We start from the raw sequence: 72,089 nt of genomic DNA, 5'->3' as shown, positions 1-72,089 counted from the left end.
CAGCGTGTATCAGGCTGCTCCTGCATGTACCCGGAAGCAGAAGTCAGGCAAGACTTTTATCAAATTCCTTAATCTCAGAATTCCGAGTAAATGATTTGGACAACAATTTTTTGTCATCAGTCAGTATGGCAGAACCAAGCACAAAACTCCCGAATTCGGGCCTAAATGGTGAGGCAAATGAGCAATGAAGAGAGTGAGACCATAAATTCTCAGAAGCCAGGTCCTCATGCCTCTGGTCCATGCTGGGCACGATGTCCCCAAACATTGACACAGGAGCTGGTGGAAGAGAACCCTTACTTTTAGGACCAAATTTCCTAATAACCACGTTACAGAAAGAAGGAAGATCTAGAAGACAAGGGTCACCAGAATGAATCAGCCCGTAAGGCTGGTTTCACACACTCCGGCTCCTGCCGGACGGTGAAATCCCGCACGGCCGGGGAGCCGTGCCGCACACATTTGTTGTGAATGGACACTATTGTCCATTCACAACAAACCTACTCGGGACTATGGCCTTTGAGCTAAACACTTTGTGAATGGTTTTCATGAAAACAGGGATATCCCTTAAAATGGGACCGTTTAGCCCATTCTAAAGCTTTACCTCTATAAAGTGAAAGAAGATATTGAATTTGTAGGGGTTATCTTCATAGTTGGTGTGGAATCCATTTTAGAGAGGAAATGGTGAGCAATAGAGCGTAGCTGATCCAAATCTCCATCGAAGTAAAGAGTTTCAAGAGTACCTCACCTCGTGGGCCCTGGGCATCAGATTCGCTTGGCTGACCTCGAGCAACACAATCGCCCAATGAGCCCTGAGCGTCATAAACACCCAGCGGCCCCAAGCACCACACTCGCTCGATGGGCCAATGGCATCGGACTCGCCCATGGGTAATGGGATACTGAGTGCCACTCCTAGACCCACAACATCGGAGGAAACTCCGGGAACCCCAACATCGGAGGTAACTCCAGGACCCTCCACATCGGAGGTAACTCCTAGGGCCTCAACATCGGTGAAGATCAGAGCCGGCGCTACCGACTCAGCAGCTCCTGCAAAGCAGGGAGGCGCCATGCTAAAAAGGCGCTGTCTCCCTCCCTGCTCTGCTTAAGCTGCCTCAGTCCTCACTGTCACTGCCTCCTGCACGCTGCCTGCAGCACCTGTCTGATAGCGGGCGGCAGTATGGAGAGGCTGAGCAGTTCCCTGCACCGCCCACACACTGTCCTCCTCCTGCAACCTGCCCCCTCTTCCTCACAGACACTTGCGCTGAGGCATATAGTGCTGTCTGTGAATGCCTGGATGACATGTCATGTCCGAATCCGCCCCCTACCCATTGCTCCCTGCGCCTGTCAGCTGTCAATCAAATGACGAACAGGCAGCAGCGCCGCCTCCCCTTCCTTCCCTCTTCTCAGTGTGCTGTGCCAGTGCCGCTGCCTGTCCTCAACACTCCGCCCCCTCTATCTCCTCCCCTCTTCTTCCATTTCCTCCTTCTCTCCCCTCCTTTCCCCCTCAGTCGCTAGTGCTGCACATACTTTTTGTACTGATTTCGGATCGCATCACACACTCATTGCATGCATGCCGTGCGATGCGATGTGATCTAGCCCATAATATATGCGATTCTCGCAGCGTGTATGGGCACCTTTAGTGCCTGCAACATTTTGTGAAAGGGCGCAAAACGTATAGGTTTGCAGGAGGGCGCCGAACACCCTAGCACCGGCCCTGGGGAAGATGTCACTAAAAATTCCACCTGAGACTATTGCCTGGGATTTCCCCTTAGGAGTTACACCCCTCAAGGCCTCATCGGGAGCAATGGCTTCCATGACTCCCTGTGGGATTAAGCTCCTTAAGACCCTCTTTGGGGTAATGCCTTCGGTACTTGTTTCCTAGCACGGCCACAATCGCGGGCATCGTGTACCTTTAAGTTAAGGTACACGATGCCCGCGATGGACCCGATTTCCTTTGAAATCAGGTCCATTTTGCCGGCAAAGGCAAAATCGCGGGCATCGCATCGTTCGCGTGCATTAACATGGCCCCCGCCGCGACCGATGCGATTCCCTGCGATTTCGCCATAGGCTTCAATGTTAAAATATTTTTAACATTGAAATCGGGAGCATCGCGTCGGTCTTGTGCCATTATAATGGCACAAGATGAGATGGACTTGATTAAGTCCATCTCACATAGGAAACAATGTGAAATGGGCCAATATGACCCATTTCACATTGTATATGGCCCTGTCATGGGTTACACAACCCCATTGTCAGCGTCACCCCACGATTGATGCCAACCCGAAGCGTGGCGAGCGCAGCGAGCCCGCGAGGGGCGGCGGTGCGCGTCCTCCGACCTTTTCATACCCCTTCTATCCACGTCGGGGTGGAGTTGAGAATATAAATTGTGGCGAGCGCAGCGAGCCAACGAGCCCGAAGCGTGGCGAGCGCACGCGTATACCTGTGAAGTTATATGCGTCCCCTCGCGGGGCGGGCTGCGCTCGCCACGCTTCAGGCTCGGTGGCTCGCTGGGCTCGCCACACTTTATATTCTCAACTGCACGCCGTCGGGTTGGCGTCAATCGTGAAGTGGTGTTCAGGGGGTTAAATTGGGGGTCTGGGGAATACTCTACATTGAATCCAATCTAAAATAGGGTCCCAGGGACCCTATTCACATTTGTTTCAATGTAAAAATCGGGTTGATCGCGTCGGTCGCATCGCATGCGATTTGGTCACATGCGATGCGACCGACGCAATTTTTCCGACACGATCACCCCGATACAAATCGGTTGCGGCCGTGCTAGGAAACAAGTACCATGCCTTCTAAGACCCCCACTGGGGTTCAGCTACATGAGACCCTCTCTGGGGTAATGCCTTCTAAGACCCCCTCTGGGGTTAAGCTGCTTAAGACCACTTCCGAGGGAACAACCTGAGACTCCCCTAATGGGTTTAGCAACTCCAACATTGAAAGACCATTGATCTCCATGACTGGGAGATTAGCGTCCAACGTCTTCCTGTCTGAAATCTTAGTGGACGAGTAAAACACCCCTTTCTGATTCCATAACCCAACATGGGGCGCCCTAATTTTAGGACCCCAGTCGAAAGTCAGAGTGCTATGTATGGGGGTGTGTGATCAAGCTCCTCAGGCTTAGTGGAGACAGGCACAGATGTAACATCCTGAATCCACTTGGATTGAGGAAAACACTTTTCAGCACCACCACCAGATTTGCACAATTCATAAACCTGAAGAAAGTGGCCTGAACCCCCACAATAAAGACATAGATTGAAGCTTCTATGCCATAGTCGCTCCTCTGGTGAGAGTCTTGGCCATAGAAAACTTCCATGCCCCTTACGAACCTCCTGATCTAAAGCTTTGCTGACTAATCCCTCTTTAGTCAGGGTCTCCTTTGGACCTGATTGAGCCCCAAAAACCTCAGAGAAGTCCAGGAAAATGTTGGGTAAAAGATCTTGCAATAGCAGAAATGACTGCAGCAAAACCTTATCCAGCTCAGGCTTCAAGGCTGAAAAAGCCGTATTTAAGGCAACCAAGGAGGCTTGCAAGGCCTGCATTTTAAGCACCGCACAGAAACAAATAAACAGCCTGACCAGACCCCAGGGCAGGCTGAACAGGCAAAAACCTAAACTATACTTGACATAATCGAACAACCAGAGGAAAAAAAAATCTCTTTTCCTTGTTTGGGTATAAGAAGGTTCAATAAGCGGTACACACAATGACCACTGACAACAGCATATATATCGGTATGGCCGGTAATAATGCAACGGTTCTGGGTGTGAACCCACTGTTGGAGCAACGTGACTGGCACGTGCAAATGATGGTGGTGGGCTGATCCCTCAGCCGTGACCGCTGTTTAGGACAGCCACGGCGCACCCTACTCTAACTCTATTGGCCTTCTCGAGTGAATGCGGAATTCTAGGCTTCTCCTGTAGTTGACGCGTTTGAAGGAGCAAGTTTAGGCCGCTCCGACCCCGATGCAACCATGATTTAATATGTTACAGGGACCACCAGAGATAGGACCAAGAGGAAGATCTAACTACAGGAGCTACCTGGACAGAGCATCCTGGCTAACGGCACCAGGCCAAGGACAGGGAGTGTGACCAAGTCACAGGCACCGGACCAACTAATAACGGGGTGCCACCAAACAAAATACACGCCAACATAAAACATTACACTTAAAGTAACAGTACCCCAAAACAGGCGTGAACAAACAGATGTGGGCCTCTCCGAATCACGGGGAACTTGACTAGGACAATAATAATAATAGCTTGCCCCGCAGAAATAAAGAGATAAGGAACCAGGCTCCACTGGATCACATTTGTGACCAGACCAAACCCTCCGGCAGCACAGGATGGTAACGTGCACGCCAGGAGTGACTTGGCTGGACTGGATGGAAATATGCTGACCAAGATGGAACCGGATCAAGACTGGACCAGGACAGGACCATGACCGGAATCATGGACAACAGGATTGCTCACATTTATGCTAATATTTTTATGGAACAATAGGAAAAAGAGGTGATCTATGTAAATAACCCCTATGGAGCGAACCTGGTGTCCTGGAAGCGATGTATAGATTACGTCTTTTTTTATTTGGTAAGGGGAGAGGAGTCTTTTAACAGATTTTTGTAGTTTTTATAAACCGAAATTAAAAAACATAGAGTCCACTTTTTAAATAAGCTCTGATACAGTTAACTTTTTGGATATTGCATTATATATCAGTGAGAACAGAATTCAAACCAAAAATTTCAAAAAAAAGTACTGATTCAAAAACTTATTTGAGGGCGGACAGTTGCCACCACAAAAACTAGCTAAATTCTAATCCTGACAGCCAGTTTAGAAGAATCCGCCGTAACTGCTCAAATTTAGAGACATATTCAGAACAAGCAGATGAGATGACAAATACATTTTTAGCTTCAGGATAAGGCAAACCTACTATTTTAGCAACTAAAGATAGGGTATAAGAGATTCTGAGAAATGAGCTTTTATCTGATAAGCAAAAAGCAGAAGGGAAAAGTAGAGGTTTTGAATGGTCATTCATAAACACTTACATTTGTCAATACAAAAAGATTAAAGCATCCCTAAAAAAACACTGGGGGATCTTAATGAAAGATACAGTGATTGGAAGTCATTTACCATCTCAACCAAAATGTATTTATCGAAAAGCACCCAATACAAAAACCAAACTGGTGGGGGCATGGCCTGATGGGAACGAGAGCAGCAACCGCATTCCAGTGCTCCCCCAAAACCTCTCCCCCATGCTCCCCTCACCCTCTCCACCACACTGGTGCCCGACGGTGTGCTGAGTCCCCGGGACTTCACCTAATCTGAGCCGCGGAGCTGGGAGATGATGTTCAGGTCTCTGCGGGTTGCGTCCTGAAGCCATTGTGAAGCCGGGGACTCTATTTTCCTGCTTAGCCGGCCTAGAAGCTCCATGGGTGGACCTGAAGGTGGGCGGCTTGCACCCTGTGCCTGAGACAGGCTCTCCCCTGCTTCTGAACACCCCTCTCACCTGCTGCCACAACCGCTCCCTCCCACTGCTGTGGTCCTCTCGTGCCCTGCCAGACAGTCAGGGGAGCCAGAGGCTTCTCCCCGCGAGGCCCTGCCTGCGGCTGCAGCTACATACAGCACTGCAGCAATACACCCTGCCGGGCGCTGGAAGACCTGGATGCAGGGGATTAGATAGACCTCTTGGAAGCCTGGGTGACCACCTTTCCTGCACAGGCTACACTAGCGAGTCCCCCCAGTGGGTGAAGCTTTCCCCCCTGGTGACCATCGTACTGCCCCCCTCCTGTAGCTCACCCAATAAATAATAATATATAAGGGAGACTCCTTCCCTGTAGTCCACTAAAAGGTGGGTGACTAAACTCAATAATAAAAAGAAGGGCTCTTTCCCTGAATTTGACATTAAGATGTCTGAAAAGACTGTATTCTGACCACTTACAGCACCCCCTTCTACAACATTGCAGTGCACCTAAATCTATAGGTCAGCAGCAGCACCCTGTGGCTATTGGATACAACTGCATGCACTGCTATAAATTACAGTCATATAAACATTTCCCATTAGTGTATTCTGCTCATCGGGCACCACGGATGTGTGCAATATTTTTCCTATAAAGCGATAAGCTCAAATTCTTTGCTGACCCACACTGGTCACTGTCACTCACAAGTAAGTCTACTCTAAAGCCACTGAGTTACCTGCACTACATCTCCCTTGTGAATTTATCTGCACCTCAGACCCAATGTAGGTGTTGCTGCTCCTCCACGATACTCCACTAACGGTGGAATGTGATCTCCGTCAACCATGCTACTTACAGTGCAACTTCATATGTCACTCTTAACACTTCGCTTCTCTAATGGGAAAAACGGGGAACGGCTCCCAAAATAAGACACCCCGAAAATCTCGAAGATTCCGCTCAACAAAACCTGCGCTCCTATTTAACAGGTCCCCGTAGACCCCCCTGTGGAACAGACTTAAGATACCATTGCTACTGCCATGTCTGCAGCCTCTCCATCCAAAGACTCCCATGACTTCATGCCCCAGTTACGGGGCGAGATTGCTGAAATATTAGCCCATGTCCGGTCACTCCCCACCAAGCAAGACCTGCAAACGCTAGAAACCTGCCTTAATGACTCTTTGCAATTCCAGATCTCCCAGGTACAACAGGATGTATCTCATCTGGGCTCTCGGGTGCTTACTATAGAGGAAGAGCATGACACAATACATTCCTAACTAACGCGTCTCCACGACACAGTCACCCAACAGTCTTCGAATATGAGAGCTATGCAAACCAAATTAGATGATTTTGACAATAGAGGCTGGAGAAACAACATCCGTGTTTGCTGCCTGCCGGAAGAGGTCCCCCCATCTGGCCTGATAGATGCGCTCAACAAGATCTTTGTGGAAATCCTAGGTCTAGACCAACACGATTCCATCAAATTTGATTGGGTACATAGAGCACTATGCCCGAAAAGGCCCAGGCTCTGAACAACTGTGAGATGTTATCTGTTGAGTCCACTATTACTCATAGAAACAAGATATCCTCCGGAAGGTCTGCTTGCTGGAGGGAGTGGAATTCAATGGTACTCATGTGCAGAACTTCCAGGATCTCTCTTGGTGCACGCTCCAGCAACAATGAATACTGAAGCCCCTCACAGAAGCATTGCATAAGAAAGACATCAAATACAGATTGGGCTTCCCACTCTCTATCCAGGTTTCCCACGGAGGCAGATTCTTCGCTCTCAAGACCCCGGCGGACCTTCCCAACTTCTGTTCATCACTGGTACTAAATACCATTACCCTCCCGGACTGGCAGGCTTTTTCTCTTCCGACCACACTGCCCACTACCCTCCCGAGACAGGCCAGATGGGAGCAAGTCCAACATGCTAAGAAAAAATCCAGAGGAGACGAAGTTCCTGTTGTAGCTGAACCACCATGAAACCCATGCTCTTGCCATTGAATCACACTCATATACTGTTGTGAGGTACCCACTAGCTTTGATAATTACTAACTCAACCCAAATGCCTACAGTATACCCAGGTTGTAAGAGGGAATAATACATAAAAAAAACCCTTCCCCATTGTCAATGAGAGTCCCCAGACCCCCCGGGGTCATTATGCCTCTCCCTATCGTGACATTCTCTCTTAAGGTTCTGGTTGTTAGCACTGTTTCATGCTTTGTGTTTTGTTTTGTTTTTTATTTTTTAGTTCATGATATTTACTCACTACCTTAGCGTTCAAGTTGACGGGATTACTGACCCCCAGTAGCCCCCTGCCACAACCACTCTATACCAACTTTTATAACATCTATATCTATCTTGTCCCGAGACATGGGTGCCCTGGAGGCCCCGGTTGTGTCCGCATGTGTCCGGATGCGGTCTCCTGAATATACCACATATTACTAGTTTGTTTCTACTCATTTGCCGTTATATGTGTATTTCTTGTCCTTTTTATGTGTCCGTCGTTTGCTTTTTTCCTTGTTTTTCCTTAGCTCCGATCTCCTACATACTGCCATACCTCTCTATGCTCCCTCACCACCAATGGCCGCCTACCTTAGAATAGTTTCTATTAATGCCAGAGGTCTTCATGTCCCTGAAAATCGAGCCACGGCCTTAAGCTCTTTACATGCTGCTAGAACAGATATTGCTCTGGTCCAGTAGACCCATTTTCGCCAGTCTGCCATGACCCCCAGCCTTAAAAATTAGTTCTACTATAGAAATTATATTCAAATCAAAGGGAGTGGCAATTCTATTCACTAAGTACTTGCCGTTATCTAATGTGGAGGTCCACAAGTTGGAGGAGGGGAGATGCCTGTTGGTCAAATGTACTGTTTTTACTCAGGTTTGAACCAGTGTCATTGTCTGTGCTCCCAATCAAGGTCAACCAGCCTTTCTAGATAAGATCCTGGATCCACATTTAAGTAAGGTCTCCTAATACTTGGAGGTGACATGACTTGGGCTATAGACCACCGTCTAGACGTATACTCCAGCTCCCCTGCCCCCTCAGAAGGCATGGCTCGGAACGTAAGGTGCACCCTCCACACTCATCAGTTGTCCGATATTTGGCGGATACTCCATCTTGCAGACAGAGACTTCACTCATTTCTCCCAACCCCATCTAACATACTCCAGAATTGACTACATACTAATAGGCCATAGACACCTCCACTTAGTACAAGATTCCTTCATAGGTCCTGCAACTTGGTCAGACCATGCCCCTGTTTTGCTGGACATATCCCTGGGTCCCTCTGGCCCCACCTCTAGATCATGGTATTTCAATGAGTACCTATTACATGACCCTTACAGTAGACCCCAACTTGTAGAGGCTGTTGACGAATACATTAGCCACAATGTGACCCTGGAGATATCTAAACTCACTATTTGGGAAGCACATAAGTCTGTCCTCAGAGGGAAGTGCATCCAGTTGGGCTACTATCTAAAAAATCAAAGAACAGGCCAGGTTGAGGAATTGTTGCAGAAGATACAGAACCTAGAATCATCCCACAAATCCTCCCTTTCCTCTGATATTTATGTAGAACTTGTAGCAGCATGCTCTGCCTTAAACAAACTGCTCTTTTACGAAGTAAAATTCTCCTTCAGGAAATGCCGTAGTCAATACTATAAATGGGGCAATAAGCCTGGGAAAATGCTGGCCCGTGCACTTCACACGCAGAGAGCCCTCTCTTTCATTTCATCCATTAAGGATGGAAAGGGTGTAGTCCTCCATGACACCAATAAGATTGCACCTTATACACCTCTCTGTACAATCTCCACGCCTATTTAGCCTACTCGGATGCTTCGGCGAAACAACAGGCCATTAGCGACTATCTAACCAGAGTGGGACTCCCTCGCCTCACAGAACAAGATAATGAGGTTCTAGAGAGGCCCTTTACTCTGAAGAAACTAGAGGAAGGCATTAAATCATCCCCTTCTGGTAAGAGCCCAGGGCCAGATGGCTTTAGCACCACATACTGCAAAGCCTTTAGGAAAAAACTGCTTCCCTTACTTCTAGAGACCTTCAACGCAGTCTCAGAGGAATCACCTTTATCTAGACAATCATTAGATGCCCATATCACGGTGATCTCTAAGGAAGCCAAGGACCCCTCCCTGTGCCCCAGCTACTGGCCGATATCCCTTCTCAGCTGTGATGTCAAATTATTCACTAAACTCCTCGCCAATAGGTTAACAGTCTATCTACCCTCTATCATATACTCCGACCAGGTGGGGTTTGTCCCGGGCCGTGAAGCGGAGACGAGCAGGGACACATAGCATCCCCGCTGAGAGAGTGTGAGACGCACGCGTGTCCCAGTCTCTATCACCGGTGCTCGCCAGCACAAGGGATCACCCCCATCCCTCACCCCTAGTCTGTCTTTATTTTCTTTCTCTCTCAACCTTTTTGTTCTCACTTTTTTCTTGGTTTTTATACATTTATTTCACATACTGTATTTAATTTTAATAGTACACATCTAATGTTCATTGTTTGCCAAAGCATGCTCTGTACTATTAATACAAGTATAAGTATAATACATGTAATAATAAAAATCATTTTGCACTAAAAACCAAATTGGTGAATAGCGCTTTTCCCCAAAAAACACTGGCCACTAGAATCAGAATGCAATGATTGCATAGACGTCGCCAATGTATAGGTTGTGGAAACATAAAGGGAGAAGGGCAAAAAATTACAGATCTAACCATCAATGGAGTTACAGTGAAAATCTCCAATTTTATTATGTGTAAAACCACCAGCTTTATTTATAGTATCGAATGTATGTGCGTCCTCTTTTCTATAGGCCGCACATCACGTGCCCTTAATATCAGAATTGGGGAGCATGTGCGGAATATCTGCAAAGGTTTAATTACACATGCACTATCAGAGCATTTTTCTAACTGTCATAATAAATCCCCAGCAGAGATAAGAAAATTCTGCGGTATAAAATGGGTTAAAGGGCATTGGAGAAGACGAGATCTGGCAAAACAATTAGCCAAGGAAGAAATGAACTAGATAAAGACTTTGTGATTGGGAATACATAATACCGGATGTGACAGATGAATAAACAGAACGGTTTGAAGGGATATGGAATCCAGACGTGATGTTCTGGACTACCGAACAACTGGAAGTGACATCAAAGTGGGCCGTCACACAGCAAGGGATTATGGACTTTGTAGTTTACTTTGTATAGGAATCAGCTGTGTACGGTGCCACAGGGAGGACCTTTGCTATATAAAGACAGCACGGTACAACATCCACTACACACAATTAGGACCTTGAAAAAGATCCCTTTGGCGGGTAGAAACGCGTTGGTCAGTGGACCATGGTCAGAGAGGCTGACAGCATCTTGCACAGGAAGGACAGTTACCATCAGGAGCCGGGACGAGTACATATCACCCGGGATATCATTTAATCCTATGCTCTTTTTGAACTGTGTGATTTGGCCAGATCACACGCCCTCTGGTAATTTGCTGCTATCTACTCTACACCACGGCTATGTTTTAACTGGATATTTTAAGACGCATGTTTTCAATGTTGTAATAAATTGTACTTTATTGTATTACCTTTCTTTTTATTATGGCTATCTACATGACACGGGAAACACTGTCCATCATAAGAATTTATCCAGCGCTAGCTAAGTGAAATTTTTGAAATTTTTTATGTACTTGAAAGACTTGCCTACACTCACCTCACACACTTTCCTTACTCTCACAATTTATTGGACCCACTTGAGTCAGGCTTTTGGTCCCAACATTTCACAGAGACAGAACAGACCAAAGAAGTAAATGTGGCCACTGCTAAATCTAAAGGCCATTTCTCACTTCTTATTCTTCTAGATCTTTCTGCTGCATTTGACACTGTTGACCATTCTCTTCTCATACAAACGCTACAATCCCTAGGTCTTCAGAATACAGTCCTTTCTTGGTTCTCATCATACCTAATCACTCTTTCAGTGTTCACTTCTCTGATTCTACCTCCTCCTCACTACCTCTGTCAGCTGGAGTACCTCAGGGCTCAGTCTTAAATTCTCTTTTTTTTAATCAATCTATCTCATCTCTTGGTAAACTAAACAGCTCATCAAAACTAAACAGATACTCAAATCTACCTATCCTCCCCAGATTTGTCATCATCTGTATTGGTCTGTGTCACTGTATGCATTTCTGCCATTTCATCTTGGATGTCTTCTTGCCACCTCAAACTCAACATTTCCGAAATGGAATTACTTATTGACCCACCAGCCAATAGTAGCTACCAACCTTAGATCTCTATCACTGTTGAGAGCACAACAATCAATCCTACTCCACAAGCTCACTGCCTAGGGGTCATCCTCGACGCTGAACTGTCCTTTATTCCACACATTCAATCTGTCTCTAAATCATACATAGGGGTTTATTCTAGTTCATTCTTTCTGACAAAATCCTTCTTAGATGGACAAAACCATGTGCACTGCAGGGGGGCAGATGTAACATGTGCAGAGAGAATTAGATTTGCGTGAGTTATTTTGTTTCTGTGCAGGGAAAATACTGACTGCATGATTTTACACTTCAATATAGATCTCACTTTGAAGAAAAACCCCACCCAAATCTAATTCTCTCTGCACAAGTTACATCTGCCCCACCCGCAGTGCACATGGTTTTGTCCATCTAAGAAGGATTTTGTCAGAAAGAATGGACTAGAATAACCCCCATAGTAACAGTAGATAAGGTCCAATCAAGACATCAAGTTCAACCTCTCTAACTAGGCTCATTAGACTAAATCCTTAATATAATCTGCCTCACAGGATTGCACATTTTGATACTAATAAACTTCCTGCACAAAGCACGGGGCTGGAGAAAGGGCCTGATTTTTGCAGATGGACAAAACCATGCTGCACTGCAGGGGGGCAGATGTACCATGTGCAGACAGAGTAAGATTTGGGGGAGTTATTTTGTTTATGTGCAGGGTAAATATTGTTTGCTTTATTCTTACACTGCAACTTAGATTTCAGTTTGAACACACCCCACCCAAATCAAACTATCTCTTTACACAAGTTAAATTTATTTATTTATTAGCAGTTTCTTATATATCGCATACATATTCCGCAGCGCTGTGCAGAGAATATTTGAACATTCACATCAGTCCCTGCCCCAGTGGAGCTTACAATCTATATTCCCTACCACATGTACACGCACACAGACATTCTAGGGTTAATTTTTGTCGGGAGTCAATTAGCCTACCAGTATATTTTTGGATTGTGGGAGGAAACCGGAGTACCCGGAGGAAACCCACGCAAGCATGGGGAGAATATACAAACTTCGCACAGTTAGAGCCATGGTGGGAATGGAACCCATGACCTCAGTGCGGTGAGGCAGTAATGCTAACCATTACACCATCCATTCTGCCCTACATTACATCTGCCCCACCTGTCGTGCAGCATGGTTTAGTCCATCTGCAAAAATTGCAGTCTTGCCAAGAGTTAGGAATCAGGCCCAGAGTGCCAATACAGTACCAATGATTAAGGTTGTGGATGGGAAAATAGTGGGCGGTTCTGCTTCCTTCTTGCGGCCATACAGATATCATACCTCCCAACTGTCCTGCTATTAGCAGGAATGTCCCATTTTTTGGGGACGTTCCCATGTCCCTCCCACAGTCTGCAGTGTCCCGTGGTTGGGGGCTGGGGCAGTTGGCAGTCCCTCCTGTCACACCCTGTTAGTATCTCCCCAGCCCCACATGCTGCAGAATAGATGCTGTGCACGTACGGGGCTGGCAGACATAGCCAGCAGCTCAGAGAGCCACTAGTCATGCCCCCACAGTGGCAAAAATGAGGGCATAGCCTCATGGAAATAGGCCATGCCCCGTATAGATAGGCCATGCACCCAAAAATCAGGCGCATAGTCGGGTGTGCCGGCACAATCAAAGTTGGGAGTTATGAGATATTCACATTAGTAGTCTTCCACTACAAGTCTGGCTGCAATGGTCTTCCACATTTATTGACATTGGTGAGTGGTTAAGAATGAGGTAGATATTTATGACCCAGCAGGTAAGTGGCCAAAACCATTAGTAGCTGGTGAATTAAAGTGTCACTATAAAGCTTAATGTACTCCCCCCCCCAAAAAAAAAAAAATGCATTGTTTTATTCCTCTTTATGAGCACTTGTTTAAAATATGATTGTATTGAGCTATGAAAAAAACATAAACCAGCCTCTATGTATAGCGGCCCCTGGTGTTGTATTTTTTTTTTAAATAAAGTTTTGCTATTCTTTTAAATGCAACTGTGTTCTATTTGCACTGTTGTATTTTTATTAGTCCATGACAGAAGAGTAACCTGCAATGTATATAAGGCTCCCACTAGCTCCTGTTACCCTGTGCCCTGCATATTCCATACTAGTCCTGTGCAGCTGTCAGTGCTGGGATTGGGGAGAGGAGAAACCATCTCACATGCACCTGATTATCTGTAACAATGGGTCTGACCTATTATGCTTGGCTTTTGCTGCTGGTCCTGTGTGTGACATTCTGCAGATCTGAGACACAGAACTCTACACCCGGCTGTCACCTGGTAGTGAGCGATTATACAGTTACATCTAATTATTCTCAGGAAGAGGATAACATTATTGCAGGAATAGTCACCCAATGTATGATGATATTATCTCAGAGGAATGGATGGAATATTTTCTCCAGTGTCATCTGCATGATGTAAGTACAATAGATGCTGCAAGCAGTATCATAGTTGCCTACCCTCCTGCATTCTGCAGGAGACTCCCTGAAATAGCTGCAATCTCCCTCTCTCCCTCATTAGTCTAGCAATCTCCCTCATTTCACCTAGCCCACATTACAATGTTACATTTTTGAGGAAAAAAGAGAATGAGAGATAGATACATTCACATTGAATCATCAGCACCATTTCCCAGCACTTTACCAAGTATATTATATCTTACTAACTGCTTTAGGGTTCACCTACATGTGGATATAAGTCATTGTAAAAGTTTCTCTTAGATGTAGCAGTACTCACCCACGCTTGTAGGTGCCACGTTCACAATCTTGTTTCACAATCTGTCCTTATATGGAACTAGAACCGACCTTTGGGCGGAGAATGACATGTCCCCTCAATGGGGCGCTGTGCAAAATTTTACTGCCAACTATAATCTCCCTGAAACTAGTTTTCAAAAGTAGGCAAGTATGAGCAGTATTACAGGGACATGTGCATTGCTCAATAACTGCTCACATCTCTCTGTGTCTTATATCAGGCAGAATATCTCTGTCTCCCATTTGTACCTGACCCTTTATCTGTTATATTCCTAAATATCTGCAGGATGTTATACAGCAGAAGACAGAGATATATTCCTAATTTACAGTGTTTCTAAAGGCCGTACACACAGGATGATTTTAGCCCTAATCGCCGGTGATATGGTCGACCATGAGCGACCATATCCCTGTGCGGGATTCGGTATGAAATCCCGACAGTCAAAATCCCGACAGGATCAAAATCCCGAATGGGTCATAATACCGACAAGGACAAAATCCCAACATTTAAAATACAGTCAAGGACGAAATACCGACATTTTAAATCCCGACATGGTCAAAATACCGACATATAGAATGTGCAGGTGAAACTGTCAACATGACTTTGGGTCGACGGGTCGACATGGGTTTTTTCACAGTTTTTTTACCCGAATGTCGACATGGACACAGTTGGAGGTGAACTGCAGCCCCTCGCTGCACTCGCTACGCTCGCAATGCTTCGGGCACACTATTTTATTCTCCCACCACGCGATACTGGATGGAAGGGCAAGAAATACTGCCTGTCGGCACATGTCGGCTCCAAAAACAGTGAAAAAAAACATGTCAACCTCGCGACCTGTCGACCCAAAGTCATGTTGACAGTTTCACCTGTACATTCTACATGTCGATATTTTGTCTGGATTTGAAATGTCGGGATTTTGTCCCTGTCTGTATTTTAAATGTCGGGATTTTGTCCTTGTCGATATTATGACCCATTCGGGATTTTGAGCCTGTCGGGATTTTGACCGTCGGGATTTTGACTGCATCCCCCTGTGCGTACAGGGTGACGTTGGTCAGGATGAAAATGGGACATTCAGCAATTTGATTGCTGAGCGATATATACTGTATGTGTGTATGGAGATTAAGAATTGTAAGAACAAGTTAGGCCCCGTACACACCAGAACGATCCTGATTGTTAGTAGATCGTTAGCAGATTGTGTGATGGTCGCATGATCTGTTGGAGCACACGATCTGCTAACAATCTGCTAACGATCTGCATCCAATCCGATCCAATCTGAGTCTGTATCCAGTTGAATGGATCTTTTACAGATCCTACCAGCAGCAGGTAGGATCTGTAAAATGACCAAACGACAGCGGGGACGTGCATCGGATTGCAATCGGATCGGAATTGGATCTAAACATGCAAAAACATGCCCAATCTACATACAATCTGCACCCAATTGGTCGGAATTGGATCCAGATTGATGGAATTGAGCACTAATCGTTCTGGTGTGTACCCCCTTAGAACCAATATAATATTATTGAATCCAATTCCTTTCTAACCCTCCACTATTAATTGATCTTTGTGTTACTGTATTATTTCTTAACATCCTTGATATTTATGACCATAGTTTGATTCTAAGAAAGACAAACATAAGACTTACAATATTTAATGTAAATATGAATTCATTTAGTAAGCACAAACTTAAATATTATGCTGACATCTAATGGTTCCCAGTAATCTGATATTCCTTTGTTTGGCAGTTGACAGCCTGATTAGCAGGATGATGATAAAATCACCATTGGGTATCTTTTATGGTAAACACTTTAAAATAACTTAACACTGTAACAAATGTAACACTAATGATAAAGACGCTGACAACAGAGCTGGGGTTTCAAATAAGTACTGTCATATTTATTAACTAGCTGACCCGCCTAGCGTTGCCCGGGAAAACCTTGGGGGTTTTTTATCTCCAAAATTGCTGAAAAAATTCATCTTATGCTGTGCCAAAGACCGAAGATTGCAAATTGTTAAAGCCTCCACCATAATGTTAGAATGTGTTTGCATTAATACCCAATGACAGCAATGACATTAGGTGTGGTGTTGTTGTTTGAAACACACCACTCATGACTTGATAGCTTGTGTAGTTTGATGAATTCCACTCCTGAGAATTAGCACCTATGACATACCCTCCAACATTGGGGTCCAGGTAGTCTTTTAGGGACCCCATCACTAAAAAAGACTGTATGCTCCAGGAGATTGTAAAGGGGTCCCCAAAAAGACCACCTGAACACCAATTGGGAATGCCTGTACGGTGACACTGTAGTGAAAAATTCGGTACATATGAGTTATCCGGGCGCCCGATTTCTAAATCGGGTCGGATCGGGCACATCGCATCGCATCGCATGCGACCATCGGATGCGATGCGATGCGATGCAATGCGATGACCCGATTTTTCCATAGGAATCAATGTTAAAATGGACTGAGTCCATTTTAACATGGAATTCAATGGGAAAAAGGGGTCCTTTTCATACCCCTACTATCCAAGTGGGCATGGAGTTGGATATAAACCTGTGGCGAGCGTAGCGAGCCACCGAGCCCGAAGCGTGGCGAGCGTAGCGAGCCCCGCGAGGGGACATAGAATACCGGCCCCTCGCGGGGCACGCTTCGCTCGCCACGCTTCGGGCTCGGTGGCTCGCTACGCTCGCCACAGGTTTATATCCAACTCCATTCCCACTTGGATAGTAGGGGTATGAAAAGGACCCCTTTTTCCCATTGAATTCCATGTTAAAATGGACTCAGTCCATTTTAACATTGATTCCTATGGAAAAATCGGGTCATCGCATCCGATGGTCGCATGCGATGCGATGCGATGCGATATCGCATCGCATCTGATTGTATGCCTTAACTTAAGGCATACAATCAAAAAATCGGGCGCCCAGATAACTCATAAGTACCAAAAATTCCCATCAATTGGGGACCCCCTGTAGGTGTGCCAAACACCAATTAAGCCCACAATATCCATACCCCCACCTATAGATTTGTTTTGCAACCCACCCCCATCCAAACAAGTATCAATTGAAATCAGAAATTATTTTTTAATCCTACTTTCATTTCTTGATTGTATTTCTATGTACACCTATATTTTTTTCACTTTTTTGGGTAAATTGTACAACGTGACAAATCTTCATCTCAGTCTTATTCTTAAACTTCTTACACTCATAACATTCAAACAAATACAGGCAGCGCTCATGCCCATCGACCAAACATTATCTATGAACCAAAAGAGTCTGGGACACCCTTAACCCCTTGAGTGGTGGGTTTTGCTGGGGCAGGAGAAACCTACCAGGGCAGGTTTCTCCTGCCCCAGCAAAACCCACCACAGTGTGCCTGAACTCTCCCGAGTCCCCCCGAGCCACCCCGAACATCCCTGAGCCTGCCGCCTACGTCACTACAGAAGGATGATTGGTGGTGGGGTAGTTCCGGCGTACGATCACCGGGTATGCCGGAGCAGAGGGACATGGGTGGGACAACAGGAGGGGTGGGAGGTGATGGAGGGTGGGACCCCTAAAGGTATTGTGCCAATGGTGCTCCGATGGAGGCACCACTGGAGCGCACCTGCTACCCGGAAATTTTCTGTGACAGCCCACTGCGGCAGTGCAGCTGAGCCCGGAAAATTTCGGGCATACCACTTAAGTGGTTAAGGCAGCGTAGTACCTAACATCCAACTAACTAACCGGGTGAGTGCAATGTACCCACTTTGTATTGATCAACGAGTGCATTGGCCAGGACAAAGATTTCTCAGTGCCACCGGCCGGGGACCGCAGTGACAGCCTGGAGGACTGGAGAGATGGATATAGGAAAAAAGAAAAAGAAAAAATGGTACATACGGTACAGTTTTTATTTGCAGATACAGACTGTTAAAAAAAAGACTGTGTGTTGTAGTGTATGTGGGTGTGTGTGTTGTGTTGTATGTATCTGCCCAATGTGCAAGTGTGTGAAGTGCGCTACATATATACAGTATGTATATGTGTGTGTTGTGTCTTTGTGTATCTGCAATGTTTATGTGTGTTTTGTGTGTGTTGTACTGTTTTTGGTTGTGTGTAGTGAATGTGGATGTGTGTTGTACTGTTATAGGTATGTTGTGTGTCTGTGTGTGTGTATTTGTCCAATGTGTAAGTGTGTAAGGTGTGCTACATATATGTGTGTGTGGTGTGCTGTGTGTATCTGTGCAATGATTAAGTGTGTGTTCTGTGTGTTGTACTGTTTTTGGGTGTGTGTTGTAGAGAATGTGCTGTATTGAGAGTGGTGTGTTATGTGTGTGTTGTGTTGTGTGCATCTGTACAATGTGTAAGGTGTGCTACATATATATATGTGTGTGTGTGTGGTATGCTGTGCGTATCCTGGCAATGTTTAAGTGTGGGTGTGTGTGTGTGTTCTGTGTGTTTGTTGTACTGTTTGTGGGTGTGTTGTAGTGTATGTGGGTTTGTGTTGTAATGCATGTGGTGCGTTATGTGTGTGTGCGTGTTCTGTTGTGTGTATCTGTCCAATGTGTAAGTGTGTGAGGTGCGCTACGTATATATGTGTGTGTTATGTGCTATATATGTGCGAATGTGGTGTTCTGTGTTTGTGTGTGTGTACAATGTGTACGTGTGTGTGATATGTGGTAAATGTATATCCTCAATTATTCCTAATTGTTTAAAGCCTTCACAATAATGTTAGAATGTATCATTCATATTCAATGACAGCAATGATATCAGGTGTTCCTCCACCATCTATATCCTAGGCAAATTAAACCTTGGTGTTTGTTAAACTTCTAAAGTGAAATTTACCAAAAATGGCTTCTAGGTGCACAACACCGGGTCCAGAGGTCCCTTGTTGCCGAATTTGTTGGCTCCGAGTGCAACGGTGTGTCTGCAATACGACACACACACACACACACACACACTCTTCAACTTATTATATAGATTGACAAAATTGACTATATTAATTGAGATTTTGAATGGTGGTGGCACTAAAAAATGGTCAAGGATAACATAGACAACACATGTCACACTTTGGGGTATTGGTGGGACTGGCAGGAAAGGGGTAGCTAAGGAAGTGTGTAGATGGATATGATGTTTGGTGGTTGGATGTACTGCCTTCACATAAACCAGGATAGAGGATGAACGAAGGAGAACTTGGATAAGATTGAAGAGTTTAATGATCAGATCTTAGAATACAATCAATAGGAATATTAGCATATAGCAGGTAATGAAGTAAATGAATGGTAATAACAATGGTAACAGTTTGTATAATAATGGATAGACTGTGATGTAGAACTTGCAGATACAACGATAAGGAAATTGAAGATGATGAAGGGGTTTGAAGACCACTGTAAGAGTTCGTAGTAAAAGATAAAGACCTCAGAGATGACTATAGTAACTTGGGGTTGTGAAAACTTGATGCTGTGAAGGCTTGGAGCTGTGAAGGCTTGGAGCTGTGAAGGCTTGGAGCTGTGAAGACTGTGTGCTCCTGGAAGCAGCTAAGGATAGTTGTGGCACTTGGACAACTGAGGCACTAGGACACAACTCAGGGTGACTGTGGCTTTTGTATACAACTTGATATTAACTGAGGTACTTGAATACATTGTTGATACTTTAGTACTCTGGTATACTGAAACACCCTGTGGATACTGGAACACACTGTGGATACTGGAACACACTGTGAATACTGGAGCACACTGAATACTGGAGCTATAAAGACTGAGGCACTTGGATAGCTGAGGCACTTGGATAGCTGAGGCACTTGGACAACTGAGGCACTCTGTGGGTACTGTAATGACTTGGTACTAGAATGCAAGCGGACAACTTTAGCACTCTCGAAAGACGTAGGATAGCTGTGGCACTTTAAGCATGACTGTGGATAACTTGAACATTCATTGTGAATACTTTAGCACTCTGGAATACTTGAACACTATGAATACTTTAGCACTCTGGAATACTTGAACACTGTGAATACTTTAACACACTGAAGATACTTTAGCACTTGAAACACACTGAAGATACTTTAGCACTTGAAACACACTGAAGATACTTTAGCACTTGGAACACACTGAAGATACTTTAGCACTTGGAACACACCCAAGATACTTTAGCACGTGGAACACACTGAGAATACTTTAGCACACTGTGATACTTTAGCACTTTGAAGACACTGAGAATACTTTAGCACACTGTAGATACTTTGGCACACTGTAGATACTTTGGCACACTGTAGATACTTTGGCACATTGTAGATACTTTGGCACGCTGTAGACTTTAGCATACTGTAGACTTTAGCACACTGTAGACTTTAGCATACTGTAGACCTTGAAATACCTTGGAACTTTGCTGAGAGTCTCTGAGGAACTTTGGAGATAGCTTAGAGGCACAGAACCGCAATCCCAATAGGAGAGAGGTGGGTCCACTGCAGCACGCTGGTAGGTCACTGTGGTACTGGTACCTTTAAGAAACACCAGACAGGAGCAACAGCAGGTTAGGCAGGAACACTGTGGAGCACAAGCCAATAAACCACTCTCCAGGAAGTAAACTGAAGCACTGGGCCAGACCACTTTTAACAGGGAAATACATACTGGATTGGCTGGAGAAACCCCTGGCAGGGGATTGGAGAAACCTTGGTCTCCAACATGGCCGCCTCCACACCAGAGACACCACGAAGAACCAGGCACACCTCCTCTCACAGTCACAAACACGCAGCAGGTCTGCCATCCACAACACTGTGCTACAATGGCAGCCTCTATTGCCGCACCACGCTGCCCAGAACCTGCCTCCTGTGTGCCCCTGCTCACAGGGCAGACAGCGCGAGCCCTACCTGTGGTAAGCCTCTGCGCGCTGACAACACACACATACCAAGCAGCCATTGGTGATCAACTCTCCATCTGGCAAACCCCTCCTTCAGGTGGTGTAACCCATCTCCCATCCAGGATGATAAGTTTTACTACGTATCACAATGTCAGGAGAGCGCAACTATTAAATTCTTAAAATGAAACATATAAACATATAAACAAGTGACCGTTCATTACCGTTCATTCCCACCGCACACCCACATACACAGGGACGCGCGGGAGGGAAAACTGCACAAAGATGACTTCTAACATAATTCCTTGCACATCTAAACCCCTCCCCTCTTGCACACCATTGGCTATACCATACTCCAGATTGGTGAACTACCAACTGACTACTTAGAAGTGACAGCATCTGCAGAACCCTTAGTTGCTTAAGAAACTGCTGTGCTTAGTCAGCCATTTGTTTTATTTTAATGTAAAACTGGCCATACACTACAGCAATGTATCACCTAGATACATACTTGCCAACGCTCTCGCAATGGCCAGGAGGCTCCCCAAAAATGAAGACCACTTCCCACCCCACCCCATCCACCCCCGGAGGGTGGTCAAATCCCCCGAATTCCCCTCAGCCTCCCACAATCCCAAATCACTGCCCCGCTGTGCAATGCCTGTCAAGGGGACCCATTCAGGACACCATCCAAACGGGCATTATAGGAACGGACTCCCTCCTACATCAAAGTCTGATACGGTACCTTATAAATGTACTCATATTCCCTCACCTATTCAACTTTTACCACAGCAGTTTTCCGCAATATTTTTATCATATTTTAGAATATTGCTGAGATTGAATGTATTATATTTATGATTGATTTTTGTTTTTAATATATGTGATAATGAATGTATTTTTATTCTAACTAATAGCACCACAGTTGCACTTTTTTGATGAATATTGAAATAATTGTCTACCAGACTGTAGCGCAGTGTACGCCCCCCTTTTTTCCATTGTTCACCTACGGTTATTGACAACCCCATTTTAGTACACTGCAGCTTGACAAAACAGCTCAGTCCTTTTTGCGCTCACATCAGATAACCTGTTATAACTCTTTCCGTTCCACTGAAATTGGGTTGTATCCTTGTAAAAGTTACATTTATGATATAAAAAGCTCAAGATGGATATACCACTGATAATGTAAATAAACCTTTTAGTGGCTCACTGTGACTTTCCTATGTTTACTTTTTTATTACAATTTATGCAGCTATCAGTGGGGAAATTCAATGAAGATGACAAAATGCAAAATCAATTTCTACCATTCAATATTATATTTCCTATTCTACTATCAAATGATTCAGTTGTGTGTCCTCAGCATCACACCCTGCACATGTGCGGCACAGAAGCCGGCACCTAAGTGTCAGCTGTCTCCGAGCAATGTATATTTATTTCAAAGTAAATATTCAAAAGATGGAAATATCATTATAGGTGGAATATTCACAGGCCATAGCTGGATTTTAGGTCATAAAGAACAATTCCGGAACATAGCCGTATGTTTAGGGTAAGTGTAATATAATACATAATTATGTAACATCTAATATGAGCAGGGCCGGTGCAAGGCATCTAGGCGCCCTAGGCAAACCTACAGGATACCCCCCCCCGGGATGCTTTTCTGAAACAGCAAGCTGACTATTAAATAACCCCAACTCCCATGTGTACGCCGCTGCTCCCTCCATCCTCAGCAGCCAGGGAGAGAGGGTGCAGCACGGCCGGCTTTAAGGGAATCGGCCACTGTCAGCAGGAGGAGTCAGGGATGCCTGCGCTTTCCAGCATCCCTGATTTACAAGTACCGGCGAAAAACGCTCCCTGCATATCCTGCGGTGCTGGCTCCTCCAAGCCACCGCGGGGTCTGCCGCATTGGGAGTGACGCTACTGGCGTAGGAGAAGCCGGGTAGCAGCGGGCGCACATAGAAATGTATGGACAATCAGTGATTGGCTGAGAGCTCTCAGTCAGAGAGCTCTCAGCCAATCACTGACTGTCCATTCATTTCTATGTGCAGGGTGGGTGCATGATTATACTATACTGGGCAGTGGGCACACAGCTAGTCCCCCAGGTAGGTGCATGATTATACTGTACTGGGCACACAGCTAGTCCCCCAGGTGGGTGCATGATTATACAGTATAATCATGCACCCACCTGGGGGACTAGCTGTGTGCCCACTGCCTAGTACAGTATTATCATGCACCCACCTGAAGACTAGCTGTGTACCCACTGCCCAGTACAGTATAAAATATACTGTACTGGGCAGTGGGCACACAGCTAGTCCCCCACACCAGCAGGTGCCTACTGTCTACAGACAGACAGACAGTGATTATATAATTTATTATTAATTCAGTACAGGCAGCCAGCACTGACTGTTACAGCTTAGCTGGGCGGGTGGGGGAGGGGGGCGGGCGGCGGGCGGCGGCTCCGCCACCCTCCGGAGATTTACAACTTGGGAAGCCATACATTGTGTGTCCAGGCTCCAGCGGGGGGGGCAGTGAATTGAGGCTGACACTGGCCGGCTGGGGCGGCTGCCGCCCGCCTCCGACCTTTGCCGCCTGCTGCTGGAGCTGATGACTGGGCGGCGGGCGGCAGCCAGGGATGGGGAGTGGAGTGGGACTGACACTGACTGTCTGTCAATGTCAGCGGCAGGCGGCAGCAAGGACCAAGGTACACGGGTGGGCGGGCGGACTCAGGCGGGGGAGGATGAGATCATCCGAATAAACTCACCTAATAGCTGCTACGCTGGCTGCAGCTTCTATTTCAAAGTTCCTCTCCACTGCGGTAGCATAGCTTCCTGCTGCTGCTGCTTCTTCTTCCTCCTGCAGCTCACTACCGCCCTCCAGTGGCCGGCGCCCTAGGCAAATGCCTAACCTTGGAAGAGGTGAGGGGAGATTGCGCAATTGAAGACAGAACAAGGAATTATAAAAATGTAACAATAACAATTTATTTAAACATTAGATATGCTAAAAAATGGTGCACAGGCAACCCAGCCACCCCCTTTGGTGGCACAGGCAACCCAGCCACCCCCTTTGGTGGCACAGGCAACCCAGCCACCCCCTTTGGTATTGCTGCTGTTCCAGACACCCACCTGGCAAAAGCCACCTACAGGAATATATTCAATATTTGGAGAACCAGACCGGGACCCTTATTCATCAAACCACTGTTCCAGGTACTACAATCTGAGGGAACTCCACCCATCTAAGGTACCCACACATGGTCCAAAGTGAAAAATCCAACCATACAGAGAATCCATATCTAGGACGTCTACCATCACAGTCCGATTTGGAGGACACTCTGTAAAGGAATCCCTGCCCAAAGGTCTGGAGGACAATTCCACCGTCCCTTTCTCCTATGTTCCTTCTGCCAGAGAATAAGGTGACACCTTTTACCACTGGACACAGCCCTTTTTCAATTAATCAGATTTTAACTTTGATGCAATTGCACCATTTTTTAGCATATCTAATGTTTAAATAAATTGTTATTGTTACATTTTTATAATTCCTTGTTCTGTCTTCAATTGCGCAATCTCCCCTCACCTCTTCTTTTGCTATTTAGGGACTGACAATCCCTGTTATTGATTGCTGCAGGCTTAACCACCCATACGGGTGCCCCACACAGACACCTAGGTGTCTGTATTTTTTCAAATGCCTAACCTTGCCTAGTGGTGGCGCCGGCCCTGAATATGAGTACTGTATATACCTGTGTTATGACATGGTTGTCAGCGTTACCAACTTTCAAGAAGACTGGTGCTAGTGTTTGCATTTTTATTATTTTCAATTAGCTGGTCTACCTGACGTTGCTTGGGTTTGGTTGTGCCATTAGCATCACTTCAACTTTATCCTTCTATTGTTTTAAGCTTGACAGCTCTTCCCACAGACCAAGGAGTTGGCTGCCTGGTGTCATCTGATGTTCTCATCCAAATCTGTTCAGAAGAAGGCCCTGAACATGCTCTCCATGCCCATGGTGTGCCAAGCATACACCTCTCTGTGGTCGGCTCCCAGATGTAACCATATTTTTTTCTTAAACCCCATGTCCTCTGCTATGCACTGCAGATGAAAAACATTGCTCCCCCGTGCAAACTCACAGGGGAGCAAGGTGACACAAAAAGGCCCTTTGTACATATTTTAAATAAATTCCGGTGTGCTGAAGGGCAAGGCCCAGTGTCCACAGTGTTTCACGGAGTCTGTGGTGTAAATGAGATGCCACTTTAAAGGATTAGTCACTGCGCCAAATTACTTTCCATGACTCTCTCACATCTTGGTGTCACACACTGCATGGCGTTTGGAGGCTAGGTGTGTTAGGACATCTCTGGAGAAGGGGTCTCTCGTTCTCGTGCAACTCTATCATCCAGAGTAATAGCTACTGTAAATAGGCAACATGATTAGAAAGGCCCATATCAATATGTTTGGTGGTGTCTGGCATTCCCCGTACAAGGAAAGCTTTCCCATTTACTGTACATTTTTCTGGACCAATTTACAATATATGACACTTTTTTCATGTATACTTTTTCTATTTCACTGTAGATTTTACTTGAAAGAAGGACACTCACTAATTCTTTGTTAATATAGTATAATAAAGTAATAACTGAATTATAGATAATTCCCATGGATGCCATGGTGGTGGTGTTGGGGTCCGTTGACCCTCTAGCTACCTCTACTAACTCCTATCCCAAGAAACATCCCATTTGAGGTCCATGCAATAAGCCTCTTCCAACATTTTCACCTTTGAGTAGCTGTCATTTACCACTCCCCTGGCATTCCCTCTAATTTCCTTGACACTTTGCATTCTGGCTTCCTCACTTCCTCTCTTTTAACATTTCTTTAATTATCTTAGGTAATTTCTACATCCACTGCCTCTAAACTCCTCTAACCTCACATATTTTACTTGGTCTCTCACATTGGACTTCCTCATCATCCCATGTGAATGAGAGATCAATTAGGCCCTGATTCTAATTTACTCGAAACGAGACAAATCCGTTCCCATTCTGATGTTTGGGGCTCCGCGCATGTTATATTATGGGCATGTGCATGGTCGCCGAACTGTTCACAGGGAATGAGGCAGCCCTGTAGCGGATGGCGGTGGAGACTGGGGTTGCCCATGGGAATGCCCGGCATTTTAGGAGCATCCCAATGAAACACTGGGCATTTCCATGGGTGGGCAGACGTGCCAATGCCTGCCAGGAGCAGGCGGCTGATGTCACAGGATGAAAGCCACCCACTCCCTCTTCCTCCTGGTGGCCGCAAATAAAACTCAGATCAGACTCCATTTTATTTGCAAAACCAGGAGAAATCATTCAATGGTCTGCAAGCATCGAACGATTTCTCTTGCTGCAGAGACATGCGAGTGGATGTGTTTTTCGTCACACATCCCCGCGCATGTTAAAGAGGGCAATCATCTTTGGCAGGGGGAGGGGCAGACATTCGTACGACTGGCGGGTGGCAACTCTGGTGCTCAGTAAGCTGATCTCTTCACAGATTACCCAGCCCACCAGAATCACCCCCTTAATCTGGTATTCACTCACCATTATAATACTTTAGATTTCTCCAACTGTTTTTCCCATCTTCCAGAAAAAGCCCTGTGCTTTTTTTATAAATACGGGGGGCCCCTACATCTTTTGTCCACCATAATTTTGGAACGAGGACTCGTCCAAGAGCCCAATGCTGGTTCTTTAAATACAGGGAAATTTCCTTTTCTGTATTTTTAACGAGCACTTGATCAAAAAACTCTGGGTTTTCTATGCTTAGAAGGGGGACCCTATGCAGTTTTACTACTTTCTTTATGGTTACACATAGTAGCATTGCACAAATCTGACTGATCCCTGTGATGTTTCATGGTGTGCGTCTTTGGCTGCCTGTAAACTCGGCAGACAAATATTAATCACTTCACCATCAGCAAATACGAAACCTGAGAACACGACGGTTTAGTACTACCCCTTACAGACATACTACCCGGGATTTTAAACCCGGTACAATCCTGGGTTTTTAAAAATCCCAGGACAATTGCAGGTGAAAAATCCCTGGATTTTTGTGCATGTGTAGCATCTATGAGACAAGGCCTTGCGGCTAGTACTCACACTTCTGGCTGCCCCGGTCACACGAAACGGCGGCCTTGATCTTGGCACCAGTCCCTCTCCGGCTGTTCTTGGTGAGTACTGTTGGGAACAAGCCAGAATTAAGAAGAATCCACCACTTGATGACCTCAGATGTGAGAAGTGGAAGTTAAGGGTGGTGATGACCTTCACCGGCTGGGAGAATGGTCATCATTGGCCGGAGCCTCAGCAACCCAGTTTCACCTATAGGCGCTTGAGCACCCAGGTGTTTAGATAGGGGACTCACACGTCCATGTACAGTCCCTAAGCCGGTACTCAAGGGAAGGGGAGACAGACAAACATGGAGTATACTCACTTCCGGGCACTTGTCACCTTGACAGACATTCTCCCGCATGTGGGAAACACAGCCTCTCTACCCTATAGCTATCCTACACGAGGCTAATAAACATATACGCCCACTCCCCAATGCTACAACAACTCTAATCTAACCAACTAACTCCCACCTCAATGGCTATGGTAGGTAAACAGTAATAAACCAATATGCCTAAACAACATTAAACAGGTTAAACAAACAACTTTACCAGAATAACAGAAACAAGCCAAAAGTATCTTGTGAGTACATCCAGAATCACCTACCCTCTCCTTACCTAGAGCTGGCTATGCTCTTGGAAAGCCGTCTGGAGCGATGTATGGGAAACAACCGTTCCCTCTTTTCCTTACTAGATCCGGGCCCTGGGAAGAGCGAACTGTTCCCAGGGGCAAGACCTCTCAGAGAAGGATGAAAATCACCCTTATTCTTAACCTGGCTGTGGAATCAGGCCTGTTGGAGATTCAGGTCTAAGTGTGCATGAAGGCCTGGGAGGGCCTTGTACGGACGCAGGTCCAGGGACTGGATGGTGACACAGGCCGATGGACCTGGGGAGGACTCAGGCCTAGGGTTAAGCACAGGCCTAGGGGAGGCACAGGCCTAAGGAGGCCTGGGGTATGGGGGCTCAGGCAGGAAGCCTGTATGTGGGTTCAGGCCTCTAAGCCTTAGATAGGGCACAGGCCTCTAAGCCTGAGTTAGGGTACAGGCCTCTAAGCCTGAAATGGGGCACAGGCCTCTAAGCCTGACATAGGGCACAGGCAGGAAGCAGTGTAGGAGGTTCATGGTAGACCCCTCCTGGGGCAGAACTGAGCACAAGCTGGGAGGGCCTGACTACCGCAGTGCAGGCTGGAAGGGCCTGAGTACACCCACAGGCCTAATGCCCGGCGTCTGGTGGTCTAGGGGGTTAAAGATAGGTGGTGGCCGCCCAGGGCCACTTACCAGGAGAGTTGGGAGGGGCTGCAGGGGAAAGCTTTGTCAGATCTTCTGCATCCCACGCCCTGCAGCTCTCTCAAGACCTCTGCTCTCTTCTCCCACCACCTCCGGATCTTCTGGCCCTTCTTCCGCCACTCCCAGGCCTGCCGGGTGCTCTGCCTCTGCCGCCGCCTTCCTTTCTGCTTCCGCCGTCTTCTCTGCAGGGGCGCCTCCGGAGCTCTTCCTCCTTCTCAATCCGCCGTCTGACTTTTTGCTCCCGCCTCGTAGCTTCTCTCTCCAGACCCTGGGAGGGGGCCGAGCTATAATGTGGCGCTCCCTAACTGGCAGTCCGTCCGCCAGCAATGATTGGCTGGTGCCTGGCGCGCCATTCAAAATGCCACGCTCTGATTGGAGGAATTTGAATCTGGGCAGATTCAAACTTCTCCGTGTCCCTCCACGGCCACGCCACCGCACCAGCCTGTACCGCAGCTTCAGGACGGGGGTCAGTAGCCCCCCATCCCTCCACCACTCCGGGGCACCCCTCCACATTTCCCCCCTCTGTAACCTTTGTAGTCCCTAAAAAGATTGGATGAGACGTCCGGTCAAAATCTGGGTCTGCAAACCTAGGGTCTGGTACCCCCAAATTAGATCACATAGAATGCCTGGGTAAGGGGGAAGTATCGTTGGGTGTGTTCTCTGACGGCAACTCTTCAACCCCAGGTGGGAGTCCTGGAGGCCCAACTGCTGGGAGTCCAATCTCCATCCTCCAACCTTGGGGGGGTCACTTACCTCTTCTGGGAGGGACCCTAGCGGTTTTAAGTCCTCAAACTCACACGGTCTTAACATTTTCCGGTGCAAAGTACGGAGGCGACCACTACCATCTTCTGCCTGAACTTCGTAGACCGGGTTGTCAGGGGATATACGGCGTTGGACGACGTAGGGGACCACTTCCCAACATTTGCTCAGCTTGTTCCCTGGCCGCTTTTCTCGGACAAGCACCCTCTGACCATCGGTAAGGGATTTCCCGGATGGCTTTCCTGGATTGGGGTGCTCCGTGGTACCTTCTGTATGTTCTTCGCTGCTATATCTCTGGCAACCTTCAGGCACAGTTTCTGCTTCTCCACCCATCCACTCTGGGTCCATTGATCTTCTTCCTCAGGGAGAGACAAATCCAGGCCCTGCATCTCTCTACCAGATTGGCCAAACAACAAGAAGTATGGGGAAAACCCGGTGGTCTGATGCACCCGATTATTGTACACCCACACCAGATCTGCAACATAACCGGGCCCTCGTCTTTTTTTCTCAGAGTCCAGAGCCCGCAACATCTGTAGTAACATCCGGTTAAACCTCTCACAAGCCCCGTTCTCCTGAGGGTGATAGGGCGTGGTCCTGGACTTCTGTAACCCGTAGGTGTGACATAACTGTTCCATCACCCAACCTTGGAAACAAGCTCCTTGGTCTGAGTGAATACGTTCAGGGCATCCATATCTATGGATAAAACACTCTGCGATAGCCTTGGCAGCCGCCTCGGCAGTCTGGTCCATCGTGGGAGCTACCACGGTAAATGTGGTGAAATGATCAGTCATCACTAAGGCATACTGACACCCACCCACGGATTCTCCTATCAGGACATAGTCCACAATCAATAGTTCCAGAGGCCGTGTGGTCTGGATGGTCTGCACCGGCGCTCTTTGTTCCAGAGACTTCGTCACTGCACACCTCTTACAAGCACTAAACACCTCTTCAACAATCTTCTGTAAACCGGGGCAGAAAAATTGACAATGAACCCACTGTAGCGTCTTGCTAACCCCCAAATGCGCTCCTTCCTTGTGTGCCTCGGTAACCAGGGTTGTGGCCAAACTGGTGAGTAGTACGACCTGCCACACATTCCAGAGCTCCTGCTCCAAGTAGGCATGACGACATAGCAGCCCTTCCTGTACGGCCATCCAACCCCACTGACGAAGTTTCTTCTGACCAATGGGGCTGAGGTGTTGTCGCTCCTGAGATGATGGCCAGTGACCGGCCTCCTTCCACTGGCGGATGATCTGTATCTCCTGATCTTGTTCCTGTTGTATTACCCAATCAGGCAAGGTCTTCTGCAGAAGCACCCCCACATGACACCCCCTGGATCTGGGTGCGGGACCGCAACCTAGTCAGATCCGGGATCTCCTGATCTTCTTCCTCTTCATCGTGGGGCCGACAGGTGTTTCAACCGGAAACCTTGACAGGGCATCTGCGTTTGCGTTCGCTCTCCCAGGCCGATATCGAATCTTTGAGAACAAGAAAAATTAGGTCTTTGGCGCTAGGGACCAGGTGCTGTATCTTGTTCCCCTGCAGCCACCACAAAAGAGGATTGCCACCCTCTAAAAAAGCAGGATAAACAAAGAAAATTGCGGGGCGCTCAAGGGTGAACAAGAAATAGACAATTTATTAAAAACAAAACACAATAGTAATAATAACAAAAAAAACATACAATGCATTTAAAAACACAACAAATGGTGCACCATTTAAACCTGACTCTGGGAATTGATCATGACCAAAGGTCGGGGATTTGTTTCTCAAGGATCAAGTATTGAAGTCCCAGTGTAATTCCTGGTTAGGGCTACAAGCGTCCAGGTTTGTTTTAAAGTTCTCAAGTCAGAACTGTGGGGTACATAAAGATCTATATCATATAGCGCTGTTCTGTGGGTGCCCGTGCATGTGGAGGGCAAGGACTTCTGTCGGGTAACTTGGTGACAGTGTCCGTCCTGCCTCCACTGTGTGCTGGTTGCACGGCACAATACACAGTAGATACGGTCAGTATTTGATGTTTGTGCGCCGCAGCGCTAGCTCACCCCTTGATGCCGCTCGGCTGTCTCAGCTGAATTCACACAGTCAGTGTTTGGGGAATGTCCCGACAGCAGCCGCTTCCTTCGTTTGCAGATATCAGGCTGAATGATTTCCACGGCGCTCTGTCACTGCGTCCGTGAAGGCAGTGTGTGTCTGCGGCTGGTGGATAAGGGAAAGTCGGCTCTGCAGATAGACGTGAGTCGGCAGCAGGGGTGTCTTTCTTTGATGTCCTTTTGGGGAACGCGTTTCTCCGCACACAGGGCGGCTTTCTCAACCAGAATATCGAATCTTGTAGGAAAACTTCGCCAATCGAGCGACCCAATGTTGTTCCAGGGCCCCTAGTTTATCCATGTCTAGATGTGCTAAAGGATTGTTGTCCATGACGATTTCAAAGTCCGTTGCAGTCAGATATTCTGAAAAATTTTTGGTGACCACCTACACTATGGGCAGAAGTTCTAGTTTGATTGAACTATAATTATCTGGGTTCCGCTCTGATTCCCTGAGGTGCCGACTGCCGTAGGTGATCACCCTCTCCTGTCCTTTCTTTACCTGGGAGAGTATGGCCCCCAGTCCTTGATGAATCCCATCGATATACAAGATGAATGGCTGGTCGAAGTCAGCGTATGCCAACACAGGAGCTTGTGTGATAGCTTGTTTCAAGCATACAAAGGCACTTTCCTGGGCTGGTCCCCACTGCACTGCCTGATCCCGGGCATCCATAGCTATCCCCTCAACAGCTCGTGAAGCGGGCCAGCCATCTTGGCGAAGTCTCGGACAAACCGACGGTAGTAACCGACCAATCCCAGGAATGCCCTTAACTCTGTGATTGTCTTTGGGGTCTTCCACCCCATGACTGCCAAGACTTTGTCTGGAGTTGGCTTTACCCTTTCTCGTGACACAACATGGCCTAAGTACTCCAAACTGGTTTTCAGGAGGTGTGGGGGGGGGGGGTTTGGAGTAGGTTGCGCTGCTGTTTAGGTTGGTTTAATAGTAGTAACACACTGGCTGGCTGAAAAGGAATGAATCATGGACACACTGTAACTGTTGAAAAATCTTTATCTAGAATCAATAAAAAATGATACATACATATACATATAATATATAAAAACAGTATAACATATAAATGAGAGTGGGATCCCAATCAATTAACTAGAATAGCATTTGATGTAATACCAGCAATACCGTTTGCTTCAGCAGTGGTAATATGAGAATAATTTTCCTGCGGATGATGGTAATTTGCAGTATAGGATGGAGGCAGAACAATATATATATATAGTCCTGATTTAGGCAGAATAATGCTGCATGAGGACTGATCAGTGGATTAAATCATATACAGTCACAGATTTATAATATGCTCACCCGGGATAAGAAGCGCTCTCTTTGCAAAGATATACAGGGGTCTCCTGGAAGTGGTCCCAGTTGTTTTAAGGGATAGGATCTCTTTGAGATGTAGTTTGTCACTCCTCTCGGCAGCTCACCGGCAGGCCAGTGTGTTACTACTATTAAACCAACCTTAACAGCAGCGCAACCTACTCCAACCCCCCCCTACTTCTTTCTTTTGTGTGGGTCTGGACGGGCCCACAGGAGTTAATGCTGCAGCTGTATTAAAACTTTTATAATTATTTTTGTTCAGTTGAACTATACCTAAAACTGCTGAGCGCCAGGAGGTGTGTCCCGGAGTGCTCTATCCCAGTGCCAATCCGCCACACACAAACCCCCCTGCTGGTTTTCAGGAGGTGACACTTCCTTGGCTTTAGCTTGAGGCCATACTGTTCCAGTGTCAACAGTACCTGCACCAACAGGTGTTCCTTCAATGTGGGAGCAAAAACTATAATGTCGTCCAGGTAGATCAGAATCACCTAGAAATTCAGATCTCCCAAACAATGTTTCCCAATCAGGTGCTGGAATGTGGCCGGGGCATTGGAGAGACCGAACGACATCTGGCAAAAATAAAAGAGCCCCATGGGAGTTATAAAGGCAGTTTTTGCCTAATCTTTCTGAGCTACTGGAACCTGCCAATACCCACTAGCCAAATCCAAGGTGGAAAAGTATTGAGCCTTTCCCAAGGCCGCCAGAGACTCCTCGATGCGTAGTAGGGGGTATGTATCTCGCATGGTGCAACTATTCAATCTTTCTTCCTTACTAGTACAATCGGCGCGGCCCAAGGGCTCTTGCTTTCTTTGATAACTTTGTTCTCCAACATCTGTTGGATCATAGCCTTTACCTCCTATTACAGTTTAGGTGGTATCTGCCGTTACCATTCTCAGATGGGTGGGTTGTCCCCAGTGTTGATCTCTTGCTCGATCTCTTTGATGTAGCCAAAGTCTTACTCTCTGCTGGGAAAAAGCCTTTTGTCTTGGCCAGAGCATCTCCTCCAGCTGGGCAACTTCCTCCCTGTTGAGGTTCTTCAAGGACACATCCACCTGCTCCAGAATAACTCCCCCATTCCACTCTGCTGTGGGGGCGGTCTCCTTCTCCACCTGCACCGACAGTGTCCAAGGCGCATGTACATCTGGACTCAAGGTCACGCTTGGCCTAGTTGTGACTCCCTCGGCCAGTACGACTTCCAAATGGGCCAGAATGGTCCTGGTGGGGATTGTGATGGGCGAGTCCCCTAGATTACAGACCTGCATGGGTACGACACCATCCCTCACCACTACCTGTGCACCAGCCATGATCAGACCGGCGTCGACTGATCAGCAGGGCTCCACCAAAACTTCTTTCCCTTCCAACCTCTATTGTGAGCAGACAGGTACCTCCAGTACTACCTCCTGTCTGGCAGGGATCTTCACTCTTTGGTTAGATCTGGTCTTGATTCAGCCTACAGGGCCATGCAACTCATCCAGTAAGGTCCCCTTACTCTGTTGCATCGACCTCTGAAAGACCTGTTGCACAGATTTCTGTATACTGAGATACTTCCAATATTGTGGCCCCTTCTTCTGGGCGAGAACCTGTTCAAGGCATCAAAGGATGTTCATGCCCAGGATCATCGGTCCATGTTTAAGCTCTTCTCCGGCAATGACCATCACCCCTTTTCTTCCAAGACTTTGGCCATACAACTCGATCTCCACCCATACCATCCACCACCACGGGTAAGGGGAGATTGTTCGCAGACACTAGTGTTATCCAACTCCCCATGCTGGTTGTTCTGAGGTGGTGGTAATTCTCCTGGAAACACTTCTCCGACATAGTTGATAATTGGGAACCATTATCCAAAAGGCAACTCTGGTCCTTTCAAATTTGCTACTACAGTGGGACATTCGCTGATCAAATCAGATGAGTTGACAATATGCACCAGCTGTTCTTCTCCCGCAGCCTCTGGGTTTTCTGGCTTTTCTTCCGCTGCTCCTGGGACTTCGGGTGCCGATGCCGGGTCCTCTGCCACCGCCTTCCTGTCTGCTTTCCGCCGTCTTCTCTGCAGGTGCGCCTCCGGAGGTCTTCCTCCTTCTCTCTCCACCATCATGCTTTTTGCTCCCACCTCGCAGCGTCTCTCTCCAGATGCTGGGAGGGGGCCGAGCTATAACGCTGCGCTCCCTGACTTGCCGCCCGGCCATCAGCCTTGATTGGCTGCCGCCTAGCGCTCCATTCAAAATGCCAAGCTCTGATTGGAGGAGTTTGAATCTGGGCAGATTCAAACTCCTCCGTGTCCCTCCACCACCATGCCGCCACGCGAGCCTGTACCGCAGCTTCAGGATGGGGGTTAGTAGCCCCCGTCCCTCCACCATATATTTTTGGGGCACCCCTCCACATATGCCTGAAAGGGGTATGACTAAGCAGCATTCTCAGACATAAACAGAACTGATCTCATTTGTAACCAGCCAAGTTGCTGATCGACAGAAACTGCTGATCTTAGTAAATTTACCCCTAAATCCATATCTACCTACTTGGTCCTAGATGGGATGGGACTTACAATATATGGGATGCATGGATCTCCTTGCTATTCCCACTTAATTAATGTGTACTATCATACTGCATCATTGTGAACTATTTATTTTATTTATTTATTTAGTTTCTTATATAGCGCATACATATTACGCAGCGCTTTACAGAGTATATTTTTTAACATTCACATCAGTCCCTGCCCCAGTGGAGCTTACAATCTATATTCCCTACCACATGTACACGCACACACAGACATTCTAGGGTTAATTTTGTTGGAAGCCAATTAACCTATCTGTATATTTTTGGATTGTGGGAGGAAACCGGAGTACCCGGAGTAAACCCACGCAAGCACGGGGAGAATATACAAACTCTGCACAGTTAGAGCCATGGTGGGGATCGAACCCATGACCTCAGCGCTGTGAGGCAGTAATGCTTACCATTACACCATGCGTGCTGCCCATATATATAGCACATAGTAATGAGGCAGATGCAACAGAAAGCAGAATAAATGCCCGGAACAGACAAATGGTTGGTAGAAAGACAGAAGAAAACAGGTGTACAGATGGAGCAGGTCTCATGCTTGCAGGGGCTGGTGATAGAATCGTTAGCCCCGCCAGCCGTCAGGCCCCACCATCCATTGGAAGGGGGCATGCCCACGAGATGCTCGCACACCCAGTTCCGACAGAGTTCCCCATCGGTCCTCGCCGGTCGCCGCCACCCCCCTCGCACCCCCCCAAACCCTGCACATCTCCCTGAAGCGGAGATGGGTCCTGCTGACCAGCCACTGAGTGACTGGAGCGCGTCCCAGTCTAATGGAGTCCCTCTTCGCCAGTGCTTGCCAGTGGGGACATTCTGGCAAGTGCAGGAATTGAATGAGAGGGGAATTGAATTGAATGAGAGGGGTTCCACCTGTATTTATATACTCCAATCCATACTGTATGCTTGACAGGTAAATGTCTCCCTTTCTCTATACATTGGGTGACCTGGGCAGATGTCTTATAACAACAATAGTATTAATTACACACATTTTATTACTCATTTGTAGATTAAACTACAGGGAATACACACACATCAAAGCTTTTATATTTGCCATTAATGAAATTAACAAGAGCCCAGACATCCTGCCCAATATCACTCTGGGTTATCATCTGTATGATTCCTGTGGAAGTGAGTATAAAGCTGTAGAAGATGTTTTCCAGATATTGTCTGGACACAACAAGATGACTCCTAATTACAGGTGTATGAACCATGGCAGCGTAGCTGGTTTTATTGGAGATCTCAACTCTCAGACCACCATCCCAATGGCACAAATACTCAATGTATATGGATACACACAGGTAAGTTCATACAGGTACTGTGGGTTCTTTTCAAATATTAATACAATCCAGTTTATTAGTTGTATGAAAGGACAACTGGATGCTGGGTGACATTTTTTGTATTATTACATGTATTCCAATGTGACTATTGGGAAGAATGTAATAGCACGTGAGATGCAGGTATGTAAATATATGTTTCAATTGTCAATCATTACAAATGAAAATCATGGTTCAACTATTGCCAGACTTACCTGAATCAATATATCATTGTATTGACACAATACAAAACATACAAACTAACAGAAACTGAGCCCACCAAACTTCTTCTTTCTGAGTGTATCCAAGCACAGGCTCAGCCCCCCATGCCCAGATTTCAAAATGAGGCAAAACAGCTTCCCAGCATTAGATCTCACATGTTTTGGATTCGTAATACATCCTTCCTGCCATGATTTGAGGGCGATTTTTACACTGGACCACCAGAGGTGTTGGACACAGAGCAAGGGCATAGTTTGATGGACAGTGGCACAAACCAGGCACGTGTGGCACAGCCCATAGGGAGGCACATATTATGGCAGCAGCCCGCTCAGAGTCGGACATGCTGCACATGAATGATAGTGCACTGCGGTCCTTGTCTGGCTCCGGAGGCTCCGCCACTTGGCTCAAAGGCTCAGGTCAGGCTAAGCCATGCCACCCCACTATGTGGCTATTGGAATACACACAGCCTATTGGCTGCTGTGTCAATGGGCGCCATAGTTAGCTGAGCCCGTCGCCAAGACTGAGCATGAGACTAGTGACAGCAGTGGACGCTCTACAGAGGGAGAGACAGTTTGGCAATCTGCAGTAATTAAAACATTCCTTTATTGGTGGTATATTGCTGTATTATCATACCCTCCAACTGTACCGTTTTAGCCGGTACAGTACCGTTTTTAATAGTCTGTACTGGCCAAAAAAAAGTGTACCAATTGTACTGAATTTTAAAACTCAGGCTGATGGACTCTGGGAGATGTAGTTAAAAACATCACTGACTGCTCCCCTGGGAGTGTGGGGGAGCGGCCACCCAGGACTACATCTTCCAGGGTGCACGGTGGTGGGACATGCAGACCTGCCTCCCCCTGCTCAGGGAGAGACTCCGGTTGGGGAGGTTATGGCTGTGGGGGGTGGTGTGTGCAAGCTGATCCCCCCTCCTAGCCCCACTCCCCTTGCTGCTGGGACCATCTCGCCCCCTCTCCGGGCTGGATGGGCGGAAACAGGTGTGGGACACCCGGATTGGAGCCCTGCCTAGAGTATGTGCCCTCTGCACACCTCAACTGGGTGCCTAGCCAGGGGATCCAGGTGAGCAGGGACTGGGGGTGGGATGACACAGAGGCTGGGGCTCACGGAGTAGCCACCAGTGACACCTGTGTGTGTGTCTGAGGCGCATCAGCCCAGTTTCCGTTTGGGATCTGTAGTGGTCCAGTGGAAAATCAAAGAGTCAAGACCACGCCCCCTTTACAAATGGCCATGCCCACTATATATGGCCACACCCTCTGACCGATTTTTGCATTGGAATTGTTTGAGGGTATGTATTTGTGCACGGGGGTGATTATTAGGTGGCAATACAGTGTAGTGATACCCAAATATCACCCCTGTTCACTAATGCAGTTTAGCTGTGATGTGCTGCCAGGGATATGCAAACATGTTTTTTCTTAATGGTCTGAAATCTTTTTTGTATAAACCTTCATAAATTGCAATTTACAGGAGCTAATTGTACACTAGTTAAGGTGCTGGTGTAATGAGTGCTAGGTGCATCATTCCAAAGGCGTGAACACAAAAATGGGGCATGGCCTTGTGTCAGCTAGGCCACAACCCATTTTAAAATGGGGAGTGGTCTTGTGGGAGCTAGATCACGTCCATTTATTTTTGCATGCTATCGGCTCTTTGTCTTACTATAACATATTTTTTGGCCTCATTGCCTTCAATTGGTTGGCCTCCCGTGATATAGTATTTGGGGCATAACAAAGAGGACTAGGAGTCCTGACCAGTTCAGAATTCCCTGTCCCCTTTTCCCAATTTTTGCACATGTATGGGAAAATGCTTAAATAAAGCAATTAAAGCTGTAGTAAGCATATATTCGTTGCACAGGTTCTTTGGCTGTTTGACTGCAAGACTCCATTCCAGTTAGATTTAATCAGCCACAGAACCTATGTAATTAATATGTGTCCGGAATTAACCCCTTCCCGCCGCAGCCTGTTTTTGCCTTCCTGACAGAGCCCTTTTTTTCAAATCTGACAGGTATCACTTAAGTGGGGATAACTTTTTTTTGCTTTTACTTATCCCAGTGATTTTGAGATTGTTTTCTCGTGACACATTGTACTTCAAGTTAGTGGTAAATTTGGGTCGATACAGTCTGTGTTTTTTTGTGAAAAATACCAAAATGTCGCAAAAAATGGAAAATTTAGCAATTTTCAAAATGTTAAATTTTCTGCTTGTGAGACAAATAATCATACCACTCAAAATAGTTAATAACTAACATAGACCATATGTCTACTTTATGTTTCCATCATTATTTCAACATCCTTTTAATTTTTTTGGACACTAGGAGGCTTAAAATATGAATAGCAAATTCTCAAATTTTCAAGAAAATTTCAAACACTGATTTTTTTAGGGACCAGTTCAGTTCTGATGTGACTTTGAGGGACTTGTATGTGAGAGACCCCCATAAATGATGCCATTTCAAAAACTGCACCCCTCACAGTATTCAAAACAGCATTTTGGAAGTTTGTTAACCCTTTAGGTGTTTCACAGGAATTAAAACAAAGTGTAGGTGAAATTTCAAAATTTCATTTTTTTTTGCAGATTTGCAATTTTAATACATTTTTCTAAGGAACACAGTAGATTTTACTAGAGAAATGTGACTAAAAATTGATTCCCCCAATTCTTTTGTTTTCATAAATATCCTATATGTGGCCCTAGTGTGCACGTTGACCAAACCACAGGCTTCATAATAGAAGGAGCACCTACTTGATTTTGGAGCCTCCTTTTTATGAGATTATTTTTTAGGCACCATGTAGGTTTCTAGGCACCATAAGATGCTAAAAGTTAGGAACCCCCCCACAAGTGACCCCATTTTGCAAACTACACCCCTCAGGGAATTCATCTAGGGGTATAGTGTACATTTCAAACCCCCAGGGGTTTCACCAATTGTGGTACAACTGGGCAGTGAAAATGAAAAATTATTTTTTTTACACAAAAATGCAGTTCTGGCTCCAAATTTTTCATTTTCACAAGGTATGAAGGAGACAAAGCACCCCAAAATCTGTGCCCCAATTTCTCCCGAGTACGGCAATGCCTCACATGTGACCAAAAAATACCATTTGGGTGCATGGCAGGACTCAGAAGGGAAGGAGTGATTTTTGGATTTTGCAGCTCAGATTCTGGTGGAATGTTGGTGGGTGCTATGTCGCATTAGCAAGACCCCCGAAGCACCAATACAGTGGAACCCCCCCACAAGTGACCCCATTTTGCAAACTACACCCCTCAGGGAATTCATCTAGGGGTATAGTGTACATTTCAAACCCCCAGGGGTTTCACCAATTTTGATACAACTGGGCTGTGCAAATGAAAAATTACATTTTTTTACACAAAAATGCAGTTCTGGCTCCAAATTTGTCATTTTCACAAGGAATGAAGGAGACAAAGCACCCCAAAATCTGTGCCCCAATTTCTCCCGAGTACGGCAATGCCTCACATGTGACCAAAAAATACCATTTGGGTGCATGGCAGGACTCAGAAGGGAAGGAGTGATTTTTGGATTTTGCAGCTCAGATTCTGGTGGAATGTTGGTGGGTGCTATGTCGCATTAGCAAGACCCCCGAAGCACCAATACAGTGGAACCCCCCCACAAGTGACCCCATTTTGCAAACTACACCCCTCAGGGAATTCATCTAGGGGTATAGTGTACATTTCAAACCCCCAGGGGTTTCACCAATTTTGATACAACTGGGCTGTGCAAATGAAAAATTACATTTTTTACACAAAAATGCAGTTCTGGCTCCAAATTTTTCATTTTCACAAGGTATGAAGGAGACAAAGCACCCCAAAATCTGTGCCCCAATTTCTCCCGAGTACGGCAATGCCTCACATGTGACCAAAAAATACCATTTGGGTGCATGGCAGGACTCAGAAGGGAAGGAGTGATTTTTGGATTTTGCAGCTCAGATTCTGGTGGAATGTTGGTGGGTGCTATGTCGCATTAGCAAGACCCCCGAAGCACCAATACAGTGGAACCCCCCCACAAGTGACCCCATTTTGCAAACTACACCCCTCAGGGAATTCATCTAGGGGTATAGTGTACATTTCAAACCCCCAGGGGTTTCACCAATTTTGATACAACTGGGCTGTGCAAATGAAAAATTACATTTTTTTACACAAAAATGCAGTTCTGGCTCCAAATTTGTCATTTTCACAAGGAATGAAGGAGACAAAGCACCCCAAAATCTGTGCCCCAATTTCTCCTGAGTACGGCAATGCCTCACATGTGACCAAAAAATACCATTTGGGTGCATGGCAGGACTCAGAAGGGAAGGAGTGATTTTTGGATTTTGCAGCTCAGATTCTGGTGGAATGTTGGTGGGTGCTATGTCGCATTAGCAAGACCCCCGAAGCACCAATACAGTGGAACCCCCCCACAAGTGACCCCATTTTGCAAACTACACCCCTCAGGGAATTCATCTAGGGGTATAGTGTACATTTCAAACCCCCAGGGGTTTCACCAATTTTGATACAACTGGGCTGTGCAAATGAAAAATTACATTTTTTACACAAAAATGCAGTTCTGGCTCCAAATTTGTCATTTTCACAAGGAATGAAGGAGACAAAGCACCCCAAAATCTGTGCCCCAATTTCTCCCGAGTACGGCAATGCCTCACATGTGACCAAAAAATACCATTTGGGTGCATGGCAGGACTCAGAAGGGAAGGAGTGATTTTTGGATTTTGCAGCTCAGATTCTGGTGGAATGTTGGTGGGTGCTATGCCGCATTAGCAAGACCCCCGAAGCACCAATACAGTGGAACCCCCCACAAGTGACCCCATTTTGCAAACTACACCCCTCAGGGAATTCATCTAGGGGTATAGTGTACATTTCAAACCCCCAGGGGTTTCACCAATTTTGATACAACTGGGCTGTGCAAATGAAAAATTACATTTTTTACACAAAAATGCAGTTCTGGCTCCAAATTTTTCATTTTCACAAGGAATGAAGGAGACAAAGCACCCCAAAATCTGTGCCCCAATTTCTCCCGAGTACGGCAATGCCTCACATGTGACCAAAAAATGGCAGGACTCAGAAGGGAAGGAGTGATATTTGGATTTTGCAGCACAGATTCTGGTGGAATGTTGGTGGGTGCTATGTCGCATTAGCAAGACCCCCGAAGCACCAATACAGTGGAACCCCCCCACAAGTGACCCCATTTTGCAAACTACACCCCTCAGGGAATTCATCTAGGGGTATAGTGTACATTTCAAACCCCCAGGGGTTTCACCAATTTTGATACAACTGGGCTGTGCAAATGAAAAATTACATTTTTTACACAAAAATGCAGTTCTGGCTCCAAATTTTTCATTTTCACAAGGAATGAAGGAGACAAAGCACCCCAAAATCTGTGCCCCAATTTCTCCCGAGTATGGCAATGCCTCATATGTGACCAAAAAATACCAGTTGGGTGCATGGCAGGACTCAGAAGGGAAGGAGTGATTTTTGGATTTTGCAGCTCAGATTCTGGTGGAATGAATGGTGGGTGCTATGTGGCATTAGCAAGACCCCCGAAGCATGGTGAAATGATGAACCTAATAATCCATAGATGTGTGGTATATTTTAAAACACTCCTTTATACATAGGCCGGGTTTGTCGGGGCAAGTTTCACAGTGGAAAATAGTATCCTTTCTTATTCCCTTTTTATAGCAAACTTTGCACCTTTTTTGTGTCCTGCCCTTTCTTGCAGTGGAGGGGATTTCGTTAGGAAAATGCTGCCCTGGTACAATACGGGGGCCAGTACTAGAAGTACTGGGGCCCTCTGCCTGCTGGTTCCCAAATATTAGGCCCTTTATGACTTCCTCTTGAAAGTGCATAAATGTCCCCCTCTGGCTGGTAGAATGGAATAGCACGTAAGCGTTATACAGTGCCATCTGGATGATATACACGGCCAGCTTCTTGTACCAGATTTTTGTTTTCCGCAGGGGACTGTACGGCTTCAGTACCTGATCTGAAAGATCCACTCCGCCCATGTACTTATTGTAATCTAGGATACAATTAGGTTTTGAGGTGTGGGTACTGGTACCTCGTACAGGGATGGAGGTGGTACTGTCTCCATGAATTGTTGTCAGTATAAGGACATCCCTCTTGTCCTTATATTTTACCAACAACATATTTTCGGTGCATATTCCCCTGCTTTCACCCCTCTCAGTAATTGGGCAACGTGCATTTTTGGGAGGCCTCTTTGGTTCTTGTGCACAGTACCGCAAGCTGCTGTACCTCTTGAACCAAGGGCCTTAAACAGGGGGATGCTAGTGTAAAAGTTATCCACATAGAGGTGATAACCTTTATCCAGGAAGGGGTGCACTAAATCCCAGACAATTTTTCCACTAACACCTACGAGGGAGGGGGGGGCATTCTGGCGGTTCAATTCTTGAGTCCTTCCCTTCATATACCCTAAACCTGTGGGTGTACCCTGAGGTGCTTTCACACAGCTTATACATTTTTATGCCATACCTTGCCCTCTTACTGGGAAGGTACTGGCGGAATTTAACCCTTCCTTTAAAATGTATAAGGGACTCGTCGATACAAATAAATTTTTCAGGGATGTACATCTCTGCAAATTTGGCACTGAAATGATCAATGACCGACCTGACTTTGAATAGCCGGTCAAAGGTGGGATCATCTCTGGGTGGGCACTGTGCATTATCGGTGTAATGTAGAAATTTAAGGATTATCTCAAAACGAGTCCGAGTCATGGCCATACGGTAAAGTGGGGTGCTGTACAGAACATCTGTACTCCAATATTGCCTAATTTCTGGCTTTTTTACTATGCCCATATGTAACACCAGACCCCAAAACGTCATCATCTCTACTGCATCTACAGGGGTCCACCTAGCAAATGATGACGTGGGGTTTTGAGCAATAAACTGCTGGGCATATAAATTACTTTGGTCCACCATTAAATTTATAAAATCATCAGAGAAAAATAATTTGAAAAAGTCAATTTCTCTGAGACCTGTTGAATCAAATTGGATTCCTGGGATAGCCAAAAACTCAGGAACCTGGGGCTCAAAATTGTCTGGTGGTGGGGTCCATACGGGATCAATCATTTGGGGGGGGGGGTCTCAGCTGCTCTACGGGGGCGTCTTTGAGGGGGTCCCTCATCACTAGAGGAGAAAGAGGAGCTTAAGACGAATCCTTCAAATTCCCCGCTTGCATCACTGGCTGTGTCAGAGTCAGAGGCAAGCATGGCATATGCCTCCTCCGCTGAATACATTCTTCTGGATGACTGGGATGACATTTGGGATGACATTTTTATTTTTGTGTTTCTGTAAGTGTAATATTTCAACACGTGTATAGTGTTGGGGGGGTACAAACTTTATTTCAACACGGGGGGTATGTAGTGTGTAGTGTGTATGTAGTGCAGAAAAAAAAATACTTTATACAGGAATTTGATCCCAATAAAAAAAAAAAAATTGAAGGGGTTAAAAAAAAAAAGGTCCTGCGCCAAAAATTGAGCACAGATGTTGGTCAGTAACGTCCGTCACTGAACAGCGCTTAAAGGCAAGAGGTGTAAAAACAATTTAAAAAAAAAAAAATACCACAGCACTCTCCAAAAAAAAACAATTTAAAAAAACTGCAGAAAAAAAATGATATCAACCCTGTGCCAAAAATGCTGTTCAGTGATGTACGTCACTGATCAGCGGCCACAGGACACCCACAAAAGCAACGTGGGTGTAATAAACCACAGCACTCTCCAAAAAAAAAAAACAATTTAAAAAAACTGCAGAAAAAAAATGATATCAACCCTGTGCCAAAAATGCTGTTCAGTGATGTACGTCACTGATCAGCGGCCACAGGACACCCACAAAAGCACCCACAAAAGCAACTTGGGTGTAAAAACAAAACCCCACTGCAATCCCCCCCCCAAAAAAACTGCAGATCAGTGATGCAGTGATGCGACACTGATTAGCCGTGAGGGGCAGTAGGCAGACAACTGTGGGTGCAACCTGACAGGGTATATATATAAAAAAAAAAACTGGACCCCCAAAAAGTTGCTGATCAGTTAATTAATTTAAACTGATCAGCACAAAAGGGGGGGCAGCAGTCAGTTGCACAGGCAGCACAACCTTTGGTGCAACTGACAGGTATATATATAAAAAAAAAAAACCCAAAAAGTTGCTGATCAGCACAGATATACTGATCTGCACAAAAGGGGTGCAGCAGACACAAAATATAGCACCCTCTATCACTCTCTATCACTCTCTATCACTCTCTCTCACTATATCTGACTATCTCTGACTATCTCTCCTGATCTGTGACTCTATGACACTGCAGCAGCAGGACACACTAAGTCACAAGATCCAGGAAGCATCCAACTGCTGGCAGCACGCTACCAGCGGTGATCAGCGGTGATCAGGTAAGTATCAGGCAAGGTTCAGGTATGTATATCACGACAGAGTGGCCGGTGACCGCTCTGCACGCAATTCCAGACCGGAATGGCGTCTGCAGCGCAGTCACCGTTAGTTTAAATGGCGCGCCTTGGCTGTGATTGGTCCGTCGGTCCGACGGACCAATCACAGCCTTGGGGGCAGGTGGGGTGAGGTGTCGTCGTCACCGATGACCCCCTCATGCCCCCTCACACCCGGCGGTGATTGACACCTGTGTTACCGAGCGTCTGATTCGCCGGTAACACAGGAAAACGCTGCGAATGGCTGTTCACATTGAACAGCCAATCACAGCGATCGCCGGCGGGGGGGCGGCATCGCCGCCCCCCCCCTGGGCATGCAGGGACATGTCTGCTGTCAGGGACAGCAGACATCGTCCCTCTGTCACTGCGTCTCTAGACGCAGTGGCACTTTGAAGTCATGTTGTATATATACGTCATGTGTCGGGAAGTACATCCCGGCCATGACGTATATATATGTCAAATGTCGGGAAGGGGTTAAAGGGATGAGGTGGTAAACTTAGGAAATGGGCATGGAAGCCCAGGTCCCCACTCCCCACCACCTTGCTGATGGGACGCGCAAGCAAGTTAGCTGGTTGCTCGTCCCATTCTGCAGGCCATGCCCTCCACCAGCGGCCACCATCGCTATAGATATGTTGCACTGGTGGGCTGGCAGAGGCTGGCTCAATCTGTACTAGATGGGCCCAGTTGTTCTTAACCTTAGTCAAATTAGAGACCTGATTTAGTACCACACGCTAAACAGCAGCCTTAAGGCTGCCCAGCTGACTGCTTGCACCCCCTTCCCCCACTGCCTTGGTGCCATGCTATGGGATATACATGAACCCAACCCCTGTCATGCAGCTTAACAGGAGAGAAATCCTTCGATTATTGTCAACCATAATGATTTCTCTCTCTCAAAACTGACTTTTAATTCTGCCTATATCTGCCAAAGACAGGGCGGGCCTGATATCCTGTGACGTCAGCCGCCGCTCGAGCGGGAAACACCACACCTGCATTCCCTGGGCATTGCCTAGCATTTTCATGGGGATGCCCATAAAACTGTCCCTTCCCTGATGCCACCCCCTCCTCTGCCTGTGTAACCTCCTCAGCAAGTGTGATACTCACCAAAGATGGTTGCACAGGGGTTCTGCACATGCACAAATACACACATGCGCAGACTCCCCACCATCGGAATAGGGCCTAATTACCACCCTGTCTGATCCAACAAGAATCACCCTATATATTTATGAGAAAAGTCATAAATTGTGAGCAGAAATGTGCACCTCTATTGCATGTATTAACAATGTCTCCTACATATGTGTCCCCGTCTGTTGTTACCACAATGTGAATGTATGGGCACATGGATTTCAGCCAAGTTAATAATATTATGTTACATTATTATGCCACGCAGAGGCCCCGTCATACATATTGTACCAGGCAGAGGCCCCATTACACAATGCTCAAACCAGAAGCCCGTTACTCACTGTGCCAGTTAGACCCTGTTACATATATATTGTGCCTGCAGGGCCTCGTCATGCATATTGCGCAAGGCAGTGCCCACATCACACATATTGCACCAGGCACAGCCCCACCACACATATTGCGCAAGACAGAATACCCGTTATACACTGCGCCAAGCAGAGCCCGTTACACACTGCACCAAGCAGAGCCCGTTACACACTGCACCAAGCAGAGCCCGTTACACAATGCAAAAGGCAGAATACCAGTTCCACACTGAGCCAGGCAGAGCCTTGTTCCATACTCCACCTGACAGAGCCTTGTTACACACTACACCATGCACCAGGTCGTGTTACACACTGCGCCATGCAGAGCCAATTTACACAGTGCTCCAGTGTAAATTGAGGAGGGGGGAGAGAGAGGGGAATGCTAGAGAAAGAGAGAGGAGGGAGGAGATAGACAGTATGCCTTGAGTCCAGGAGCAGAAGGAGGCGAACCCTTTCAGCATTAGGCCCCACCGACTAATGACCCGTGAATCACTGAACATTGTGCGATAACCCCCACAGTCTAAGAGGAATGGGTGGGGGGGCGGCGGGTTAACAATGTCGGAAGCTGCAGAGGAACAAGGGTGAAGTCCCGGAGGCTCATCATTGTACGTGCTGCTCCATTTAAATATTGGCCAGAACAAGAGGCGCCCTCCAGTGGCCAGCACCCATATGTAGCTCCGGCCCTGTAGAAACTACATTTACCTTTTTAATTATGTTGGAAAATATTAAATGTTTTTTTAATTGCTTATTTTGTCATCTAACTATAAATAAATGCTCATTGTAGATCAGTTACGGAGCGAGAGAGCCTTCGCTGAGTGACAGAAGGATTTATCCACATTTTTTTCGGACAAGTTACAGTTACCAGATGCAATTAGCGGCAATTATAAAGTTATTGAAACGCTTTGGCTGGAACTGGGTTGGGATAATATCATCAGATGATGACAGTGGAGATCAGGAGCTCCAACAGCTGAGCAGAGAGTTATCCACTCACGGGATATGTGTTGAGTTCAAGTTGAAAGTGTTTGCTATTGATAGCGTTAAGAAACTGTCAATAATTGAGAAAATTCAGCATTCTACTGCTGAGATTATAATAATGTGTGGTTCATGGAACGTGCACATTGTAAATTTTCTGCATAGAATATCTCACTTAACTATTAATAAGACTTTAATTCTTCCAGCTTCATGGGCAGCTGCAATTGAGATTACTGCGCCACTTCAAAGAAGTGTACCTGTAGCTAATTGCTATCTTGTGTTTATGCTTCCTCTATATAACATCTTTGGGATGAAAAAATTTGCACATAATGTCAATCAACTAAATAATTCAATCGACCCATTACTGGTGGATCTCTGGATTACGCAAATGCACTGCTTGTCTAACAATAAGAAAAAGGATTTCATGTTTGCGTTAGTACTTAATCTAACCCTTAGTAATTGTACTGGGAGAAATCTAGGATACTATTACAATTGTCCTGATTCTTTTCCCTACCGGGTGTACATTGCTGTTTCTACCATGGCTCAAGCTTTGCATGATATGGATTTATTGTCACAAGAAGGAACAAGAAGCCGCTTTACAGTAAATGAAAACCATGTGAGTTTATATAATGGATATTTGTTATTATTTATTATCAACTAGCTGACCCGCCCGGGGTTGCTCCACCATAATGTTAGAATGTGTTTGCTGAGATTTAGCACCTATAATGCATTTGTTTTTGTGTAATTGTGTGTGTTGTACTGTTTTTGTGTGTGTTGTAGTGTATGTGGGTGTGTGTAGTGTGTGTGCTGTGGTGTGTTGTGTTGTGTGTATCTGTCCAATGTGTAAAAGATGCACTATGTATATATGTGTGTGCAATGGTCGAAGTGGACATTTTGAAATGGGGGTATTGGAAATTGAAGGCTGAAGTTATGTGCACATTCCAGAAAAAATAGGGTGCCATCACTTAAAAGGGGGAATGTCCTTGAGTGTAGTGTAACATGCCATATGTCCCTTATACACATTATGCAAAACAGTAGTAGACCCCCTTACATTTACCTTTTAAACATTATGCCACGCAGAAAGAGCAAAAATTCCCATTATGCGACTCAGAATGAGCAAAAAAATTCACATTATACCACCCGGATTGAGCCAAAATTCATGTTATGCCAAACTGGAAGAGCCAAAATTAACAATATGCTACATAAATTGAGCCAAAATTCATGTTATGCAACATAAATTGAGCCACAATTCATGTTATGCAACATGGATTGAGGCAAAATTCACATCATGCCACCCAGATTAAGCCCAAATTCACATCATGCCACCTGGAATAAACCCAAATTCACATCATGCCACCTGGAATAAGCCCAAATTCACATCATACCTCCCACATTGAGCCAAAATTCACATTATGCCACACTGAAAGAGCCAAAATTCACATTATGCCACACTGAAAGAGCCAAAATTCTTATTATGAAACAAGGATTGAGCAAAAATTTACATTATGCCACCTGGATTGAGCCAAAATTCACATTATAACACATTGCAGGGTGATGTATGGACAGAGATGGTGGGGTGACACAGGGACAGAGATGGCAGGATGATGCAGGTACAGAGATGTCACATTCCTCCCACATGCTACTTGTCACATTCATCTGACCCAGCTCCTGTTTACATCAATGGGGGAAGCTCAACCTCCGGACTGCAGCATCCTGCGGTCAATATGGAGTTTGGGCCAGGGTCGCACACAGCCTCCACTGCTATATGCTGTACTCTGCAGACAGCAGCGGAGGCAGCAAGAAGGTGAATGGATGATTGTGTGCAGCATCGACTCGCCTCATGGACGGGGGCTGGGGGGTGCATGGGGGCTGAGGGCAGCCCAGCAAGTTACCTTGGTGCTGGGCTTGCCCCCAGCGCGATGATTGGCAGTCCCGGCAGGGGTGGCGGAGGTGGCGCATCTCCAAGTGCCACCTCCATCTACACTGCGGGTAGTCACCACATTGTAAACGGTGCAAATCCCAGCTGTGTCTGATCCTGGATTGTTGATATAAAAGGGGGTATAACTGTGTGTGTTCTGTGTGTTTGTGTGTGTTGTGTGTTTTGTGTTTTGCTGGGGCAGGACAAACCTACCAGGGCAGGTTTGTCCTGCCCCAGCAAAACCCACCACAGGAAGTTGGAAGCCCCCCCCCCCCCCCTCGCTCACCTCTGCTCTGGTGTTAGTACACAGGAGCTTCCCTGCCGCCGCTGTCCCCGCTGCCTTAGCCGGCCATCTGTCACATTCAGAAGTGACGTCGGCAGCAGGCTGGGGGATGTTCACGACGGCTTGGGAGGACTCGGGTGCCTGAGTGTTCCCGAGCCCCCTCGAGCCGCGCTGATCATACCCGAGCCTGACGCTGACGTCACTGTAAAATGAGTGACGGCTGGCTGGGGGGCGGGTCAGGGGAGCTCCGTTGTACCGATCGTCAGAGCAAAGGTGATGGGGGGACTGGGGGGAGCAAGGTTATGACGGGGGGTGGGCTCTAGGGGTGCTGTGCCAGAGGTGCACACCTGGACACCAATGGCGCGCACCTATTGTACAGTATGTTAGTGGTAGAAAGGATCTGGATGATCGAGATAGACAGCAGCAGTAGCTGTAACCTTTACAACTGTGGAGTTCACAAACCTAGCCGCATATAGTTTACCGCTGCAAAACCTGAACATACCAGGGAACACTATTCCCCCAAACTTTCTAGTTCTTGGCTCTGAATTGGTTTATGAGCTGTGAAATAATCAAATTTATTGTATTGGACCAGTGTTACTAAATTTACCTTTAGTGTCTTACTCCAGAGAACTACTTGTTACATGTTGTCTGTCAGTCTGTCTGTCAAATAATTTTTTAATAATTAACAGAAAAAGTTAAGTTTTAATCATACTTTGATATTCTTCAGACCACTTCTAAGTTTTGCTTAAGCGTGCCCCCAAAACTAAGGAGAGTACTTTTTCCTCTTCCCATTTAGACCCTGTATGAACACTGTATGAACACAGACCCTGTCTGACAGAGAGTGTCTGGTTTTTCCACCTTCAGTATTTCAGATGATCCCTGTTAGAGTTTACCTGTGTGGAGTATACAGTATGTCCTTTGTTATTAGTGGTTTTGCCATCCACACAGGTTATATATTGTTTATTATTTACATCTTAATGCATTGTTGCATTTATGCCATTAGCCAGGACATACTGTGTTTACATCCTGCTGTGTCTCTGTAGTTACAAGTGTGGGCGTGAGGAATTACTTATTTGCATAAAATCTTCTTGCATTGTTGCAATCCTGGGAGTTCAGTGGATGATTGCTCCCATATTCAACCACTCAATGCCCTGGTGATTCTGACCACTTATTATGTGTACCACTGTCTGTCTGTTTGTTTCCATAGGTTTTAGTCAGTTAGCCTTTTGTCCATCTCTCAATCACATTTGATGCATTGTCCTTTATAAGACCTGGGGGCATCAGGGTTGGAGCGGGCCTAACTCCCTCCTTCGGACACAGCTGCTATAGGTGAAGTCTAGCACTACATGCATCAATCGAACATTCGGAGAAACAACAGAGTCAGGTGCATGGTCAGTCTCCTTCTGTATTTGCTCACGCGGACTCCCCGGAGTCCTTACACTTCAGAGTGCTCCAGCAGCTTATCTGCACCGCAGAATACACAAGCACGCTGGTAAGTGGTGCGCACGAGCAGTACAAGAACTGGGGTTCCTGACAGTTATATTTTTCCTTATGGAATATGAACACTCAATATATGACCACTCACAGTATAATATGTAGTTTTCAGTTTTGGAATGGTATCTTTTGATTGGTGGACCAAGGTTCTCAACAGTACATTTTTATGCAAAGACACAGAACATTCAATTTGTAGTACCATTGAGAATACCCCAGGGTAAAATATATATCATATTAAATGAATAGGGCATTCAATCAGCATATAAACAAAGGGGGAAAAAACCCAGCAAAATATTGTGGGCGTATTACAGGGTTGGTCTACCTGGCATGCGGGGTGACCTTGTCCCGTTCTCCCCCCCCCCCCCCCTTACATCTGGTTAAAAAAAATGTCATAATGTAGACATTGTACTTTACAATATAATTTATTTAAATAATACCAGAAGAAAAATTAAAACAAATATATTTAAAGTAAAAAAAAAGGAAATACATATGTGTCCTTATACATCTAACCTTAATACGCCATGCTTCATGAAATGTCTTGTGTGAGAGAGCCGCCAGTTAGAAACAGGTTTATTTGTTTAGAGAGATATGTTTTCTCTTATTTGGGTGATCTAGAAGTTCCTCTAAGCAAACTTTTAATGATATATAAGTATATAACTAATTCCTGTAGATATAATCCCTGTATAAATAAGGATACATTATTTGTTAGTGTTGTTCTGAATCTAAGGGATAATAAATGTCAGTCTTTTAATACTTTTGGGGGTGGGGCTTGGATCTAGGGCAGTACTTCAGGTAGGTGCTTCTAATCATAAAGGCTTCTATAGACTGCATCTACTACAGCCCATAAAAAACAGATAGGGCTGACATAATAGCACTGGAGTAGCTTCTAAAGGGAAGCACTTTCTCTACTGTTTTATGTGGACTGGCAGTCCCAGTGTAGAAAACCCTGACTGACTTTCTGTGAAAAGCAGGGTGTGCTTTCTATAGGAAGTCCCTTCAGGTGGCATATTTTACTGTGGGGGAGGATATCAATGCCCTGGCTATGGTTCATTGGTATACAGCACTATTAATAAGTACCTAATTAATACAGTGAAACAATAGAACATTGCATTATTAACCTATAAGTGCCTTGTGTTTAAGTGCTGGTAATTCAATAAAGTATTTAGAAAATAAAAAAAAAATGTAAAGATCTTCTGAAATGAAATTGGATATTAACCCCTTCACGACATTTGACGTATATATACGTCATGGTCGGGAAGTACTTCCCGACCGTTGACGTATATATACGTCATGACTTCTAACTGTCACTGCGTCTAGAGACGCAGTGACAGTTAGGTGATGTCTGCTGTCCCTGACAGCAGACATCCCCCCTCGTCGCCCAGGGGGGGCAGGGGTGCCCCCCCCGGTCGGCGATCGCTGTGATTGGCTGTTCAAATCTGAACAGTCAATCACAGCGTTTCCTGTGTTACCGGCGGCTAAGCCGCTCGGTAACACAGAAAACGGTGGTGATCGGTGCAGCACCGATCACCACCGAGTGGCAGCACCCCCCTCCCACCCGCCGGGCACTCACCCGGCAGCAGCAGCAGCTCCAGCGGCTCAGCCGCTACGTCCGGAGCGCACGCTGCGCTCCCCTCCTCCCCCCTCCCCCCCGCAGCAGCAGCAGCAGCAGCAGCAGCATCATGCTGCTGCTGGAAAAGTTAAAAATAAATTAAAATTAAAAAATGTGCAAATGTGTGTATATATATATATATATATACACACACATATATATATATATATATATATATATGTGTGTGTATATATATGTATATATATGTATATATATATATATATATATATATATATATATACACACATATATATATATATATATATATATATATGTGTGTGTGTGTGTGTGTGTGTGTGTGCGTATACCGCACCGATCACCAACGATCGCCAGCCCCCCCCCCCCTCCCACCCGGCAGCCCCCCTCCCTCCCACCCACCCGGCTGCCGCAGCGCCAGCACCCCTCCCACCCCCCCGCCAGCCGCAGCGCCAGCCCCCCTCCCAAAGCTGGTGACCAAAATGGGGTCACTTGTGGGGGGGTTCCACTGTATTGGTGCTTCGGGGGTCTTGCTAATGCGACATAGCACCCGCCATTCATTCCACCACCAAAAATCACTCCTTCCCTTCTGAGTCCTGCCATGCACCCAACTGGTATTTTTTGGTCACATGTGAGGCATTGCCGTACCCGGGAGAAATTGGGGCACAGATTTTGGGGTGCTTTGTCTCCTTCATTCCTTGTGAAAATTAAAAATTTTGAGCCAGAACTGCATTTTTGTGTAAAAAATTACATTTTTTTACACAAAAATGCAGATCTGGCTCAAAATTTTTCATTTTCACAAGGAATGAAGGAGACAAAGCACCCCAAAATCTGTGCCCCAATTTCTCCCGGGTACGGCAATGCCTCACATGTGACCAAAAAATACCAGTTGGGTGCATGGCAGGACTCAGAAGGGAAGGAGTGATTTTTGGATTTTGCAGCACAGATTCTGGTTGAATGACCCCCGAAACACCCATACAGTGGAACCCCCCCACAAGTGACCCCATTTTGCAAACTACACCCCTCAGGGAATTCATCTAGGGGTATAGAGTACATTTCAAACCCCCCGGGGTTTCACCAATTTTGATACAACTGAGCTGTGAAAATGAAAAATTATTTTTTTTCATTTTCACTGCCCAGTTGTACCACAATTGGTGAAACCCCTGGGGGTTTGAAATGTACACTATACCCCTAGATGAATTCCCTGAAGGGTGTAGTTTGCAAAATGGGGTCACTTGTGGGGGGGTACCTAACTTTTAGCATCTTATGGTGCCTAGAAACCTACATGGTGCCTAAAAAATAATCTCATAAAAAGGAGGCTCCAAAATCAAGTAGGTGCTCCTTCTATTATGAAGCCTGTGGTTTGGTCACCGTGCACACTAGGGCCACATATAGGATATTTATGAAAACCAAAGAATTGGGGGAATCAATTTTTAGTCACATTTCTCTAGTAAAATGTACTCTGTTCCTTAGAAAAATGTATTAAAATTGCAAATCTGCAAAAAAAATGAAATTTGGAAATTTCACCTACACTTTCTTTTAATTCCTGTGAAACACCTAAAGGGTTAACAAACTTCCAAAATGCTGTTTTGAATACTGTGAGGGGTGCAGTTTTTGAAATGGCATCATTTATGGGGGTGTCTCACATACAAGTCACTCAAAGTCACATCATAACTGACCTGGTCCCTAAAAAAATCAGAGTTTGAAATTTTCTTGAAAATTTGAGAATTTGCTATTCATATTTGAAGCCTCCTAATGTCCAAAAAAATGAAAATGAGGTTGAAATAATGATGGCAACATAAAGTAGACATATGGTCTATGTTAGTTATTCACTATTTTGAGTGGTAAGATTATTTGTCTCACAAGCAGAAAATTTAACATTTTGCAAATCGCAAAATTTTCCATTTTTTTACGACATTTTGGTATTTTTCACAAAAAAACACAGACTGTATCGACGAAAATTTACCACTAACTTGAAGTACAATGTGTCACGAGAAAACAATCTCAAAATCACTGGGATAAGTAAAAGCAAAAAAAAGTTATCCCCACTTAAGTGATACATGCCAGATTTGAAAAAAAGGGCTCTGTCAGGAAGGCAAAAACTGGCTCTGTCATGAAGGGGTTAATCTACAGATGTGTCCACGTACATCTTGGTTTTACTGCACCATGTATGTCACAATGGGCCTTATTCTGATCGGTGCGGCCGGATCCGAATATGCGGCCAGGACCGTGCGTGCGAAACAGCGCCTTCCATACGGATCGCCAACTCCGTCCGTACGCGGTAAGAAGCTGGCCGAACGGACCGCACGTGTATTTCTCACGGAATACGCCTCCTCCATCTCATGGAACCTCCCCCATCATTCGATGGTCGCATACCGAGTGCTCCACCAGCTCCCGCAACCTCAGACCACACGGACATTTCTCTGTGCAAAAGCAGGGATCTGGGCGGGCAGCTGACATCCGGCGATGTCATATGTCCGCCCCCTACACGTGTGTCACGGCCACATTACCATACGTACGCCCCCAGCGTTTGCATGGGAACGCCCATGAAACGCGGGACGTATGCATATGGTAATGAGCCCAAATAGCCCTTCACGCCCCTCTCCACCCCCTGTTCGGAGTGTTCACATTTCATGCGGGATTTGGCCATACACCCCGCTCGCACATGCGCAGAGACGCCTCTGCACATGCGCAGACACAAAACATCGGCGGCACGAACGCACGCGGATATTACCGCACCAAGCAGAATAAGGGCCAATATGGCACACCTTGGACTCTGCAAAAGTCACGCTTTGTGATTTTTCTAAAAATCTATTACTTTATACAAGTTCTACTGCTTCAGACATTTTTTAGACTCTATCTACTTGCTACATTTGGAAAAACAGCTAAGCCGTGTTTTACATGTTGTGACAAATTGAGAAAAAAAGCCAAGATGTATGTGGACACAACTGTATATGCGCAACTACATTTATCATTTTTCTGACGATGAGTAATAACCTCCATCATGACTACATATGTCTTAAATCTACATCAATGTAATATTTTATTTCACTTCATCTGTAAAGTTTTCTAGGTCATTGTTCTAAAAATTGTTATTTCTGTTCATGATTATTCTCTCTTTCATTTGAAAGCTTCACACCTTTCTAAAAAAGGTTTATTATGAAGATAAATATGGTAATGAAATAACTTATAATGAAAATGGAGAACTATGTTCACCTTTAGAGCTGGTAAATAGGATAAGGGATGACCAAGCAAAAGAGTATACAATTAAGGATATAAACATTGGAAAATTTGATAAATCCATTTCAGGAGATACACAGTTATACATTGAGCCACAGAAAATACATTGGAGAAATGACAGGGTATGTTTTAAAATAAGCACAAATATTTAAAATGGAAATTACTGATGTGTCCTCTCTCATCGTTGGTGCATTCATGTTAAACAGTCCTTCCAGTAGAGCCTAGTCGTACCACATTTATTAATGCCGAGAGTCTTTTTGTGTTTCCCCCCCCCCAAAAAAATATGACTTATTTGCATTGCTATGTGAAAAAAACGCACATGCAGCCTCTGCTGATTAAAATTATATGCTGCATGTGTGTGTTAATGGCAAAGTATCTGAATATTAAAAGCTACAGTTTGTTGCCAAGCTTACTAACTCAACTCAACTGGCTTCTCAATGATCTCCTTGCCCTGTCTACTTCCTCTCAAAGTCTGATTTCCACTGTATTTAAATATACAAAATAGAATCAATCAGACATTAAATATTTCCCTCCAAGACAATTTATAGAAACATAGAATTTGACGGCAGATAAGAACCACTTGGCCCATCTTACCTCAAACCCTATTTGATCCTTATTTTTTTGTAAGGATAGCAATATGCCTATCCCAAACATGTTTAAATTGTACTGCTGTATTTGCCTCTACCACCTCTGATGGGAGTCTATTCCACTTATCTACTACTCTTTCTGTGAAGTAATTCTTCCTCACATTTCCCCTGAATCTTCCTCCCTCTAGTTTCAGTGCATGTCCTCGTGTTCTGTTGCTCCTCTTCCTGTGAAGAATGTCTCCCACCTGTACCTTGTTAAAGCCCTTGATATATTTGAAAGTTTCTATCATGTCCCCCCTTTCCCTTCTCTGCTTTAAAGTATACATATTAAGATCTTTTAGTCTTTCCTGGTATGTTTTGTGATGTAGGCCATGCACCATTTTAGTTGCCCTTCTTTGTACAGTCTCTAATGTATTTATATCCTTCTGGAGATATGGCCTCCAGAACTGAACACAATACTCTTGGTGAGGTCGTACCAATGACCTATACAGTGGCATTATTACTTCTTTCTTTCTACTACCTCTATCACTCATCCCACTTTATTATCTCTCTAGATTATGACCCTTAGGCTACTTCTATATCAATGTGGAAATCCACATTTTAGCTCTTATTTTCAACATCCTATTTTGCCTTTATATCCTATTTACTTCCCTCGTCATGCTAATATGATCCCAGCCTCCACCGACCTCATCTGTCTAAGAAGAAATGTCAATGGAGTGGGACATTTCTTTTGTCATTGTGGGATTTGGTGTGCTTTCTCTTCTAATGCCAAAGTCTAGATTTTTGGTGGGACCCGGGTACAAAACTACTGGCACTTTTCTCCCACAAGCCTTTTTTGAAGATGGGAGATTTGAAGACTAAAGGGGAAATTTACTAACAAAACATTGTATAAAAGAGGCGTATTCCTATCCAGAAATACGCCTGTATTATAAGTTTTTGTATTTTCAGGATTAACTATCCTGAAAATACGTCAGTTCTTTGAAGAACATTCAAAAGAATGGTGATTCCAAATTTACTATGTGACAGTATTTAAAATACAGCTGCTAATTGCTGGCCAAATTTGCTTGGAAAATACACTTAATTTTCCAAGCGTATTTTAGCCTGCATGAATCATTTAGATCCCTGCAGGCTTCAGGGTAAAAAAAAACATAACTAAATAAATTATTGCAAAAAATGGTATGAGGTCCCCCCCCCCCCCCCCCCACAGCCATAACCAGCCCCAGACTCAAAGAGCCGGTCCTGGTTTTTAAAAATAAGGAAACCAAATAAGTAGGGGTTCCCCTTATTTTTTAAAACTAGCACAAGGCCTAAGGGCCGTTCCTGGTTCCCAAAATACGGGGGAAAAAATGAGTAGGGGTTCCTCGTATTTTAAGAACCAGCACCAGGCCCAAACAGCGAGCAGGGTAATGTCACAGTCAGGTAACACTTACTATATAAGGTCCTGTGGCCAAAGCATTAACCCTCTGACTGGTCAGCCGGCGAGGGGTCCTAGGAAAGTGCGGAATTCCCAATGAAAATCCCCCCCCCCCCCCTCCAGAACTTACCTGTCCAGGCTGAAGCCTGGGGATTTCCCCTAACCCTGGGCTGTGGGAACCAGGCTGATTGTAGTTTTACAATTCAAATGGGTACTGCTGTGGAACTATGAGTCAAAGAAAGCCTGGTCCGCACACTGGGACTTGGAGAACCACAAGTCCCAGCATGCGGACCATTAATGGGCTTGCTGGGACTTTTACTTCCACTGCAGAACTAATAGTGAAATAAATACACAAACACACCTGAAAAATAAAACTTTATTACACATGGAGCCTTTTCATACATAAACTTACCTATCTTGACCCTGTAGGTAGGTCTACCTCCATCCATCCATCAGCTGGTCATGAAGAAATCCAATATGGGGGACCTGTGGAAGGAAATAGTACTTACAAGGGTCCTCTGGTGTAGATCGAGTCCTCTTCTGTCCATGTAGGCATCCAGGGGGTCTTGGCAGAAAACAAATTGACACACACAAAACCCATGGACTAAGGAAGGAGCCATAAGATTAGTTTGTTTACATTGTGTGGCTCCTCCTCCCGAATAGTGATATTGGCCGTCTAATGGCCAATGACTCTTGATTGGACGCTAGGTGGCCAAAAGCACTATTTGGGAGTAGACAACAATAGATTGTCCTGGCCCCATGGGCCACTGTGGGAAAGAAATAAAGTTCAGCACACAGCACTGAGCAGCATGTGGTAAGCTGGGGAGAGAGACTGTGCTGTGGAGGCAGCATGTCATCACTCTCCTAACTGCCTAAATCTCACAGTAACTATTGTATCAATTTTAATTTCATATGCATAAAGAGCTATATTAAAATACTAACTGACCCGCCTGGTGTTGCCAGGGAAAACCTTGGATTTTTTTTATTTCCAAAATTGTTTAAAAATGTCATCTTATGCTGTGTCAAAGACCTAAGATTGTAATTTGGGTACTTGTGTAGTTTCACGGCGGCAGTTATGTAATCAGCGTAGCGTCCCTGTCAGAATCTCACTAAATTGCTTGTGTAGTTTCACTGCGGCAGCACTACGCTAAGTTTGAAGCTATGTTATCGGCATAGCCCAATGGCTGCCTTACTTCGGTAGTTCGTTTGAAGCTATGTTATCGGCGTAGCCCAATGGCTGCCTTACTTTGGTAATTCGTTTGAAGCTATGTTATCGGCGTAGCCCAACCGCTGCCTTACTTGTGTAGTTTCACGGCGATAGCTTATAATATGTTGTCAGTGTAGTGTCTCATATGGCAGCTCTGCTGTGACAGGTCATTGTGGCACTTGTAGTTCCACAGAAAAATACGGCCCAACAAACCGCTAACAAAGAGGGTGTTTAAAATAGACAGCTTGGAAAACCGCTAACAAAGGGGGCGTCTAAATGTAGACACTCTAGTGTCTACATTTAGTCGGGTATAGGGATGCAGCATTAGTCAAAAATACACAGACCGGCAAACCACTGACAAAGGGAGTTTCTAAGTATAGATAGTATGGGGAGGCTTGGGGCATCTAGATTTAGTCGGGTATGGGGGTACATAGGGGTGCAGCGTGAAAAATACTATTTACCTGTTGACAATGACACTTGTCGGTGTAACAGCTGTAGAACTTGTTTAATCAACCATCCATGCCAGCCCGAAGCGTGGCAAGCATAGCGAGCCCCGCGACTGGACGCGTTATGTGTCTTCCTAACCTTTTTATACCCAAAGTATCCGTTGGCATGGAGTTGATCTTATAAAGTGTGGCAAGCCACCGAGCCCGAATTGTGGCGAGCAGACGCGGATTAATTTACATGTAATCCGCGTCCGCTCGCCACATTTCAGGCTCGGTGGCTCGTTGTGCTCGCAACACTTTGTAAAATACACTCCAATCCACCAATACAGCCATTGCAATCATCAACAGGCTTATAAGAAGTTGAAGAATAAGAATGACATGAAGATTTATCATGTTAAAGTGTAAAATTTACTCAATAAATCATGACAAAAATATAGATGTACATAAAAATACAATAAAGAAATGAAAGTAGGATTAAAAATAAGTTCTGAATCAAATTGTTAATTGTTTGGATGGGGTGGGTTGCGAAAAAAAAATCTAGAGATGGGGGTGTGGATATTGTGGGCTTAATTTGTGTTTAGTACACCTACAGGGGGTCCCCAATTGGGATATTTTCACTACAGTTTTATCATTACAATGTCACCAAAGGGGGATTCCCAATTGGGGCCCAGGTGGTCTTTTAGGGACCACTTTACAATCCCATAGGTCTCTTCTTCTGGAGCCTACGGTCTCCCTCAGTGAAAGTCAAACACTGAGGGAGACCGTAGGCTCCAGGAGAAGAGCCCTATGGGATTCTAAAGTTTTCCTTAAAAGACAACTTGAACCCCAATTTTGAATTCTCCTACGGTGACACTGTATTGAAAATTTTACCTTCAATTGGGGACCCCCTGTAGGAGTACTATACACCAATAAAGTCCACAATATCCAAACCCCCACCTATAGGTTTGTTTTGCAACTCACCCCCATCCAACAATTATCAATTTGAATCAGAACTTATTTTTTAATCCTACTGTAATTTCTTCTTGTATTTCTATCTACACCTATATGTTTAGGTGTGTGTTTTGTGTGTGTTGTACTGTTTTGGCTGTGTGTAGTGAATGTGTGTGTGTTGTACTGTTAGAGGTATGTTATGTGTGTGAGTTGTGTGTATCTGTACAATATGTAAGTGTAAGGTGTGCTACATACATACAGTTGGAGTCCCTTTAATCAATCACGGTGCCAACCAGAACCTCCCCTCTGGCGAGCACCGGCAGAGAGGGAATCCATTAAACTGTGACGCGCGTGCATCTCATGTGCATGCGCGTCCCAGTCTCTCTATGACAGAGCAGTGGATCCCTGCCCGTATCTGCTTCAGGGAGATGGGCAGGGCCAGGGTGGGTCAGGGGACCGTCGGCGGCAGCGGGGACCAGGGGGAGCTCCATTGTCATGGAGCGGGCGAGTGTCTCGTGCGCACATGCCCCCTGGCGGGAGCTGGTGGCTGGCAGGGGCTGGAGATAGTTTCCCCAGCCATCGGCAGGATGATATCTGCTACATCTGTATGTGTGTGTGTAGTGTGCTGCGTGTATTTGTGCAATGTTTAAGTGTGTGTGTTCTGTGTGTTGCACTGTTTTTGGGTGTGTGTTGTAGTCAATGTGGATGTGTTGTACTGTGAGTGGTGTGTTATGTGTGTATTGTGTATCTTCTCAATGTGGAAGTGTGTGAGGTGCGCTATGTATATATGTGTGTGTTGTGTGCTATGTGTGCCTATATGGTTTACTGTGTGTGTGTGTACAATGTGTACATATGTGTGTGATGGGTGGGATATGTATATCCTCAATTATTAATAATTGTTTAAAGCCTTCAACATAATGTTAGAATGTGTTATTCATACTCAATGACAGCAATGAAATTAGGTGTGGAGTTGTTCCTTCATCATCCATTTCCCACATCGTCAATCTATTTTCCAGATCATTCATCAATGCAAATCAACATTGGGGTGAAATGTAATAGGGGACGATTTTGTAGACATGTGGGATATTTGGTAAAATACTGTATGTGTGTTTTATTTTAACATTTTTTTTACAGGTTCCAGTGGGCCCATTTTTGCCCTGCATGCTGGGACTTGTGGTTCGCCTGATAGCACTTGTAGTTCACCTGTATAAAGCAATGTTATGTATGAATGATTTAAGCCAGCGTCCAAAGCCCACGGATGCTGGTGACAGCCCCAGGCTTTAGCCCTTGATAGGTGAAGCATGGGGAGAACCCCTTTATTGGGGGGGGGTCCCCACTACTCCAGGTACCCCATCAAAGGCTGACCAGCCACGGTGCTCATGGTATGGCTGGGGGACCTTTTGTAAAAAGTGTCCCCTGCTGGGGTATGACATCGCAGGCTGTTGGAGCCCGGTGTAGGTTTTAAAATATGGGGGACCCACAGATATTTAGTCCCCCATATTTGTGGAACCAGGTCGGGTCCAATAGTCCGGGGCTGGTTTTCAGAAATACGCGGGACCCCTACGGTTTTTGTTTCCCCATATTTTTGGAACCAGGTCCGGCTCAATTAGTCTGTGGCTGGTTATGCTCAGAAGGGGGGACCCCACACCATTTTTATTTCATTTAAAAAAACATTTGCAGATGTTCTCAAATTTGCACATTTTGATGACTAAAAATCGCAAATTTGCATGACACAAAATTACATGATATCGCACTTTTTTTGCCGCAAATTTGCATCTCATTAAATATGCACATTTGCGGCAAAAAATGTGATTCTGAAAAGTGCGATTTTCGGTGAAATGCGAAAATATCACTCCCTATTACAATTTGCCCTAGGTTTTTTTGGTACTTCTGTAGTTTCACGGCGCCAGTATGGCGCCGTGCGTCTGAGTCCCCTTGCGGGGCTCGCTTCACTCGCCCACGCTGCTTGCTCGGTGGCTCGCTACGCTCGCCACGCTATTTAAAATCAACTCCATGCCAACATGGATAGTGGGGGTATGAACTATCCATGTTGGCATGGAGTTAAGTTACTTTTTTTGACATATTTTGCGGCGAGCGTAGAACCCGGAAGTAGCACGGCGCCATGCTGGCGCCGTGAAACTACAGAAGTACCGTTTTTTTAATTTATTTTAAGTGAAATTTTCCAAAAAACGGCTTTGAGGTGCACACCACCGGGTCCAGAGGTCCCTTGTTGCTGAATTTGGAGACTGAGTGCCACGGTGTGTCTGTAATGCGACACACACACACTCTTCAACTTATTATACAATGTCTTACTGCTTGCCAGTATACTGTACATGCAGATTAGTTATAATGATTAAATGCTGTTAGTGGTAAAATAGAAGAAAACGATGTAATGTTGATTTAAGTTTTTGAACCTTATCCCCATAGATGCCGCATGGACAATGTTCTGAAAAGTGTCAGGATGGATTCAGAAAAGCAACAAAGGAAGGATACCATGCATGTTGCTATAACTGTGTGCTGTGTTCAGAGGGAGAAATATCCAATAAGTCTGGTACAGTATATGTAGAAATAATAATTAGATTTTGCTTTGCACACAAGAGAAGGGGAGGAAAAAAATTACATGAATTCATGAACTATTCATTAAATATTTTTTTTTTTACAGATCTGTTCTAACAGAATATTATTAGGAATTAACATAAAGGAGGTAAATCAAAAACCCATATTCCCATGATTCATATTCATGCATAGCTGCCTACCCTCCTGCATTCTGAAGGAGACTCCCTGACATAGCAGCAATCTCCCTCTCTCCCTCATTGGTCTAGCAACCTCCCTCATTTCACCTAGCCCATATTACACTGTTACATATTGGGGAAAAAAGGAATGAGAGAAAAAAAACATTTACATTGAATCATCAGCACCATTTCCCAGCACTATAGCAAGTATAGTAGCTCTTACTAACTGCTTTGGGGCTCATCTACATTTGGATATAAGTTATTTTAAAAGATTCCTCTCAGATGTAGCAGTACACACCCACGCTTCTAGATGCCACGTTCACAAGCTTTTCTCACAATCTCTCCATATATGGAACTAGACACGCCCTTTGGGTGGAGCATGACACGCCCCCTCAATGGGGCGCTTTGCAAAAATCTTCTACCAACTATAATCTCCCTGAAACTAATTTTCAAAAGTAGGCAAGTATGTATTCATGGTAAACAAAATGTGGTAAAATCTTATTTTAACAAATTTTTTATAGTTCATTTAAATGCCACTCTTTTGGGGTGACAGGTTTTTGAACAAAAACACACAGGACCTGGGGTAAGTTCTTAAATCTGTGCTTTTTACTTATGACCTTGGCCATTGAAAACATGGCACTTACTGTGGATTAAGTTCCTACTGCCTTTGGGCAGGTGAAGCAAACTCCCTGAAAGTTCCTAAATCCATCCTTTATTTATGATTGTGGCCATGAAAACATGGCATTTATTGTGAATTTAGTTACTCAAGCCTCTGGGCAGGTGAAACAAACTCCCTGAAAGTGTTGGCTATTGTAGATAATTTATTACCCCACTGGGGATATAAAAGCTGTGGTAATTTACTGTAGTTTATTAATTTCTCCCTCAGAATGAAACGCAACCCCTTGTTGTGTTTAATAGAGTAGTGAAACTTTTGCCAATCAGTTCACCAAGATATTAGATTTTGTAATGACAAACATTGAAAATTAAAGATACTAAAAACAACTAAAAAGATTAAATGAAATTTAATAAATAATACCAGCCCTTAGTCTGTGTTGTGCACATTATGCTTAATTCTGAGTTGTAAACACTACGCCTTGTTCACAATTGTGCACTTTCGTCCTACTGTATATCACAATTGTGAACATTAGAAATATAGGCATACTTGCCTACTTTTAAAGTCTCTTCTTTGGGAGAGCCCCGGAGAGGATACTATCAGCAGTACTTTTGGGGATTGGATTGATGTAGACATAATCAAGCCCACCCCCAGTATGGCAAATACTGCAATATGCGTGTCTTTGTGAAGGGGCGGAGCTAAAAGTATACAATTTACATACTTAGCCCCACCACCTTCACAGAAAGCCAAAAATGACAGTAATTTAACGCTGCTGCGGGGGAGATGCAGGGTGTCCGGCGGTATTCAGGAGGGTTGCCCTCCTTTCTGGGGGGCCGTGGGATACCCAGTTTTTGGGAGCCTCCCGGCCATTCCAGGAAGGTAGGCAACCCTTCCTATACGACAACTGTGCATATTAGGCCTACTCTGTGTTGTGCACATTATGCATTTCTTTGAGTTGTGCACATTAGGTGATATCTGTTGTTTTTTTCAAACAATTTTGCTTGATTTAGCATAAGGAAATAAAATGACAACAAATTTAATAATTGTGTATACAAATATAAAGCTTCTGTGATCGATGTATACAAAAATCAGAATAAAGGCATACATTTCTCTACAAACTTATCCATGTTAGTAATTATACTTCACACACTTTTTATAAAAATAATACAGACAAAAAATATCAGCAAAGGGAAGTTATTTGATTACTACAAAAAATTATTTCTAAGATAATTAGCTAGAACATAGGTATAAAGAATATCAGTGGGGGGGGGGGGGGAATATAATGAAATTAATCTTCTAGTAAGTCGGGGTGACCATAATATGGACTGTTATTGGACCATATATGGACTGCGCTAGGTGTACGCATCCATCTTTGCAGGCGGAGGGCAGTAGGTGACGGGCTGGGAGTTCTCATTCTAATGCGGCCGTGATGGACATGCAGGGGGAGGCAGATGACAACATCACCAGAATGTCAGCTGCCCGTCCACTACCCTCCAAATGTACACGCAAATGTAAGGTTGCTCAGAGCAAATGAACCAGAACAACCCCCTATATGTGGGCACATTACGGTTTTATACAGGAAAAAATATTACTTAAGGCCAGAGAGAGGGATGTAGTGGTGAGAGTACCATGGGAGCCAAATAGCATTATTCTGAAGGCTAGAAATGTATTCTAATTTTGCTACAAATCAGATCCTATATAAAAGTTCTTGATGACTCAGGGCAGTGGAGACTTTCCAGTATTAAGCAATTTGGTACTTGGTTGAGCAAGAGATGCAAAGAAGTTTGTTGGTTTCCTTGGGAGTTTCATCTAAGGGGGCACATAAGACAATGTTGACAGGTGTGGGAGAGGTAGGTAGAGCAATTGCTTTCGAAATAAGTGAATGCACCATATCCCAGTAAGTCTAAAGGGTTGGACCGGACCACCGTGTATGGTAAAATGTTCCCTGCGAACCACAGTTTCTCCAGCAAAGGTTGAAAGAGCTAGGATACATACAAAGCAGGCGGTATGGAGCTAAATATATATTTTTAAGAATTTTCTCTTATGGCTACACTTATGGAATATTTTGACGTTGCAAAGTGAATTACGTTCCATTCTTTCTCGAAATGTTGGCCCATATAATTCTCATAAGCTTGCTGATGGAGTTCAAGGGATGGGAAGATCTTCTACAAAATGTATTTTGAGTTAAGGAATAGGTGGGTCAATACATGCATTATCTCTTTATTGGGTAAGGGATTCAGGTGGAGTGAGTGCTAAATGAAGAGGCGAACTGGCATAGTTAAACTTAATGATAGTGTAAAGAAATAGGAATACCATTTTCTTCTTGTAATTCAGCAAATGATTTTGGAGCAAAGCTACCTGATATATAGTGAACTCTAGAAATGGCCAAAGATAACCAGGGGAATGCAGTTGTGGAGGAGAGACCTAGCGTAAGTGCTGGGTTGTTCCAAAGAGGGGTAAGAGGAGAGGAATGTGTAGATACAGTAGTTTAAGGTTTCTATTGAGATTCTCCCAGACTCATAGAGTTAAATCGCCAGGGGAAACATGAGAGAATGTGGGATGGGAATTATGAGAAAGCCAAGGTAGTTGTGAGATCGAGGAAATACCTAATAGGTCACTTTTCAGATGAACCCACCTTCTAGTGTTTTTCAGAGAATTCCAGGCTATCAGAATACTTAATCTTGTGGCATTCAAGTAATGCTGGAGAATGAGCAATCCAAGAAGATTATTCTCGGAGCGTTTGGCTGAGATGATTCCTTGGTCTATTGGCTTTTTATGGTTCCATACAAATATGCCTATCATGGATTGAAGCACATAAATTGAGTTTGGATGGATAGGAATGGGGAGAGTTTAAGAATATATAATAGTTTGGGGAGAGTGTTCATTTTGATGACGTTAATACGACCACAAGATTTGTAAAAGGACTGCCATTGCTGAATGTCCTTATTTATAGACCTACAGTAAAGAGGACAGGATAGTTATCTCAATATAGAGAGTAGAAGGATTTAATTATCTGGACTCCTAGGTACAGTACTTTAGGGAGTCCTTTTTTTTACAAATAGCGGTAAAGAAGGGTTTTTGTTAAGGCTGCTGTGTCAGGAGCCCTGCAGATGGTCATGATAAACTACAGATCATGTAATGCAAAGGACGGTGGCACTCGTCCTGTCCTGTTTTTTTCCCCCTTCCTGCCAATCCACAGCAGCCTGCCCCTGCTCCCTGCCTGTCTCCCTGAAGCCTACCAACATCCCCCACCGTTTTGCTGACTGGGTCACGCGAGTGTATAGAGAACTTGTTACTACAGTATCTTACATACCACTTGTGTTCCATAGATAATGAAAATTGTGTAAAATGCTCCGACACTGAATGGCCAAATGATGCTAAAAACATCTGTATTTCCAAGTCACAGGAGTTTCTTTCTTATGAACTGGACTTTATAACTTTGATTTTCTCTGGCATGGCTGTATTATTTTCTGTTATAATAGTCCTCATAATTGGAATATTTATCTCCTACCGGAACAGCCAGATTGTCAGAGCAAATAACCGGAATCTCAGCTTTGTTCTTCTCATCTCTCTAAAGCTGAGTGTACTCTGTGTATTCCTCTTCCTTGGTCGCCCAGTGGATATAACCTGCATGCTGCGGCAGATCTGCTTTGGAATCATATTTACTATCGCTGTGTCCTCAGTTCTGGCCAAGACTATAATGGTTTGCATCGCTTTTAAGGCCACAAGACCTGGAAGCTACTGGAGAAAATGGATCGGAGTCAAACTACCAAATTCCTTAGTGGTGATCTGCTCATCTGTCCAGGTCCTGAATGGTGTCATCTGGTTGTCAGTTTCTCCTCCTTATCTAGAGTATAACATGGACACATATCCTGGGACTATCATCATCCAATGTAATGAGGGTTCTGTGCTGGCCTTTTATTTCATGTTGGGTTACATGGGATTCCTGGCAGCTGTGAGCTTTGTTCTGGCTTTCATGGTGAGGACATTACCGGACATCTATAATGAGGCCAAGTACATCACATTCAGCATGCTGGTGTTCTGCAGTGTGTGGGTCTGTGCCATCCCGGCCTATCTGAGCAGTAAGGGGAAACATATGGTCATTGTAGAGGTGTTTGCTATATTAGCCTCATGTATAGGGATACTAGGCTGTATAATGTTCCCTAAATGCTACAATATACTGATGAGACCTGAAGTAACTAGAAAAAACATGTTTTGGTCTGGGGAAGATGAACCCATTCCTCATTAAATGGTTTGATAGACTGTAATAAATGCCTAAATTTTATTGTATAATATTAACTCGTGAAAACGATCAGTCTGATGTATTACTGCTTTTTTGAGTAACACACTTTCCAGCTTCTGCTTCGGGGATGTTAGATTTACTCCAAGGACAATGATAGTGTAATTATATTCACATGCCTTCTACTTTTAGACAAGTGCTGGGCGGGACATATGCAATTTGGGGCCATGGCCTGGTGGCAAGGGGGCATGGACTATAAATCACATAACTCCTGCTAGGCCATGCCCCCATTTTGATGCTGTGGGGGCATGGCCAGGGGCTCTGTGAACTGCTGGACATACCACCAGCCCCTCTGCCTGTGGGAATTGATGTGGTGTGCATGTACACCGTGTCAATTTTTCAGGTGACAGGAGGGACTCCCAACTGCCCCCCTCCACCCCCATTGGTTATTTCACTGTTTTTTTGAGCCGACATGTGCCGACAGGCGGTATTTCATGTTCCACTATCCAGTAAGGTGTGGTGGGAGAATAAAGAGAATAAAATAGTGGGAAGCCGAAGCATGGTGAGCACAGCGAGCCATGCGAGGGGACATGGTAAACGTTAACCTGTGTTGTCGACAGGTGTCGACATTCGGGTACAAAAAAAAAACGGAAAACCCCCATGTTGATCTTTTGGCTGTCGACCTAAGCCATGTCAATCTAATGCTTGTGTCAACCTAAGGACCAGTCGACCTTGTCCCATGTCGACCTAGACCCCTGTTGACCTTGCAGTATGTCGAGCTAGTGGTGTCAAACCATCTTTAGGTCGACCGATAACCCATACCCAAGAGGAGGAATGCCTGCTGGAGTCAGACACAGCCTGAACCAGAGTCATAGGGATGTGTGCAATAGCATTTGCAGCACAGAGAAGCCAGTCCTGGGACTGTGGAGCCTCCACGGTCCCCAGCATTATGCAGAGAGAGATAAAAGTGTGGCAGTATGTAATGATCAGTGGAAGAAACAAGGGGAATCCCCACATTCAGGGGTACCCTAGCAGCAGTATGAGAGGTGTGAGTCTCGGGACTATCCGGGTGAGTGGTAGGAAACCATGTGCGGCGAAAGGCCCCCCAGTGATGAGTCCATGAGAGATCCATTTTAGATAGAATGCAATGAGCTTCCAGCAAATAGGGGGAGTACACACCAAAATGGAGAATTCTAGTAGGCTACTGTGGCACTACTGGTCCCAGGATACCCTGGTAATGTATTGCTGTCCCATTATATTTCTTGCTGATGCAAACTAATATATAATAAACTAATATTGTGCTGGAGTTAGAAGGACAATTAATCAAATGTTATTTTCGCTATAAGCCTGTCTGGACTTTTAAATAAACTGCTTGCTGTTTGTGATGAGACGGCCTGTTGTACCTTTCTTACCTTCACTGCCATTCCCGGTGCTGCCCAGGTATCACATCAGGATGTATTAGTTTGATCGGTAACATCACAAGCCAGGTGCGGTGGGTGCAGCCTTCACACAGGTATCACCCTCAGAAGGAATGGCATCAAAGTTTCTTGTAATTGTCTCGACCTATGCATAGGATGGTCTCATTGTGGAAGAGTGTTTATCAGGATGTTGCCTGTCTCCTCGCACAGTGCATTCTATGTCTCTAATCAATTAGGATCTCAAAAAAAGAAGAAAAAGGTACTCTCTTTTTCTGGGGGCTCTACTTGAAAAAAGTTTTTCTAAAACTTAACTTTTATTATGTATTAATCATAAGAATAAAATGGACATATAAAAACACACTCAACATAAAACATAGAGAGAAAGATATTGTGTAGCACCAAAAGAATGTACTACACGAGGCACTGATTTATGTTAAGTTTGATAAATTAGCAATATATGCGAAAATATTACTTACACAAATCTTCAAAAATAAGCATACGAATGATATCAAGTTTCATACGGGTATAATTGAGGTGATTCTTCAGCATAAGCTTGTTATATACAGTTATTCAGTAATACCTAGAGTTGTAAAACCCTGCACCACAGTTTAAAATGATGTGTATCTGCTGGATGCTCCTGTACAATATAACAGTTTTGCTTTGCAGGCTACTATGTCACCAACTCCAGGTGCATTCCATATACAGTAGCCCTATTACTTCAGATCAAATAATTTGAAGGACGATACTGTATGTATCTCTCTATGCCTGGGAATTGTATCACAATCAAATGCACCCTTGTATACTGTGTTCCTGTTAAATATTTATAAACAGTGTAGCAGTTTTGTATCAAGAACTTATCGGGTCACAGTTTCTAAAGCCCCGTACACACAGGGGGAGATATATTGCTCTTTGTCTCCTGTTCATCAGCGACCAGAGATGGTCGCTGATGAAAAATCAACTGCCCGGGGAAGCCCGGCAGTGGAAATCAGCTGGTCGCAGGAGCATGTTCCTGCGACCAGCGATCACTACAGGGGTAAAAACGGGAGAGCGCACCCGGCGGTGCACACTCCCATCGCGGGCAATATGGTCACTCAGGAACCATATTTCCCGCGATATTGCACAAAATCGCCCCCGTGTGTATGCACCTTTAGGCACACAATAGATAATTGCTTAGTTCTAAACTCTGTATGTGAAGGATCATTGAGTCAACTATCAATCAATCAGGTAATTGCTTTTATGATTGAGGTATACACATATATTAGTTAGAAAACTGTGGTGCAGGGTGTTAGAACTCTAGGTATTACTGAATAATTGTATATAACAAGCTTATACTGAAGGATCATCTCAATTACCTGTATGAAACTTGATATCATTTGTATGCTTATTTTTGAAGATTTGTGGTTAACATAAGGAATATTTTTGCATAAATTGCTAATTTATCAAAATTAACATAAATCAGTGCCTCGTGTAGTACACTCTTTTGATTCTACACAATATCTTTCTATGTTTTATGTTGAGTGTGTTTTTGTATGTCCATTTTATTCTTATGATTAATAAATAATAAAAGTTAAGTTTTAGAAAAACTTTTTTCAAGTAGTGCCCCCAGAAAAAGAGAGTACTTTTTTATTCTTTGTTTAAGTACTACAATTACTATTATACATACATGTAAGCACCCTATTGGTAACATCATGGATTATTATATACATTTCCATGTATTAAAGTCTGTATTTGTGTAAGTAACTTGTGCACCAGTACCCTCCTAAATCTCCTAAAAAAACAATTAACATCTTAATCAGGTGACCAAATGTTCAGGTGTAGGCCTGTTTTTCTTAATAAGTAGTAGAACTTCATTAGAGTCAGTCAATGGGGAAACTAGTGCGGTGGTGCAGCTACAGTAGTGTGGATTTACCTAAGTGTGGATTACCGAAGTGACCCATCTGAACAGTTAAAGAAACCATTGAACAAACATTGAACAACATCAAGAAAGGTCAATTTCAATTTTAACTAAACTAATATTTAATCTCTTATCCCAAAATGAGCACCAAACTACTTTTCCTTATTTCAGTACATCGTGCTCTCATTAAATTTAACACATCCTACACTCACCGTACAACTCACCCCTCCGTGTACCTTACTACTTCTATTATCCACTCCCCT

At 45.0% G+C, this 72,089-nt stretch overlaps 1 protein-coding gene across 1 annotated transcript; it reads left to right on the top strand.

Moving 5' to 3' along the window:
• The first annotated feature begins 36,290 nt into the window (after positions 1-36,290).
• On the top strand, positions 36,291-68,523 carry LOC146075399 (vomeronasal type-2 receptor 26-like). Its single transcript, XM_083184631.1, has 6 exons — positions 36,291-36,301; positions 36,398-36,689; positions 47,638-48,441; positions 56,237-56,467; positions 63,357-63,480; positions 67,604-68,523. Exons 1-6 carry the CDS (start codon positions 36,291-36,293, stop codon positions 68,521-68,523), a joined length of 2,382 nt encoding a protein of 793 aa, XP_083040757.1.
• The last annotated feature ends 3,566 nt before the right edge of the window (positions 68,524-72,089 follow it).

The sequence above is a fragment of the Crinia signifera genome, chromosome 1, assembly GCF_055691185.1.
Source record: "Crinia signifera chromosome 1, ASM5569118v1, whole genome shotgun sequence".
NCBI lineage: Eukaryota > Metazoa > Chordata > Amphibia > Anura > Myobatrachidae > Crinia > Crinia signifera.
Note: the sequence above shows the minus strand (reverse complement) of the source record. Positions and strands in the feature narration are given on the sequence as shown.

Coding starts and splice junctions, on each gene's coding strand:
- LOC146075399 (XM_083184631.1), top strand. Junction 36,690..47,637: donor ATGTATATGGATACACACAG/GTAAGTTCATAC, acceptor TGCTCATTGTAG/ATCAGTTACGGAGCGAGAGA. Junction 63,481..67,603: donor AGAAATATCCAATAAGTCTG/GTACAGTATATG, acceptor TGTGTTCCATAG/ATAATGAAAATTGTGTAAAA.